General features: G+C 43.2%; 4 protein-coding genes across 7 annotated transcripts; 1 reads left to right on the forward strand and 3 right to left on the reverse strand.

Annotated features, from left to right (window-relative positions):
- Positions 1 to 5987: 5987 nt before the first annotated feature.
- LOC311132882 (sialin-like) lies at positions 5988 to 15522 on the reverse strand. 2 transcript variants are annotated; one of them, XM_084166245.1, is made up of 12 exons: positions 15367 to 15522; positions 13506 to 13618; positions 12908 to 13071; positions 12304 to 12524; positions 11556 to 11789; positions 11162 to 11336; positions 10666 to 10784; positions 10371 to 10532; positions 9747 to 9879; positions 7467 to 7614; positions 7128 to 7218; positions 5988 to 6753 (listed from the first exon to the last, which is right to left on the reverse strand). In XM_084166245.1, exons 3-12 carry the CDS (start codon positions 13008 to 13010, stop codon positions 6586 to 6588), a joined length of 1554 nt encoding a protein of 517 aa, XP_084022371.1. In that variant the 5' UTR covers positions 13011 to 13071; positions 13506 to 13618; positions 15367 to 15522; the 3' UTR covers positions 5988 to 6585. The 2 variants fall into 2 exon arrangements, with proteins under 2 accessions (XP_084022371.1, XP_084022370.1); XM_084166244.1 differs by lacking the exon at positions 13506 to 13618 and having other exon boundaries at positions 15367 to 15515.
- A 91-nt stretch (positions 15523 to 15613) lies between these two features.
- On the forward strand, positions 15614 to 26607 carry LOC311132884 (palmitoyl-protein thioesterase 1-like). 2 transcript variants are annotated; one of them, XM_084166247.1, is made up of 10 exons: positions 15614 to 15714; positions 19352 to 19471; positions 21990 to 22099; positions 22616 to 22743; positions 23042 to 23112; positions 23227 to 23329; positions 23567 to 23657; positions 23811 to 23909; positions 24023 to 24094; positions 25402 to 26607. In XM_084166247.1, exons 1-10 carry the CDS (start codon positions 15675 to 15677, stop codon positions 25522 to 25524), a joined length of 957 nt encoding a protein of 318 aa, XP_084022373.1. In that variant the 5' UTR covers positions 15614 to 15674; the 3' UTR covers positions 25525 to 26607. The 2 variants fall into 2 exon arrangements, with proteins under 2 accessions (XP_084022373.1, XP_084022374.1); XM_084166248.1 differs by lacking the exon at positions 15614 to 15714 and adding an exon at positions 16009 to 16178.
- On the reverse strand, positions 26096 to 36017 carry LOC311132883 (adenylyl cyclase-associated protein 1-like). Its single transcript, XM_084166246.1, has 13 exons — positions 35889 to 36017; positions 32726 to 32827; positions 32396 to 32496; positions 32214 to 32291; positions 31712 to 31855; positions 31255 to 31340; positions 30996 to 31101; positions 30318 to 30498; positions 29766 to 29941; positions 28452 to 28575; positions 28275 to 28357; positions 27538 to 27681; positions 26096 to 27407 (listed from the first exon to the last, which is right to left on the reverse strand). Exons 2-13 carry the CDS (start codon positions 32823 to 32825, stop codon positions 27324 to 27326), a joined length of 1407 nt encoding a protein of 468 aa, XP_084022372.1. The 5' UTR covers positions 32826 to 32827; positions 35889 to 36017; the 3' UTR covers positions 26096 to 27323.
- Positions 36018 to 38393: 2376 nt separating this feature from the next.
- On the reverse strand, positions 38394 to 58460 carry LOC311131732 (dyslexia-associated protein KIAA0319-like protein). Of its 2 annotated transcripts, XM_084164853.1 has the most exons (23): positions 58373 to 58460; positions 57075 to 57894; positions 54367 to 54520; positions 53493 to 53624; positions 49711 to 50072; positions 47565 to 47799; positions 47198 to 47296; positions 46847 to 46944; positions 46569 to 46656; positions 46142 to 46234; positions 45572 to 45704; positions 44668 to 44896; positions 44352 to 44475; positions 43922 to 44054; positions 43392 to 43540; positions 42970 to 43121; positions 42346 to 42484; positions 41870 to 42029; positions 41300 to 41442; positions 40909 to 41031; positions 40608 to 40698; positions 40356 to 40450; positions 38394 to 40253 (listed from the first exon to the last, which is right to left on the reverse strand). In XM_084164853.1, the coding sequence occupies exons 4-23, from the start codon at positions 53602 to 53604 to the stop codon at positions 40057 to 40059; spliced, it is 2955 nt and encodes a 984-aa protein (XP_084020979.1). In that variant the 5' UTR covers positions 53605 to 53624; positions 54367 to 54520; positions 57075 to 57894; positions 58373 to 58460; the 3' UTR covers positions 38394 to 40056. The 2 variants fall into 2 exon arrangements, with proteins under 2 accessions (XP_084020979.1, XP_084020980.1); XM_084164854.1 differs by lacking the exon at positions 57075 to 57894 and having other exon boundaries at positions 58373 to 58455.
- Between the last annotated feature and the right edge of the window lie 12013 nt (positions 58461 to 70473).

The raw sequence follows: 70473 nt of genomic DNA on the forward strand, positions 1-70473 counted from the left end.
ACGACTCATTGCGAGCTCAAATAAGAGGGCTCCGGGCAGCCGAGCGGAAATGGAGGAAAACTAGACTTCCTGCGGATCATCTTTTCACTCCCTCCTCTCTACATTCTCTTTCTCTGTTTCCGCTGCTAAAGCCACTTTCTACCACTCTAAATTTCAAGCCTCTGCCTCTAACCCTAGGAAGCTCTTTGCCACCTTCTCCTCCCTGCTGAATCCTCCTCCTCCCCCCCCTCCCTCCTCCCTCTCTGTGGATGACTTCGTCAACCATTTTGAAAAGAAGGTTGACGACATCCGATCCTCATTTATTAAGTCAAATGACACCGCTGGTCCTGCTCACACTGCCCTACCCTATGCTTTGACTTCTTTCTCCCCTCTCTCTCCAGATGAAATCTTGCGACTTGTGATGGCCGGCCGCCCAACAACCTGCCCGCTTGACCCTATCCCCTCCTCTCTTCTCCAGACCATTTCCGGAGACCTTCTCCCTTACCTCACCTCGCTCATCAACTCATCCTTGACCGCTGGCCATGTCCCTTCCGTCTTCAAGAGAGCGAGAGTTGCACCCCTCCTCAAAAAACCTACACTCGATCCCTCCGATGTCAACAACTACAGACCAGTATCCCTTCTTTATTTTCTCTCCAAAACTCTTGCGCGTGCCGTCTCTAGCCAATTCTCCTGCTATCTCTCTCAGAATGACCTTCTTGATCCAAACCAGTCAGGTTTCAAGACAGTCATTCAACTGAGACTGCTCTTCTCTGTGTCACGGAGGCTCTCCGCACTGCTAAAGCTAACTCTCTCTCCTCTGCTCTTATCCTTCTAGACCTATCCGCTGCCTTTGATACTGTGAACCATCAGATCCTCCTCTCCACCCTCTCCGAGTTGGGCATCTCCGGCGCTGCTCACTCTTGGATTGCGTCCTACCTGACAGGTCGCTCCTACCAGGTGGCGTGGCGAGAATCTGTCTCCGCACCACGTGCTCTCACCACTAGTGTCCCCCAGTGCTCAGTTCTAGGCCCTCTCCTATTCTCTCTATACACCAAGTCACTTGGCTCTGTCATATCCTCACATGGTCTCTCCTATCAGTGCTACGCAGACGACACACAACTAATCTTCTCCTTTCCCCCTTCTGATAACCAGGCGGCGAATCGCATCTCTGCATGTCTGGCAGACATATCAGTGTGGATGTCGGATCACCACCTCAAACTGAACCTTGGCAAGACGGAGCTGCTCTTCCTCCCGGGGAAGGATTGCCCGCTCCATGATCTAGCCATCACGGTTGACAACTCCATTGTGTCCTCCTCCCAGAGTGCAAAGAACCTTGGCGTGACCCTGGACAACACCCTGTCGTTCTCCGCTAACATCAAAGCGGTGACCCGATCCTGCAGGTTCATGCTCTACAACATTCGCAGAGTACGACCCTACCTTACACAGAAAGCGGCACAGGTCCTAATCCAGGCACTTGTCATCTCCCGTCTGGATTACTGCAACTCGCTGTTAGCTGGGCTCCCTGCCTGTGCCATTAAATCCCTACAACTTATCCAGAACGCCGCAGCCCGTCTGGTGTTCGACCTTCCCAAGTTCTCTCATGTCACCTCGCTCCTCCGCACACTCCACTGGCTTCCAGTTGAGGCTCGCATCTACTACAAGACCATGGTGCTTGCCTACGGAGCTGTGAGGGGAACGGCACCTCCTTACCTTCAGGCTCTGATCAGACCCTACACCCAAACGAGGGCACTACGTTCATCCACCTCTGGCCTGCTAGCTCTCCTACCTCTACGGAAGCACAGTTCCCACTCAGCCCAGTCAAAGCTATTTGGTGCTCTGGCACCCCAATGGTGGAACAAGCTCCCCCACGACGCCAGGACAGCGGAGTCACTGACCACCTTCCGGAGACACTTGAAACCCTACCTCTTTAAGGAATACCTGGAGTAGTATAAAGTAATCCTTCTAGAAATTTGAAATTAATGTAGGATAATATAACACATTAGATCTGGTAAAAGATAATACAAACAAAAAAACGTGTTTTCTATTTATTTATTTGTTCTGTTCCATCATCTTTGAAATGCAAGAGAAAGGCCATAATATCATATAGGAGTTGAGGCGCAATTTAGATTGTGGACACCAGATGGCAGCAGTGTGTGTATGCAAAGTTTCAGACTGATCCAGTGAAGCATTGCAATACTGCACAATATTTTGTATCAAGTCTGCCCAAATGTGCTGAATCGGTCAATTGATGCATTTTCAAGTACATAACTATAGAGAACATACAAAAATGATATGGTAATACTACATTCAAGTTTACACACTCCCAGGAATGACATACATGATGGATCATTAGCTTATACACTAACTTTCACACATCTAGATGGCCGGGCAGGGTGGGAGTGGAGCCAGAGACAGCAGGGGTTCAAACTGTAGAACCCAGTTCCTACATTTGAATATGAAAATTGATTTGATCAAACAAAACTATCCTACAATTTATCTCTGGGACCCTCAGTATGACAAATCAGAGCAAGATTACTGAATGTAAGTACATTATTTACCTTCAGAGGTGAATGTATCAAACCAGTTGCCATGATAAAAGTTGTTTGTTGTTGTGCACTCTCCTCAAACAATAGCATGTAATTTTTTCACTGTAATAGCTACTGTATATTGGACAGTGCAGTTAGATTAACAATAATTTAAGCTTTCTGCCCATATAAGACATGTCTATGTCCTGGAAAGTTTGCTGTTACTTACAACGTCATTCTAGTCACATTAGCGCACTTTAGCAACAACCGTCCCGGTATAGGGACACCGATACTGGTTAAAAGAGGTGTGTTTTCTGTTGTCCTTTGCAGAAGCTTGAATTATTTGCCATGTGCTTTTGTCTCCTGAGTGAGTTTTCGAGACGTACTGTTTTTTTTTTATGTGTTACTGTGATCCTTCGGATACCGTTTCTCAGTAAAGTATTATGTTTATCCTTAACCACTGATTCCTCGTCTGGTCTCTTCTCTGCTCCGTGGTCCCACCTCCCATGTCACAGCAAATTTCTGCCTCCAACATGGACCCAGCAGAGATCACCCAGATCAAGAACGTTGTAACCCACCAAGGAGCACTGCTAAGGCGGCAGCAAGAACAACTCTCCCAAATATCAGAGACCCTCCGGGCACTTACCGACTTCTTCCAACCACAGTCCAACCCCAACCCAGGAGGAGCCAATGCCCAAGTCTCATCGCCCAGTGCTACAGGCGTTGCCGTAGTTCCTCCAGGGAACCTGCACCGGGAACCCAAGATCCCAGCCCCCGAGCGGTATGACGGACACCCGGGAGGATACAAGGGGTTCCTCACTCAGTGCTCTCTTGTGTTCGAGCTACAGTCCTCCTCGTTCCACACCGATCGGGCCATGATCACCTACACCATCTCTCTACTCTCTGGCAAGGCCCTGGCGTGGGCAACGGCGGTGTGGGAACAGCAGCCACCATCCTGCAGCTCCATATTAGCTTTGTTGTTCAACATCCACCAAGGGGCCAGACCAGTGGCTGACTTCGCCATTGAGTTCCACACCCTCGCCGCCGAGAGTGGGTGGAATATGGAGGCACTGGTCACCGCTTTCCACCAGGGTCTGTCTAAGGATGAACTGGCCTCTCGGGAACTGGGAAAGGACCTAGAGTCCCTGATAACGCTGGCAATCAGGTTTGACAACCGCCTCCGAGAATGTGTGAGACAGCGCCTTTTTGACACCACCCGAGCCCAGCATCAGGGAGTCTGTGCAGCTGAGACGCACACGTCTGAGCCCATAGGAACATGACAGGCGCATGGGCGAAGGCTGCTGCCTCTACTGCGGAGGTCTCTGCCATCTCCTTGCTAAATGCCAGAGCTAATGGGAAACGCCAGGGCTCGCCAGGACAAGGGGAGACCCTGACGAGCTGTGCAGTTTCACCCCGGCTACCCAGTCACCGTCTGTCACTACCCGCAACCCTCCACTGGGACAACCGTCAAATCCAGATTCAACCGTCAGAACCAGATTCAAGCCTTCATGGACTCCGGGGCCGCTGATCATTTCATTGATCAAGACTTCTCCAGAGAATTACAAATCCCCTGCGTGAAATGTCCCATCCCTCTGCAGATTCAAGCCCTAGATTAACGCCCCATTGGCTCCGGCCAGGTGGAATATCAGACCAAGCCCATTTTACTGCAGGTTGGGGTGAACCCCTCAGAGACTCTTAGTTTTCTTTTGATCACTGCTCCCGAGAACCCCATTATCCTAGGGTACCCCTGGCTTGCGCTACATAACCCACTATTCTCCTGGTCCACGGGACACCTACTATACACCCAGACGCCCTGTCCCGTCAACACAATGTCTCTAACGAGGAGAGGGACTCCGAGCCCATCATCCCCAGCTCCCGCATTGTGGCTCCCGTGGTATGGAGTATTGAGACCACGGTACGACAAGCCCAGACCCGAGAACCTGACCCTGGGGGGGGGGTCTCACTAACAGACTTTATGTTCTGTGATCAGCCCGTTCTCGAGCACTACAATGGGGATACTCCTCTAAATTAACTGGGCATCCTGGGGTTAATCGGACACTGGAGTTCCTGAGGTGAAAATTCTGGTGGCCCAACATGATTGAGGATGTGAGATCCTTCGTTGCGGCTTGTTCCACCTGTGCCCAAAGCAAGTCCTCACGACAGCGACCGGCTGGGTTGCGCCAACCTCTGCCCATCTCCAGCCGGCCCTGGTCCCACCTGTCTGTAGACTTTATCACAGGGTTACCTCCATCCCAAGGGCTTACCACTATCCTGGTGGTCGTCGATTGGTTCTCCAAGGCAGCCCATTTCATCGCTTTACCCAAGTTGCCCTCGGCGAAGGAGATAGCTGATCTCATGATTCCCCAGGACATTGTCTCGGATCGTGGGCCCCAGTTCGTCGCACGGTATTGGAAAGCCTTCTGATCCCTGTTGGGGGCGTCGGTGAGTCTCTCCTCGGGGTTCCACCCACAGTCGAATGGGCAAACTGAGCGAGCCAACCAGGCACTGGAGAAGTTCCTCCGCTGTTTCGTCTCCACTCAGGCCATCTTCGGAATATGCTCATAACCATTGCCAAACTCATCCACTGGAATGTCTCCATCAGTTCGGGTTCGCCCCCCTTAACCACTGATTCCTAGTCTGGTCTCTTCTCTGCTCCTGGGTCCAACCTCACCACGTCACATAAAACCCATTCAGTCTGTCCAATAGCCATCATCACTGTTACATCCTCAGAAAGCATGAGCTCCTGAGTTGGGAAAATCTTGTGCAATACACTGACAGATGTCTTGTATTCAAGATTCTAAATGGCCTGCCTCCACTCCACTTAGTACTTTTGCCAAACAGAAAACCCAAACCCATGGCAGCAGATCCACAAGGTCTGCCATGAGAGGTGACTGTATAGTTCCCTTAAGGAAAAGCATCTTTAGTCAAACTGCTTTCTCTGTGAGAGCTTCCCATGTCTTGAACACACTGCCATCAGACACACATAACTGCACCACCTATCGCACCTTCACAAAAAACATAAAGACATGGCTAAAGGCCAATCAGACTTGTGAACATAATCCCTAGCTGTGTATTGCCGCTTTCCATGTTATCTGTTGTCTGTAGCTTGTGAGGTATGGAAACACTTTGTTGCTTTTATGGATTTTGTTGTGTTGCTTTTTGTGCTGTTGCTCTGTCTGTGTGCTGCTTGTCCTATGTTGCTCTGCATGTGCTCACTGCTCATTGTTTGTCTGTATTGTTATTGTAATCGTTTTTAATAACCTGCACAGGGACTGCTGTTGAAAATTAGCCAGCTGGCTAAAACCGGCACTTTTACTGAAACGTTGATTAATGTGCACTGTCCCTGTAAAAAGAAAAAGAAACTCAAACTCAAACGTAAAGCTCTTTGATTTGAGTATAAAAGGCATAACGATTCATCCTGTATATAAATACGAAACATGGTCAGAAACAGATAGTTGTAAACAATACTAAAGAAAGGCATTTGGAATTTCAAGAGGCCATTTTAATATCGTATCTGATATAGGGTCCCATCCCAACACAGTGTACTAAGAGACTGTTCAAATGCACTGGTCCATCTTTTTTAAAACCACCTGATGGTGAGTCAAGTTAACCTGAGGTCAGTTTATATCTTACAGGTCCTATTCCCTTTAGGTTAGGGATCATCAACTAGATTCAGCTGCGGGCCACATTTTTCTTGAGCGGATGGTAGGGGGGCCGGAACATAATTCAAAATAATTTGTAGACTGCAAATTGACCGCAAGAAGCCCAAACAGACTAAATTTGACTAAAACATAATAATTTCAAACGTTGCTTACATTTGTATATGATCACGTGCCTCTCTATTATGCGTAGAAATACTTGGGAACAGATTATTAAATTAAAATGACTTGGAGCTGATTTCCTGGTGTTTTTACATTTTTTATGTCCAACAATGAAAATTCAAAAAATTAAAATATACTGTTTTAGTTATTTGTTGCTCAGAAAACATGGGGAGGCCAAATAAAACCACCGTGGGCCAAATTCGGCCCGCGGGCCGCCAGTTGGGGAACCCTGCTTTAGGTCATGGCTGCCTGTCTGTCTGTCATGTAGTGATTAATCTGTCTCTCTCTGTTTCTGCCTGCTCCTGATCCTCCTCTACCAGGGCCCATTTCTGGACCTTCCCGGTGCCAAACAAGGTGTAGATGAGAGCTCCTCCGGCGCTGATCCCGGCCGACAGACAGAACACACTCCTCCATCCCGCCAGGGATTGCTGTTCCAGGAGGGAGGGGGGACATAGTCGTATGTATAACAGTCTTCAAGGGTGCAGTAACTTTTAGAAATTAGCCATTGGGAAGATCTCAAGCAGCCCAGTTCTGATCTTTCTTCCACTAATTGGTCTTTTGACCAATCACATCAGATCTTTACACATCAGACCTTTTCCAGAGCTGATCTGATTGGTCAAAATACCAATTAGTGGAAGAAAGATCAGAATTGGGCTGCTTGAGATCTTCCTAATGGCTAATTTCTAAAAGTTACTGCATTGGGCTGTATATAAGTAGATATATTACATATATTTAATTCTTACCAAAAGTAGTACAGAATTAATACATTTGATTATGAAGGAAATGTCACCAGAAAGCTTACATCTTTGGTGAGGTAACCCGTGACGATGGGTGCGACCACACCTGGGATAGTTCCGAAAGTGTTGGTGATTCCTAAAAGCACCCCTGCATACCTGAGGAAGAGAGGAAGAGAGAGAAAAAAAGAGGTTCAAATACATCCAAACATCCAAAAGCAGAGAAAAAGCAGTGAGTAAGTGAGTGACTTCTTCAGTCTTCAGTGACTGAGAGTGTGATATAAAGAGTGCAAGAGAGAGAGACAGTTCAGTGAAGGTCCAAAACATGCCAGAAAAGACTGGTGAGTAGGGAGAGAAGTGAAGAGAAACAAGTTAAGTGACGACATCTCAAATAGATAAACACCCACCGTGGAGCAATGTCTATCTGGTTGATGAAGATCCCGGCTGCACTGGTGCCTCCTACAGTTGTAGAGAGGGTAAGGAAGGTCACAGCCAACACGCCATTGCAGCCGGAGTAGCCCACAGCAACCAGGAACGCTGCAGGCAGCAGCAGACCTGGAGGAGGAGCGGTCAACAATATATATCAATCACAGGAGGTTGGTGGCACCTTAATTGGGGAGAACGGGCTCATGGTAATTAGTGGAATGGGCTCAAATACATCAAACACATGGTTTCCAGGTGTTTGATGCCATTGCATTTGCTCCGTTCTGGCTATTATTATGAGCCGTTCTCCCCTCAGCAGCCTCCTGTGACATCAATATACATGGTCAATATACAAAAGCTGCACTTACTCTCTATTGATAATAGAGACACATAGGTTTGGCCATTCACACAATTAACAACAACACATATATACAGTATACAGTGGGGGAAAAAAGTATTTAGTCAGCCACCAATTGTGCAAGTTCTCCCACTTAAAAAGATGAGAGAGGCCTGTAATTTTCATCATAGGTACACGTCAACTATGACAGACAAAATGAGGGAGAAAAATCCAGAAAATCACATTGTAGGATTTTTAATGAATTTATTTGCAAATTGTGGTGGAAAATAAGTATTTGGTCAATAACAAAAGTTTCTCAATACTTTGTTATATACCCTTTGTTGGCAATGACACAGGTCAAAAGTTTTCTGTAAGTCTTCACAAGGTTTTCACACACTGTTGCTGGTATTTTGGCCCATTCCTCCATGCAGATCTCCTCTAGAGCAGTGATGTTTTGGGGCTGTCGCTGGGCAACACGGACTTTCAACTCCCGCCAAAGATTTTCTATGGGGTTGAGATCTGGAGACTGGCTAGGCCACTCCAGGACCTTGAAATGCTTCTTACGAAGCCACTCCTTCGTTGCCCGGGCGGTGTGTTAGGGATCATTGTCATGCTGAAAGACCCAGCCACGTTTCATCTTCAATGCCCTTGCTGATGGAAGGAGGTTTTCACTCAAAATCTCACGATACATGGCCCCATTCATTCTTTCCTTTACACGGATCAGTCGTCCTGGTCCCTTTGCAGAAAAACAGACCCAAAGCATGATGTTTCCACCCCCATGCTTCACAGTAGGTATGGTGTTCTTTAGATGCAACTCAGCATTCTTTGTCCTCCAAACACGACGAGTTGAGTTTTTACCAAAAAGTTCTATTTTGGTTTCATCTGACCATATGACATTCTCCCAATCATCTTCTGGATCATCCAAATGCACTCTAGCAAACTTCAGACGGGCCTGGACATGTACTGGCTTAAGCAGGGGGACACGTCTGGCACTGCAGGATTTGAGTCCCTGGCGGCGTAGTGTGTTACTGATGGTAGGCTTTGTTACTTTGGTCCCAGCTCTCTGCAGGTCATTCACTAGGTCCCCCCGTGTGGTTCTGGGATTTTTGCTCACTGTTCTTGTGATCATTTTGACCCCACGGGGTGAGATCTTGCGTGGAGCCCCAGATCGAGGGAGATTATCAGTGGTCTTGTATGTCTTCCATTTCCTAATAATTGCTCCCACAGTTGATTTCTTCAAACCAAGCTGCTTACCTATTGCAGATTCAGTCTTCCCAGCCTGGTGCAGGTCTACAATTTTGTTTTTGGTGTCCTTTGACAGCTCTTTGGTCTTGGCCATAGTGGAGTTTGGAGTGTGACTGTTTGAGGTTGTGGACAGGTGTCTTTTATACTGATAACAAGTTCAAACAGGTGCCATTAATACAGGTAACGAGTGGAGGACAGAGGAGCCTCTTAAAGAAGAAGTTACAGGTCTGTGAGAGCCAGAAATCTTGCTTGTTTGTAGGTGACCATAATTTGCAAATAAATTCATTAAATATCCTACAATGTGATTTTTTTTTCTCATTTTGTCTGTCATAGTTGACGTGTACCTATGATGAAAATTACAGGCCTCTCATCTTTTTAAGTGGGAGAACTTGCACAATTGGTGGCTGACTAAATACTTTTTTCCCCCACTGTATGTGATACTCTAACTGTAAGTCGCTCTGGATAAGAGCGTCTTCTTCATGACTAAAATGTAATATTCTATTAGTTCCTATTCTGTTATAAAACATATTACTAAAGACTAAAATATCCACTGCATGAAATAACATCCAAAGAATCCCTGTTGCAAACATTTGTACGTTTTACCAGCCAATCAATCGAACATCTGGTAAAGTCCATAAGTAACCAAGACCAATTCCTTTCAAAATAAAAGTCCCCTCCTTGCCTGTGATAGTGAAGATCTTGCGGACCGCTGTGACGCTCAACAGCTCCTTCTCCAGGAGGCTGTCTGCTACTACACCTGATATCACTGAGAAGGCCCAGCCACCCAGAAAGGGCAGAGCTGAGAGAAAGGCATTCTATACAGAGAGTCAGAAAGAAATAGACAATATTAACCAACAACAAAAACACCAACAGAAATGATTGCAACTACATTGCAGGAATAAAATATCCAGATAAGATGGCATCACTTTCACCAATGTTTTATTAAAGCAATGCTACAGCAGCACAGTATAGGCCTAGGTAATAACACAACATGATTCAAGTCTAGAGACTCCTGTTCTATCCCTGTACACTGTGATATACTGATACGACACTAAATCTTAGTCATTCTCTAGTCCTACCACCTATATATGCACTTGTGTAAGAAATATGGCAACACTCTACCTACATAGCCTAATAACACCAGATGGAGCTCTTACCATATTTTCTATACCTATCTGGTCTTTACAGCACTCTGGAATTAAGTATCTTACTCTGTCTCTCTCCTCTTCTGGCGTCACCCATAGAAATCATATGTCCATATATATCAATGATGTATCACTTAATATATGATTTCTTTGGGTCTCACCTGTTGGAGGTCAAAGTGAAGCACCGTGTCCATGTAGGTGGGTAGTGAGGTGAGCAGAGTGTAATAACCCCAGTTGGCACACATCTGAGACACTATGATGGCCCACAGGGGAACAGAGAGCATCATGGGTAACAAAGGCACTGACCAGCCATGGGAACCACCCTGGGTTAGGATGCAGAGAGAGAGAGGAGATAGAGAGTTAGAGAAAGAGAGAGAGAAAGGGGATTGATTGTGAACCGATTTACAAATGTATGACAAAGGGTCATTAAGGACACCACAGATAGAATGTTCTTACCTCTTTTCCTATGGAGTTGATGATGTAATATTTTTCTCTTGTGCTGATTCGTGGATGAGTGCCAGGCTGGTCCGACACCAGAATGAACCAGAACACTGCCCAAATGCAACCAGCAACCCCTGGTGACGAGAGAAAGAGGGACAGCGAGAAAGACAGAGGCAGAGAGAAACAGAGGGACAGAGAGAGAGACAGAGGCAGAGAGAGACAGAGGGACAGTGAGAAAAAAGCCTGATTCTGTTGACATCTTTACAAAGCAAGAGGTTGTGCAGGTATAGTGTTTGTGCTGAACAAGAGAGTGTGCAGAGAAGAATTGTGAATGATATAAAAAATGGGAAAGTATAATGTGTGTGAAAACTTCACAAGAGAACAAAATAAGAGCTGAAATGTTGGGTATGCAGAGAAATGCAGATATGGTATGTGTAGGGAGGAATGTATATGTTTGAGGTGTGTAATGAATGTATATGTTTGAGGGGTGTAATTGCTATCCAACTCTCACCACACATGTAGAAGACAGCGGGCCAGCCCAGACTGTGACAGATGAAGCCGGTGAGGGGCAGGGCTACAAAGGCCCCAAAGTTGGCCCCTGACCCCGACAGGGTCATAAGACGAGACCTCTCTAGAGGGGGAGCCCAGCAAGCCCACATGGCCATCATGGCCGGGAACGTCACCCCCTGAGGACACACAAACCCAGAGCGATACTCACTGATTTAAATGAACCATTCTTATGTCACTGAAATGAACAATTTACCTTGGTGTTTTACAGAAAATTATGACAATTTGGCTATATGCATACCATAAATACAGTTGTTTATACAATCAAATGCTAATCCTGTTCAAAGCTGATAACAGAACGAGATTGATCCCTACTCTGCACACATGAAGCCTCTTACCTCCCCAAATCCCTCCAGTGCCCGTAAACCAAACAGCCAGTAGGGTCCTAGCTGGGCTGCCAGGGGGGTGAGGAGGGTGAGGGCTGCGGTGCCCAGCACCCCTCCCCCCAGGAAGATACTCCCCCCAAAGTGTCCGGCCAGGTAACCCCCGGGGATCTGCGTCACCAGGTAGCCAAAGAAGAAGGCCCCCAGCAGCATGCCCTGAGTCGAAGAATCCCACGAGTACTGAGGTATCTGAGAGAGCGAGAGAAGAGAAAGAGAGAGAGATAGATAAATGAGCATTAGTGTTACATATGAGTTTGTGAGTGTCTTAGCATGCGCAGTATGTCCGGTATGCATGCATCATGTTTGTGTGAAGCCTATTTACGTACTGTAATAGATTAGCTATATTTAAGCGATAAGGCCCGAGGGGGTTTTGGTATATGGCCAAAATACCACTGCTCTGGGCTGTTCTTATGCGCGACGCAACACGGAGTGCCTGGACACAGCCCTTTGCCGTGGTATTTTGGCCATATATCACAAACCTCCGAGGTGTCTTATTGCTATTATAAACTGGTTACCAATGTAATTAGAGAAGTAAAAATAAATGTTTTGTCATACCAGTGGTATTCGGTCTGATATATCACGGCTGTCAGCCAATCAGCATTCAGGGCTCGAACCACCCAGTTTATAATATATGCTATAATATGCATGTACAGTATACTACTATAGGTCTAGTTGTGGATACTTTGGAAGAGCTGGTACTTACCCCGTCTGGTTGGTCTGGTGTTTGGCTGCCATTGTCGTACCCGTGGGAGGACACTGGGCACTCATGGCCACCTGAGCTGTTGAGAGATGGTTGGCTATTGGTCCCATTGACCATGGCGACCATGGCAACACTTAGATTGACACGGAGACCGTAGACAACGGAGAATCCAAAGAACATCATGATGGCCAGATTGCAGCGTGCAGAGCAACATTGTGGAGGTACTGTTAGACATGATGACAACAAGTGCACAATCACACCTCACAGTCTATCTGAAAACACTTGAGACTTAAAGATTACTGTTTAGACAGTGCTAGTAGTACATCTACACTAGCAAACGAGGAGCACTTGACACTTAAATGACCTATTTCACTAGCACAGTGTTAGTTATGATGTAATAAGCAAAATCATAGGGGCGAATCCGAATTTCCCGTAGGTCAAATTTTCACTTAGTCACCCATTGACATCAATGCCCCATACTGACAAACACTTGATATGACTTCATTCAACTATCATAAGGTTATCATTACATAATGAAGCACTACTAGCACATCCATGCTGCTGAGTGCTGACTACGCAAAAGAGCAACCAAAACAAGTTAAGACACCTGAATCATCAACGTCCACCACTTCTTTTTTAAGTAGGGGTGTGGCCTCTCCACTCTCGTCCAGTGGGGAGGAGTTGATGGAGTATCCATTTTGTAAAGCCATTGCAACCACCAGTCAGGTGACAGCCAGAGAGAGGAATGAGGTGTGTGTGATCTGAGGTCACCTAGAGAAAGAGCTAGAGTCAGCATGAAAAATTGCTAGACATTCAGTCTCATGCACGCACACGCACACACACACATACATACGGACGTGTTAAGACTACAGACTACAGATACAGGCTGGATATGATAATGACCATGACTAGACAGGTCAATGGTCCTTATGGTGTTCAATGTAATTGACCCAGCATGCCAAGACAACAGCATTGAGTTCTTTAGCTACAATAGACAGACGATAACAACTTACTGACTTTTAAAAAATCCATGGCAGATTGTGCAACAATTACAAAACACCTGACTAAGTCAAAGAGATCCAACATAGACATGTACCGGTATTATAACATTAGGCTTTGCTCTTTATATTGAGGAATGTTTAGATAGAGAAAAAGGTTTGACCAATTACCACAAGTTGGACTGGTTGGACCAGAAAGTTACTCACTTGTTGTTATTGAGGTTCTAGACCTAGATCATAGGACTTGAGAGCATCATACATACGTTCTTCTTCTGCAGATGATGCTCCAAATAGTATTACGCTGGCTGGTGAGTTATGGCCTATTTAAAGTCAGTCACAGAAGCATGATTTTTAGAGCTGGACAAGTAGTACGCAATAAATCTGATCTCAGAATAGAGGTCTGTCCACTAATGAAATAAACCAGTAGCCTTGGCCTCTCCTCCACTCTGACTGTAACATGTGCAGACTGACCAAAAGCAGATGTGATCCTAGTGTATCTGCTGACGAATAAAACTTTCACAGGTTACCATTGGAGGAACAGATAATATATGTTACGCAGTTCAGCTGATGAGGGGGGTGGAATAGAATGACATAATGTAATGCCTCTTGACATGGTGTAGTGGGGAAATTTAAGGTGAATAAAGTTCTTATTCACTTTAGAGTGATTAACACAATGCTTAGCATATGTATATGTTTTTCCTGTTCTGTAATACATATGATTACCAGTGTTCTATTTGTGACACATTTTTTAAAGAGTTGATGGTCACTACATTTGTTACTCAGTGTTATGGATTCTTCTCATATAATTTGATAGTGATTGACGCCAGAGCTACTGAAGGCACAAGAACGGAGGACACACTGATTATTACAGTATTGACGACATTATGCACACTGTATGATTCTGTAGCTGCTGGCAAAGTCACTGTCTTTTGTTTTGACTTCGTACAAGCCTCTCGGGCTGGTGTTTACAGCACACTTGGTGCTGTCTGATTAGAATATAACAGGCCTGTCTCCAAGAGGCATGTTAGACATTTTCTCTGCTTGTGTGCTGGAGGCGTCTCCCTGTTGCAACTTGTAATCAAACCAAAATGATTTTGATTGATATGATCAATTACATCTCTCCTTTATGTTCACCAAGAAATTCCCATTACACATGGACAGACTCAAAAATCGATGTGCATTGGTATGTGTGTATGTGCGTGTTTATGTGCGTGTGTGTTTACTGGCTATCATAAGTTGAATGCACCAATTTGTAAGTCGCTCTGGATAAGAGCGTCTGCTATCTTATGTAAATGTGAATGTAAATGTGTGCGTGTTTACTGTAAAGTTCACTTCTCCCAAAGTTAGTACAATAAGTATGTGTGTTTTTAGTAACGCTCTGCGTCTTCTTTCAATCATAACTTCTCCATTATCTGACATTAGATTTGGAAACGGGGATTTGAAATACAACCTGTTCCCCATAACTTAAGGGTATTTCCCATCCCATAGCCTCACTACATTTTATTTATTTATATTTATTTGTATTAGTCATTTAGCAGACGCTCTTATCCAGAGCGACTTACAGTTAGTGAGTGCATACATTATTTTTATTTTAATTTTTTCATACTGGCCCCCCGTGGGAATCGAACCCACAACCCTGGCGTTGCAAGCACCATGCTCTACCAACTGAGCTACACGGGACTACATTTTTTACATTTATATATATTTTTAAACATTTTTAGTCATTTAGCAGACGCTCTTATCCAGAGCGACTTACAGTTAGTGAGTGCATAGATTTTTCAAACATGACAACTTATCGTTCCGTTTATTTTACATGACAGACTTACAGGAATGTAGGATTTTTTTAGGCTTTTACGGGTTCTAACTACACTCATGTTATTACACCACTGGAGGCTTTATAAGCAGTCAGTCATTCATGTACTTGTGAAACGAAACCTTAACTTGAAACAGCTGGTCACAGTGGTACACAACAAGAACAGATAGCCAGGTCTCAGAATTCGATCCAGAATAGTACAGCTGTCAGATGCTAATGTATAATTGTTGAATTTGAGTTATAGAGCAAACTTACCTAGAACAAAGGGACTCTTCAGGCGAGGCTCTATGGTTCGTCCCGAGCATCGTTGCACCTGTTGTATTTAATGTGTAAAGAACTCCAAGTTTTGCCTTACAGCCATTCTACCCGGCAGAGCGAATGTAACAACAGTGTTGTGAGAGTGCTGTGAATGTTTACGATTCTGGTCACATGACCCAAAATATTTTTTTATTCTGTGACGCGCTTATGAATTTCCGTCAAGACTGTATATTTGAATTTGCAGTGAAGTCTACAACACAAGATAAACGCAGCTAATTTATACAGCGCGCGACAAGCTGCTCCATATGATTTGGAAATCTGTGGTTATTTCCCAAGTCCTGAACAGTAAGTGGTAGTTTTTGCCCAGCAAATATTTATAGTTTCCGTTTTTTCAGTGAATCATGACTAGCCAGAAATGTAGACATTGCAACTATCAAGCTAGGAAAATAATGTTGTCTACCGTAGCAAAGTAACATAGCTAGCCAACTTTTAACTGCCATAAATGTTATTCATGTCATTATTAATGTTATTCATGTAATTATTAATAGGTTTTACATAATATCATTATTATTTGTACAACTTGTATTTTGAATATTGATTTTGCTTGTATTTATGTGATAGGAACTATCTGTACATTCTATGTTGTGTTGGGACGCTTTTAGTGGTGACAAGTTCCAGACATCGCGGTAAAGTAGCGGCGGTAAAGTTTAGTACTCTGAAAGATAAGTTAAATTAACAACGTGTTTATTTACAAGTATTCTTGTTTCTAAGTGGACCCATTTCCCTCTCAGTTGTGTGCAGCCAGCGAGGTATGTTCATTATGTTAATTATTTGTCGCGCACGTGCAAGGTTTCTGTAACGTGAACGCCAACTTGTTTTTTGTGCACGTGTTGAAATGTATTTAAACAGTTCGACGGTGGATTGATGACGGTGGAGAATTTAGTAGAAGAATAAATCCGTCAGTAACCAGAACAGCGGCGTCGTGTATTTCATGGAGGGAGTGATACAACTAGTTTCCCACATTTTGGGAAGCTAGCGTGATAACGTTAGCTTACTTGGCTAACTGGTTTGTTATGAAAGGTAGCTACTAGCCACACAGTAAATTCAAAGATGTCATAGACTCAGAGTCAGACCTTTTTGGGAAAATGGGTAATGGTTGTTTATTCTGGCTTTGTTATGTTTTTGTGAAGCTCACACAGCCATATTCCATGATTTGAAAACAAGAATCGCAGCTTTAAAGGCACTATCGTTCAGTCCTTGCATTCACTGCTATGCTATGCATCTGAGAGAAGATACATTTCCCCAGCCCCATCACTCAGTTTAAAAAACAAAGTGGCAGGTCCAGATTGTTGAAATTACAGATTGTGCCTTTGAACACAACCAGCTAATAACGTCCCACTCACTTCCCTGTTGGATCCTTAGTTCACTAACTCAAATCAAATGTTATTTGCCACATGCGCCGAATACAACAGGTGTAGACGTTACAGTGGACCACCCATACACAAAAAATGTATGCACGCATGACTGTAAGTCGCTTTGGATAAAAGTGGCTGCTAAATGGAATATTATATTATTTATTATTATAAATGCTTACTTAAAAGCCCTTAACCAACAATGCCATTTTTAAAGATTTTTTTTGTTTTGAAAGTGTTAAGTAAAAAAAATAAAAGCAAACAACTAAAGAGCAGCAGTATAATAAAATAACAGTAGGGAGGCTATATACAGGGGGGTACTGGTGCAGAGTCAATGGACGGGGGCACCTGCTAGTCGAGGTAATTGAGGTAATATGTACATGTGGGTAGAGATAAAGTGACTATGCATAAATAATAGACAGAGTAGCAGCAGTGTAAAAGAGGGGGGTGGGTGGGTGGGTGGGGGGGGGGGGGGCAGTGCAAATAGTCCGGGTAGCAATGATTAGCTGTTCAGGAGTCTTATGGCTTGGGGGTAGAAGCTGCTGAGAATCCTTTTGGACCTAGACTTGGCGCTCCGGTACCGCTTGCCATGCGGTAGCAGAGAGAACAGTCTATGACTAGGGTGGCTGGAGTCTTTGACAATTTTGAGGGCCTTCCTCTGACACCGCCTGGTATAGAGGTCCTGGATGGCAGGAAGCTTGGCCCCAGTGATGTACTGGGCCGTACGCCCTACCCTCTGTAGTGCCTTGCGGTCGGAGGCCAAGCAGTTGCCATACCAGGCGGTGATGCAACCAGTCAGGATGCTCTCGATGGTGCAGCTGTCAAACTTTTTGAGGATCTGAGGACCCATGCCACATCTTTCTGAACAGGGAGTACAGGAAGGGACTGAGCACGCACCCCTGAGGGGCCCCCGTGTTGAGGATCAGCGTGGCAGATGTGTTGTTACCTACCCTTACCACATGGGGACGGCCCGACAGGAAGTCCAGGATCCAGTTGCAGAGGGAGGTGTTTAGTCCCAGGATCCTTAGCTTAGTGATGAGCTTTGAGGGCACTATGGTGTTGAACGCTGAGCTGTAGTCAATGAACAGCATTCTCACGTAGGTGTTCCTCTTGTCCAGGTGGGAAAGGGCAGTGTGGAGTGCAATAGAGATTGCATCATCTGTGGATCTGTTGAGGTGGTATGCAAATTTGAGTGGGTCTAGGGTTTCTGGGATAATGGTGTTGATGTGAGCCATGACCCAGCCTTTCAAAGCACTTCTTGGCTACAGACGTGAGTGCTATGGGGCAATAGTCATTTAGACAGATTATCTTAGTTTCCTTGGGCACAGGGACTATGGTGGTCTGCTTGAAAGATGTTGGTATTACAGACTCAGTCAGGGACACGTTGAAAATGTCGGTGAAGACACTTGCCAGTTGGTCAGCACATGCTCGGAGTAAACGTCCTGGTAATCCGTCTGGCCCTGCGGCCTTGTGAATGTTGACCTGCTTAAAAGTATTACTCACATCGGTTACGGAGAGCGTGATCACATAGTCATCCGGAACAGCTGGTGCTCTCATGCATGCTTCAGTGTTGCTTGCCTCGAAGCGAGCATAGAAGTGATTTAGCTTGTCTGGTAGGCTTGTGTCACTGGGCAGCTCGCGGCTGTGCTTCCTTTTGTAGTCTGTAATAGTTTTCAAGCCCTGCCACATCCGACGAGTGTCAGAGCCGGTGTAGTACGATTCAATCTTAGTCCAGTATTGACTCTTTGCCTGTTTGATGGTTCGTCGGAGGGCATAGCAGGATTTCTTATAAGCGTCCGTGTTAGAGTCCCGCTCCTTGAAAGCGGCAGCTCTACCCTTTAGCTCAGTGCAGATGTTGCCTGTAAACCTTGGCTTCCGGTTGGGGTATGTACGTATGGTCACTGTGGGGATGACTTCATCAATGCACTTATTGATGAAGCCAGTGACTGATGTGGTGTACTCCTCAATGCTATCTGAAGAATCCCGTAACATATTCCAGTCTGTGCTAGCAAAACAGTCCTGTAGCTTAGCATCTGCATCATCTGACCACATTTTTATTAACCGAGTCACTGGTGCTTCCTGCTTTAGTTTTTGCTTATAAGCAGGAATCAGGAGGATAGAGTTATGGTCAGATTTGCCAAATGGAGGGCGAGGGAGAGCTTTGTATGCATCTCTGTGTGTGGAGTAAAGGTGGTCTAGAGTTTATTTCCGTCAGGTTGCACATTAAATATGCTGGTTGAAATTAGGTAGAACGGATTTAAGTTTCCCTGCATTAAAGTCCCCGGCCACTAGGAGCGCTGCCTCTGGATGAGCATTTTCCTGTTTACTTATGGCCTTATACAGCTCATTGAGTGCAATCTTAGTGCCAGCATCGGTTTGTGGTGGTAGATAGACAGCTATGAAAAATATAGATGAAAAGTCTCTTGGTAAATAGTGTGGTCTACAGCTTATCATAAGATACTCTACCTCAGGCGAGCAAAACCTCGAGACTTCCTAGTGTTAGATTTTGTGCACCAACTGTTGTTTACTGTCTGATCCTCTTCGTTACATCTTCGTTACATTGATTTCAGGGTTCAAGATGACCACACTTAGCTTGCTCCTCGGGGCTGGTCCATTGCTGCTACTTGTCCTAAGCCCAGTACATGGATCAGACAACGCCACCCTCCCATTGGTTCTCTGGCACGGAATGGGTAAGCACTTGAGATGCATAATACTACAACATCTTGTTTTCACATACAGCAATTGCATTTCTCAGTTTGGAAGAGTAGCAAAACAAGGAAGTGATGGCCACTTCCTATATTTGCCTGTGGCCCTTAGATAAGTCATGCTATGGCAGTTAGTGTATATGAAGAGTTTATTTCCAAAACTTTATATCAACCAATTTTTCACATTTGTGTTTTTTCATCAGAAATTATTGCTTATGGTTACCTTCATGTGTGTGTAAAATATGACTGTTCTCAGATTTTAGGTTAATACATTTTAGATGTGCATGAAAATTAGTTGTTTTTTGCAAAACGCTATATATCCATTGTTAAGCTGGAATGGAATGTTCGTATCCTGTATATTTGACATTGATATGTGGTTGTCTCACCTAGCTATCTTAAGATGAATGCACTTACTGTAAGTCTCTCTGGATAAGAGCATCTGCTAAATGACTAAAATGTCAAATATAAATGTTTTACGTACAGGCTCGTATTACTGTATTGAATAATAAATACAATTTATTTTTATTTTTTATTGATGTCACAAATGTATCATTTGTATCATCAATGTATCATTTGTACAGTTCTTTATAAAAAATAAATAGTTATTTGTTACATTTGACTGTGTAAAACCTAGCAGTACTACTTATTTCTCTGAGAGTGAGGCGGATATATAGCATTTAGCAAAAAACACAATTATTTGTCTCATCAAATGATAGATTTTAAACAAATACATGTCTGTCATTGAACAACACCATGCAATGATTAGATAGTGAAAAAACACACCAACCTCTTTCATAATTTCTTGAAACAATAAAAGCTAATTTACCAACAACTCTGAAAACGGATATACAGCGCCTTCGGAAAGTATTCAGACCCCTTCCCTTTTTCCACATTTTGTTACGTTACAGCCTTATTCTAAAATGGATTAAATAAATAAAAATCTCAGAAATCTACACACAATACCCCATAATGACAAAGTGAAACAGTTTTTTAGAAATCTTTGCAAATGTATTACAAATAAAAAACAGAAATACCTTATTTACATAAGTATTCAGACCCTTTGCGATGAGACTCGAAATTGAGCTTAGGTGCATCCTGTTTCCATTGATCATCCTTGATATGTTTCTACAACTTGATTGGAGTCCACCTGTGGTAAATTCAATTGATTGGACATGATTTGGAAAGGCACACACCTGTCTATATAAGGTCACAGAGTTGACAGTGCATGTCAGAGCAAAAACCAAGCCATGAGGTCGAAGGAATTGTCCATAGAGCTCCGAGACAGGATTGTGTCGAGGCACAGATCTGGGGAAGGGTACCAACATATTTCTGGAGCATTGAAGGTCCCCAAGAACACAGTGGAAGAAGTTTGGAACCACCAAGACTCTTCCTAGAGCTGGCCGCCAGGCCAAACTGAGCAATCGGGGGAGAAGGGCCTTGGTCAGGGAGGTGACCAAGAACCCGATGGTCACACTGACAGAGCTCTAGAGTTCCTCTGTGGAGATGGGAGAACCTTCCAGAAGGACAACCATCTCTGCAGCACTCCACCAATCAGGCCTTTATGGTAGAGTGGCCAGATGGAAGCCACCCCTCAGTAAAAGGCACATGACAGCCCACTTGGAGTTTGCCAAAAGGCACCTAAAGACTCTCAGACCATGAGAAACAAGATTCTCTGGTCTGATGAAACCAAGATTGAACTCTTTGGCCTGAATGCCAAGCGTCATGTCTGGAGGAAACCTGGCACCATGCCTACGGTGAAGCATGGTGGTGGCAGCATCATGATGTGGGGATGTTTTTCAGCGGCAGGGACTGGGAGACTAGTCAGGATTGAAGCAAATATGAACGGAGCAAAGTATAGAGAGATCCTTGATGAAAACCTGGTCCAGATCGCTCCGGACCTCAGACTGGGGCGAAGGTTCATCTTCCAACAGGACAAAGACCCTAAGCACACAGCCAAGACGACGCAGGAGTGGCTTCGGGACAAGTCTCTGAATGTCCTTGAGTGGCCCAGCCAGAGCCCGGACTTGAACCCGATCGAACATCTCTGGAGAGACCTGAAAATAGCTGTGCAGCAATGCTCCCCATCCAACCTGACAGAGCTTGAGAGGATCTGCAAAGAAGAATGGGAGAAACTCCCCAAAAATAGGTGTGTCAAGCTTGTAGCGTCAAACCCAAGAACACTCCAGGCTGCAATTGCTGCCAAAGGTGCTTCAACAAAGTACTGAGTAAAGGGCTGAATACTTATGTAAATGTAATATTTCCGTTTTTTAATTTAGTAAATTAGCAAACATTTCTAAACCTGTTTTTGCTTTGTCATTATGGGGTATTGTGTGTAGATTGATGAGGGGAAAAAAACATTTAAATCAATTTCAGAAAAAGGCTGTAATGTAACAAAATGTGGAAAAAGTCAAGAGGTCTGAATACTTTCTGAAGGCACTGTATAGCGTTTTGGAATAAACTCTTCATATAGAGACTCTGTGTTCTTGTTTCTGTTTGTACACAGGAGACAGCTGTTGCAACCCTCTCAGCATGGGCTCCATAAAGAAGATGATCGAGGAAACGATCCCTGGAATTGACGTCCTGTCACTGATGATAGGCAAGACTGTCAGTCAGGTACTTTCCAATCTCAGTGGTGGACAGCCATACCCTGTGGTGACCGGTGTGAATGCTTGCCTTTGCTCCATCCAAGCAGTAACACACCTGATTCTACTAATGAAAGCTTTGATTGAATTTAATTAGTAGAGTTAGGTGTATTACTGCAAGTAGCTTAGCGGTTAAGGGTGTTGGGCCAGTAGCCGAAAGGTTGCTGTTTCGAATCCCCGAGCTGGCAAGGTGGAAAAATCTGCCGTTCTGCCCTTGAGCAAGGCCGTTCTGCCCTTGAGCAAGGCAGTTAACCCCGAACGATAACTGCTCCCTGGGCGCCGATGACATCGATTAAGATTAAATGCGGAAGACACATTTCAAGAAACATTTCAGTTGAATGCATTCAGTTGGCCAACTGACTAGGTACAGCCCTTGCAGGCCAAAATCACTCACCCCTGACCTATCTTTTGAGATGTGGTGTTTCTCTGCTTGTCAACATTGTTACTGTCCCAACATGAACTTCCTTGCCTCATATCTACCCCTCAGGACACAGAGAATGGTTTCTTCATGGACGTCAATGAGCAGGTGTCCATGGTGTGCAGCCAGCTGGCTCAGGATCCCAAGCTGAAGGATGGCTACAATGCCATGGGCTTCTCTCAGGGAGGGCAGTTCCTGTAAGTAGTGTCTCTGGGCCCGTACTCACAAAGCCTCTCAGAATGCTTTTTGAATGTGTTTTTTTACATGAATGAGAGCTGCAGTATTTGCAGATTCCAGCCCAACACTTCCACACTTATTCAACCAATGTAGTTAAATCAGGTGTCTTAGAGCTGAGGTGGAACAAAAGCCTGCAGAAACTGCAGTCCTCAAGGACCGGAGTTGCCCATCCCTGGTAAGAGGATGAATGTACTTTATACACGAGACAAGAAGCTGTAATTCTCAGTTCTTCGCCTTTCCACCTCTTTTACCCCCCAGGAGGGCAGTGGCGCAGCGCTGTCCATCTCCTCCAATGAAAACCCTGATCTCTGTTGGGGGACAACAACAAGGTAACGGCACCATGGCAACAGTGACATAATCCCTTGCCTTGTCTCTTTTCAGCGCCATTGTCTTTCCTTCACTTCCTGACAGTTTTGTAATTATCCTATTCTCCACATTCGCAGGGGTGTATGGTCTCCCTAAATGCCCTGGAGCGAGCTCCCATATCTGTGACTGGTTTCGCAAGAAACTCAACTCAGGAGCCTACACCGATATCGTGCAAAAACAGTGAGTGTAGACTTTATTTACAAGTAAAAAACAGTGAGTGTAGACTTTATTTACAACTCATTCAGAGGGCAATTGTTATGTTTGAGACTAATCAGCAATACCTAGAGAAACAGTATGTTATGACATAGTTACTGTACGTTTTGAGAGGAGGTGCAAAGAATAGACAAAGAGAAAGTGCTTTGTGTATTGTGTGGTTGTTATCTAGTGACTCATTTGGAATCCTTGTGTCTTTATCAGCTTGGTGCAGGCACAGTACTGGCATGACCCACTGAACGACGAACTGTACAAAAAACACAGCCTCTTCCTGGCTGATATTAATCAGGAGCGGGTTAGTGTGGTGCTAGTATATATTTTCAGAATCAGATGTTGTTATTTGATTGTTCATACAGTGCTGTTTATATTCAATATTCTCCTGAGAACTCTCCATAACTGTATTCCAATTCAATTCCATTCAATTCATCTGCTGCATTTCACCCCACAGGTGGTGAACGAGACCTACAAGAAGAACCTCCAGCTGCTGGACAAGTTTGTGATGGTCAAGTTCTTGCAAGACAGTATTGTGGATCCAGTTGACACTGAGGTAAATACTGGACACAATGTGACAACCTGTCTTGATGTACTGTCCTCCTCCTACACTGTAATTACTGATGCTAATGGACAATATATATTTTGTATGCAATCTCTTTGTTATAGTGGTTTGGTTTTCTGAAAACGGGTCAGGCAAAAGAGACCGAAACCCTTCAGGAGAGTGTACTCTATAAAGAGGTAAAACCCCATAATGTTTACTCATCTTCAAACACAGACATGTACACTATATATACAAAAGTATGTGGACACCCCTTCAAATGGGTGGATTCGGCTATTTCAGCACACCCATTGCTGACAGGTGTATAAAATCGAGCACACAGCCATGCAGTCACCATAGACAAACATTGGCAGTAGAATGGCCTTACTGAAGAGCTCAGTGACTTTCAACGTGGCACCGTCATAGGTTGCCACCTTTCCACCAAGTCAGTTTGTCAAATTTCTGCCCTGCTAGAGCTGCCCCGGTCAACTGTAAGTGCTATTATTGTGAAGTGGAAATGTCTAGGAGCAACAATGGCTCAGACGCGAAGTGGTAGGCCACACAAGCTCACAGAACGGGGCCACCGAGTGCTGAAGCACGTAGCGCGTAAAAATCGCCTGTCCTCGGTTGCAACACTCACTACCGAGTTCCAAACTGCCTCTGGAAGCAACGTCAGCACAATAACTGTTCGTCGGGAGCTTCATGAAATGGGTTTCCATGGCCGAGCAGCCGCACAAAAGCCTTAGATCACCATGCGCAATGCCAAGCGTCGGCTGGAGTGGTGTAAAGCTCGCCGCCATTGGCCTCTGGAGCAGTGGAAACGCGTTCTCTGGAGTGATGAATCACGCTTCACCATCTGGCAGTCCAATGGACGAATCTGGGTTTGGCAGATGCCAGGAGAACGCTACCTGCCCCAAAGCATAGTGCCAACTGTAAAGTTTGGTGGAGGAGGAATAATGGTCTGGGGCTGTTCTTCATGGTTCAGGCTAGGCCCCTTAGTTTCAGTGAAGGGAAATCAGCATAGAATGACATTGTAGACGATTCTGTACTTCCAACTTTGTGGCAACAGTTTGTGGAAGGCCCTTTCCTGTTTCAGCATGACAATACCCCATGCATAAAGCAAAGTCCATACAGAAATGATTTGTCGAGGTCAGTTAGGAAGAACTTGACTGGCCTGCACAGAGCCCTGACCTCAACCCCATCGAACACCTTTGGGATGAATTGGACTAATTGCCCAACATCAGTGCCCGACCTCACTAATGCTTGTGGCTGAATGGAAGCAAGTCCCCACAGCCATGTTCCAACATCTAGTAGAAAGCCTTCCCAGAAGAGTGGAGGCTGTTATAGCAGCAAAGTGGTGACCGACTCCATATTAATGCTCATGGTTTTGGAATGAGATGTTTGACAAGCAGGTGTCCACATACTTTTGGTCATGTTGTGTTTTTTCATTTATTTGACTCATTGTAATGAATGTGATATTGTATTGATAAATGGAATCTGTTTTCAGGATCGTCTGGGACTGGCAGCAATGGAGGCAGCTGGAAAGCTGGATTTCCTGGGTACAGAAGGAGATCACCTCCAGTTCACCAGGCAGTGGTTCAAAGCCAAACTAGTGCCGTACCTGCGCTAAATACACCTAGCTACCTACGCTCTGTTGACATTCGAGTTGCACTGATCATTCCTATCATATCGATACCATCCTGTTTAATCTAATAATGCACCATTTCTTATGATTTTAAAAACCATGTTTTGCCCAGTTAACGTACTACCAGAGATGCATGGTGGTCTAATTGGGAGATATCCTTTAGTTTAAATTTGAGGATAATTTTTGTTTAGCACTGTATTTTGGAATAAAAATGAAAGTTATAAAACTTAAAGGGTGGTGGGAGTTTTCCTTTGCAAGTAGTGTGTGTAATGGTAAATAACAGAACTAATGATATGTTAGGAAATCACTGGTTCTGAACTGGGCTAATTATTATCGTTAATGTCACCATTTACCCAGCTCTCCTTGTGAAAAATGGTCAACAATGACTCTTTGGGAAAATTTGCCAAATGTAAGGGCACATCATACAAATCCCCCCTCTTCATCCCATATTTAGCCTGCTCTTACTGTCCATGAAGCATGGAGAAATATCACCCACATTGTCCATTTCTTCAATAATCACATAACCATACTCTGAACAGACTCAAAAGACTACGACTTCTTATAATTATTTTATTGCAACTTTTGTCTTCCTCCAGTACTAATGAGCAAAATGTTGATTCTTGACCTAAATAAAGAGGTAAAAGAAACTCCACAGAGCATGACAACTACAACAGGATAACCACAGATGTAGTAGACTAGACAAGAGTGGATAGGTGGGTTGATGTGAAGGTGATGGAGACAGTGGGGTTAAGACAACTCTAGCATTAAAAAGCAATGTCTATACAGATCATTACAACAGTCCAATAATCATTCAGAGCTTAAGAGAGGCAACCCCAAACTTAGCCATTAATGATTCTTCAAGAGTACGTTAACGCCTCGTCTATCTCAAGAACCACTTTCACTTCCAGTTTGTGCCAAAGTGAAGTCACTCACCACATACTTCCACATCATTCTCCCTCTTTCTTTGCCACCGTTCACCTCCATATGTCTCAATAATATGGAATGTTCATTTAAAATGCTAAAGGGAATGTGCCATGTGTCTTGGGAATAAAACTTTTTATATTTCAATATTTTTTTCATCATTTTGATTCAGTGGTATATATATTTTTTTTTTTAAGACAGTGATCCTGCACGTAACTTGTCATTTCACCGATTTAAGAGCGATGACAAATGTGTTATAGTTAATCAATCCCTATGAAATGTTAATAACATCGTCAAAGTCAGAAGTGATAGCATTGTCGTCTGTAAAGAGGGGTTGGTTGTACATGTGCTTCACGGCTGAATTGCATAAATGAAACTGAAACCTTGGACCCCTAAACACCTGCCCCCCCCTGACCAGAGGGGAAATGGAAACCCTATTAATGATTGGTTGAAGGAAACATAGCCTGATTGGCTTAGGATTTAAAACCACAGAGAAGGTGTGATAAAAAGCCTTGCTCCCTCACATTCCCTATTATGTTTATTTATCATTTGCTGGAATGTACAGATCAAATCAGAAATTATCCTGGTTGTTGGCAAACTCATTTGAATGCGCTCACTGGCCATGAGGATAACCAAATCAAATAACACGCTGCTCCCTGCAATTGGCTGAAGGAAAGCTCCAGATAAAGCAAGCAGTCCTCTCATTGGCTGAAGGAAGAAACAGCTAAAGCTGCGATTGGCAGATAGGAAAAATATGGGTGAGGTTGGCATCTCAGTCTACTTTGTGGTTTGGTTAGCTGGTTGGTCGGTCGATCAGTCAGGTAGGCATTTGCAAAGGGGAGGCGGTTTCGAGCACTGCCCCTCTATCCAGCGATCTCTGTACAAGTGGTGACAAGCTTCTTGCCATCCCAGACAGTCTTGAACTGCTCAGGAACAGGGATCTCAGTCTAAGAGAGAGACAAAGGAGAAATGTAAGTTTATCATCACAAAATGTCCACATAACATGTATTATTATGTTGTCATATAATTGCATTTAATGCCACTAGACGCCCCAAATTCCCCCATAGATGTACTCACATAGTCTCCGTCTTTACCAGGTACCAGCACGTTCATCTCTGAGCTCTTGGCGCTGACGATCTCACACTCCAGCGAATCTTTGCTCAGGTACACGTGGCAACCGTCCGTCTTGTTGATGGAGATGGTGGGCACCTTGCCCAAGACCTGAACACACCAGAGACGGTTAAAGCTGCAATATGTAACTTTTTGGGCGACCCAACCAAATTCACATAAATGTGAGTTATATATCTGTCATTCTCATTGAAAGCAAGTCTAAGAAGCCGTAGATATGTTCTGTGTGCGCTATTTCTATGCTTCCTGTCCCCAAGTTTTGTTTTTGTGTCTTTTACTTTTGGTTTTGTACACCAGCGGTTTAGATGGTAAAATGATTCTCTACACTATACTTGCTCGTTTTGTCACAAACTGAAAACGATTAGAATTTTAGCAACCAGGAAATGGCAGAGTGATTTCTGCATAGTGCATCTTTAAGAGTGAATCAACTATGACTAAATCATCTGTTGGGTAATATGCAGTGGAAAAAAAACTGCCACAACAGTTTGGAAAACATGCAAAGTAATCTGTAAAATGTCACATCCACATAATCACATTGGACACTTTTAATATGTAAATGGTAATCAGACAAAAGCTGATATGATCTTCTGTTGTCACCGTTGTGTGATATCGCCATGTCATTGCCTTGGAATGACCAGGCCTTTTCAGTGTCCATTTTCACATTAATCCATTTTAGAAATACACACCTGGACCTTGACGTCCCTGCAGTTGATAACCTCTATAATGCCCACAACGTCATCAAAGACCAGGCCCAGTTTCTTACAGTTGTCTGCAAGAAAGGAACCATATTAACAAATGCCCTTTGTTGACCTTTTACTTTAATTTGTCCATGCTCACACACAGGAACATGGGTCTGCCCTTACCTAAAGTGATGGAGTTTATCTTGCCCTTGATCTGCAGGGTGCTGTTGTTACACTTGAAGGCGTAGACCACCTGCTTGAGCTCTGTGTCGCTGATCACCAGGCCCTGGGCACCCTCCTGGTTTTCCTATAGGTCATCACAGAGGGAGAGCGGTTAGGGGTTAGAGAGAAAATACACTCCACCCCTGAAAACGCAATGGCTTGGGGCTGTCGTGATCCGTGCGTGCTAAACCTGTGCATTCAGTTCAGGGGCAAACCAACAGCCCACTTATCTGAAATGCACATAACATGAGTTCACTGTAGTGGAAACTCTGCTTATATAGTAGATATTTGGATTGTACAAATATTTATAAACCACTGAGTTTACTATGAGCCATATAAGCCTTTAAAATTGGAAGCACCAAGTAAACCAAAAAGAGTCATGCACACCACTGTTTGGAAACACTACCATGTTACCTAATGTTGCATGTGTTGGGAAATAGCTAATTCCTTAAAGTAACTGTCCATTGTTTCCAGATTTTTATGAAAAATGACCTATAATTAATTAAAATATGAGTCAAATACTTTTCCTTCCAAACAATGGTAATTAAGTATGTTTTAAAATATTTTCGGTGTTGGAATGGTGTTGGCAACAGAATGGTGTGGGCGTATACCGTTCATTAAAAATATTAATGCGAGTATACCGCTGATTGGCCAGTTAAATCCTCTATGAGGAAATAGCAAGCATTTTTTTTAAAGGTTTGAAATACAAGATTTGGGGAGGGGGAGGGGTTTAAGTGTTTGTTCTCCAATTTATGCTTTGGCCACAAATACAAGTATAGGATGAGTCACCAACATTATTTGGGTATAAATTAACAGAATATGAACTTTTAAAAGTGAGATTTTCACTGGACAGTTACTTTAAGAGGCTGTGAAGAGAGAACATTGCCTATAGGAACCTTTTTCCTATAGGAGGAACTGACTGTCGGAGAAGCAGATGTGGTGTACTGATGAAGCGCTCCGGGCCTGTTTGTCAGACTGTCTTTGTTTCGCTCTGGCTGTACCATCGATGCGCCCTCTGCTGAAGCTACAGTGCCTTTTCAATCCAAACTGCCTCAACTCCCAGCCTTTCATCCAAAGCCAAATAGAGACATCAATCTACATCTCTATAAAAATTCATTGTTTTGCTTTTTATGCCCTTTGAGATTATTTTCTATAATGAAAAGCACTATACAAGTTACATTATTATTTGTATTGGAACCTTAAAAATAAAAATCTGCAACAGACTCTTACAACCGTATACCAGTGTAAACAACTTGACAAGGACCAATAGCTCACCACTTTCCACTTTTTGCCGTCAAGCTCCAGAACGGGGGGCAGCTTGCGAGAGGGGGCGGCGGTGGCGGCTGGCTTGGAAGAGGTGAAGGGCTTGGGCCCTGTGCGCACAGAACTGGTCTGGGTCCTCAGGTTGGGGTTCTTGTGAGTCATCTGGTCTTTGGACACGTGCTTCAGGCCTAGGGACAAAAAGTACAAAAGTTGGAGAGGGGGAACACAAATATTAACATTTGTGTCATTTACCAGATGCCATTATCCAGAGTAACATACAGTCAGTGAAAATATACAGTAAGATGGGTGAGACACATGGTGGTACTGTGCTGGTAGACAAGGAGAAATGCCCTTACATAATGGAAGGCCCTGGATAATGAATGGAAGGGTTGGGGTCAATTTGCTTCTCACATTGTATTATTTTCTTTATCCTTTATTTAACCAAGTAAGTCACATTGAGATTTACATCTTCTTCAAGTGAGCCATGTATGTTTCAAAGTACTTCTTAATAAATTGAGCTTCTGATTCTTGAGAACTTTTGAGGATTCATTATTTGACACGTACCCTTGGTGATGTCAGCTCCCTTGTTGAGGGAAGCGAAGAGGGTGTTACGCGTGTCGGGTCCCTGGTCTCCGCCGCTGCCAGACGACCCGCTGAAGTCCATAGGAGGGGGAGGAGGGCCGGGGGGAGGAGGACCGCCACCGGCACGGGGAGGGGGAGCTGCAGAGGCAGAGGCTACTGGACCCTGGGATGACAAAAAACACAGCACATTGGTTATACACATGACTAGACATGGTCATTTCCTGCTCTTAACAACTTGGTCTAATTCAATAACGTGCAATTGTTTGAACTGTAGATAGGAAAGGACGAGTAACCTACACATTGGTGGTTTTACCGTCACACTATCACACACAGCCTTCTTGTTGCACATAAAACCAAAGACATTAGTTGAAAACTGAGTGTGATGTTTAGTACTGTGCTGATAGAAAAATCAAACAGAGCCCAGTCTGATGATTCCATATTCCGTATGACAGATCTTCATGTATGTTCGATAAACATAATTAGAGCGGTTCTATTCTGAACCGGTCCACTTTCCTAAATAAGCCCATGTCATTATTTTACTCATACGGTAACTCACTTTTCCCTACCCCCAGCACTAAGTCTGTTAATGAGCCGCCGATAAAGTGTATCCCTCCTGTACTGACACGAGGAGTAAAGAGAGAGTAAAGTTAAAGGACTTACACTCTTGCTCCAGGTCAGTCCGGTGGTGTGGTGCTGTTTGATGTAGTTCTGAAGCTCAGTCCAGATAGACAGGTAGGCCTTCACCCAGTCCACATGCTTCTGGTCCCTGAGGAGTAGGACACAAGGCAATTGAGTTTAACACAACAGGAGAGAGACCAAAGGATGAAGAAAATATCCAGTGTCCAGCTTAACTATATAGGGGACTTGGCAGTCAGAAAAAGGTTCAAGAACAACATACAGCAGAGCAGATGGTCCTTACTTCTCCTTGTAGTCCTTGAGCACACGGTTGGTGTAGAACTGGGCAGCATCCTGCATCTCCTTCACATAGGGACCTGGCTTAGGAGCCTGGAAGAGAAATAACATTAGAACATTGCAGGAGAGTTCTTGCTCTTCAAACAGAGCTTGTGTGGACACAGCTGATGTGATGGCTTACAATGGTTTTTAGTGTTGCATCCACCGGCATACTAAAGTCTAGGTTTGCCTTTGTTCATTACAATGCAGCAGTTCTCATTAATATTCATTAATCAAAATGATCATCATAATTCCAGAGTTTCAACAATGATGCACTGTTGATAGAGGAACTTTGTTAAAATGTCACTGCCGAACAGTCTCAGACTTCTACAGAATGAAAGACGTGTTTGTTTCCGCCAATTACACACCGCCCACACACACACACTGTGGTGGCAGTGTCAAGCCCCTCCTCTCCCTTCCCTCACCATGGCGACCCAGCCGAGGGCAGGCACGCTCTCGCTGACGGCCGAGAGGTGGTTGAAGAGGGGCGAGGAGCGGTTCTGCTCGCGGAACGTCTGCACCTGCTGGATCACTTTGGAGACGGGGGCCAGGAGAGTAGTCAAGGATGCCTATAGAGGGAAAATAACCATGAGTTAAATCATAACATCCTAGAGATGCAAAGAAACGTATGTATTTGCACCTGATGACAAAATATGATATCTTCTAAGCGCCAACCAGGGTGGAATAGCGTGAGTAAAAAGGCAATTAATTACATGAAATAATATGTGGCAAGAAAATGTAGAAAAACCATGCTATGGCATTGGAATCAGTTGACCCAATTGCTACACTGCTGATTCATTGCCAATACATTCGTTAATGAGACAACTACAGTACATCTACTGTTCCGTTTATCTAAATAATGACTTATTCTGCTGAATACTATAATGTTGAGGGTCAAGGTGATTGCTGATGGATGAACCAACTCACATCAGTGGGCTTCTGGGAGCAGGAGGAGGTGACCAGGAGCTGTCTCTGACAGGAGAACGCCTGCTTCATCATGTCCGCCTGAGAGAGAGGGAGTGAGAGATGAGAAAAGGGCCAGGTTTGGTTAATTGTATCATACGCATCCACCAATAACCAACTTTTCCCTGTCGTGCAATTCAACTTACATGCTTCTGGACATCGCCCCCTATCTGCTGGCTGAGGGTCATGTACTGGGCAACTGCTCCGGTGACGATGCCATCATAGGCCTCCACATAAGCTGCCACGACTGCAAGAAATGGATGGCAATAGGGAGAAAAGTCAGCGATACCAATGTTCATGGGTTATGTTTGTTCTACTTGTGAGTCATGTTTAAATTTTACCTCCATTATCTAAACTGTGGAAGTTTCTTTAGCATTATTAGGACCTGGACTCAATTCTATCTCAGTCTTAAAATGATTTCTAGCATTCATGTTTGTATGACAGGAAAGGCTACAATATGGAAAATTCTAGGTTACCTCCAGAGCCTCCAGCAGAGCCACCTCCATCGCCCGACACGGCCTCCAGACGACCCACAGCCGCCTCCAGCCGCTGCACCAGACTTGCCAACTCTGCCATTCCTGGGGAGAGGAAAGGGGAAACATCAGCTGAGGGGTTCAGTGGTCACTGCTTGTTTACTATCAAAGTATCACTGTCAGCAAGTAGTTTTGACTGCAGAATGAGTTAGTGACAGGGAAATTCTCCCCCCTCCCCTTTTGGCTGCTCATTTAAAGTTTTCATTACATTAGTAGGCCTACTTGTCTCGGCATGTTAAGCCTATATCTTTTGTCATTCCATCAAGTCATTAAAAATAGGCCGCCTACTGCTATTTTGGCAATAGAATTTGAGATTGTGGCCATAGATAAAACTGGACAGAAAACAACCAAAAGGGGGAAGACCATTTTTTACTTTAACCCAACTAGTGGTTAAAGAATGAGGACTGGAATGGATTTGGGGGACATGTCAAGACCCGCTGAGTACAGGTATGCAGGTAATAAGACTGGCCTTCCCTCCCTGTTATTGCCATTACGCAACCTTCCCCAATCCCTGGCCCATATTACATCAAAGCAACCACTCATAACTACACAGGCCTAGTGTACACTAAGGCTAATTGAACACAGCTAAATCTAGATTCTCAACAACAGTCCTCTGTGTTGACAAAGTGATAAGTGTTTTATCTTCTCTACGGTTGTGAAATGCCGTTGCAGGAGTACGCACACACACCCTAGAGGCTGACATTGCATTATAGAAACCGGATACCCTGTTCCTCTGAATGACTGCCTCAGGTACTGTCACCTGAATGGAAACACAAAGACCTCATCCCATTAATGACAGTGGATCCATGTCGCTCTATTCTCCTGGGATAATCCCCTCACCATTCACTTTCCCAGAGTAAAGTATTGCTTGTGACATAGGGCGGGGTATGCTAAATGCATATTGCTACCAAATTATTCAATGGCTTTTGATTTGGTTGGAGATGAACCTTTCAGCCTATATAATTCACAGCCTTGTTCATGTTTGAGAAACAAACATGTAGGCCCACTTGTTTTATGGAGAGCAATAAGAAACATCATTACATTAACCATTAAGAGACCAGAGAGCGACCTGTAATAAAATCTGCCATCTGGAAATGTTTCCCATCCAGTTACTTGCTTGTCAAATGTTTGTGGTGCCAAGCCGGGCAGAGATGCAGTCTTGCATCTTCATTTTAGATGTCAAGAACATTTTGCTGCCTCAGACACTAACTCATGCTTTGTAAATATGTTAAGAAAATTGGTTAGCTCTACTAGTAAGGTGCTAGGGGTCAAGCAGACAGGTCTGGAGGTCATTCACAAAAGCCTGCAAGGTACTGATGGACCCCAGACCTCTTTATAAGGAGTTTGAGCTACTACCCTCAGGGAGACGTTACAGGGCACCAAAGGAATAGAGCCAAACAACCCTTTGTCCCAGCAGCAGTAAGGCAGTCTCTGTTCAGCCATTACATTCCACTCCTGTCATTGGCCAAATAATGTTTCAACTACAAGTAGGACCAGTGGGCTGGCCTACAGCTAGAATTGTAGTTGACTGTTGTCTATAGTGTACATTAATTGCTCATGAACTGCACTTTTTCTACCTGTATATGTCCTTTGTCCATCTTTGATGTGTTTTTATGTATGCAGTCACAGCCAAAATTTCACCATGGGGATAGATATTTGTGCACACCCTGCCTATCCTTCTATAGGCCTGTGCTTGGAAGATTGGGTCCACCTGCCCTTGTATAGACTTAGTTCAACTTGTATTTTACTTCCTTGTTGCCATGTCAGTGCCATGACTCAACCTAGACCTGCTCCTGTGGTTATACCAGGGTGGGTCAACTTGTGTCGCTTACATGGATAGTTAGGAAATGGTGCTTAAAGTGCACTTGGAAAGTAGGAAGAAGTATGCTAATTGCGCACTGCAGCTAGGGGCGGCTGGAGGTCCTCCAAGTGCTGAGCACCGGGAAACTTTCCTGTCCAGGCAAAATACATCTGTTTTCCAAAGGCTGTGCATGTTTCAAGCGCGTTGTATTATTCAAGGGCCCTCTAAACGCATTGGCAATTACACATTATTTAAATTTTCAGCATGGATATCAGGACCTGTGAATGATGGATTGAAGTAGGTTAGCTACACATTTCGCCAACAGCCTCGGGGTAGACGTGCAGTAGAGCGCGCAGATGGTGCGTAAAGGGAAAAGGCGCATAGGCTCAGTCTGCTGTGTGTTGTAGTCTGGGATAAAAATAAAATCAGGTCATTTCTGCTTTAGTAAGGAGAAAAGTAGGGCAAATATACGCCGGCGTCTTGCGCCTGCCGGTATCCAGAGGAATACACAGTTTTGGGATGGTCAATGTTCCATCTAGCTATCATGGCTAGGTAGCTAGGGAAGCACTGCTAATCTTTGCAAGCCGATGATAATGATATTGGGAGTCGGCCGAGGTAGTTAGCTATAGCTAGCGTATGCTAGGGAGCTAGCTAGCAACAATGAAAAAGCTAACGTTAGCTGTAGCGTATTCATTATGCCAATTCTGTTGCAAAACGTTTCTTAAACGGAAGCAAACGGAACGAAACGGGGATGAACCTACCTGAATTTGACCAATATAAACTCTCGCTTTGTTTCGTTTGATTCTTAAACGGTAACGTAAACGGTTTATGTAATGAATACACCCCTTTACATGAAGAGTGTTGGTTAGCAAAGTTAACAACCACCACCACCACAGTTAACGATTTATTCAGGCAGCTAGAGTCCCGAACTCGACCAAAATACTAATGGGGCAAATACTCCCCCCTCCCTCTGTCTTTCGGCATTTCCTGTATTTTCTTACATACCCCTCCCTTGTTGCACTAGTCTGCAAAAATGAATAACTTCACATTTGGGTTGCGTCGCTTTAACATACATGAAATGCATCAAAATATTGCAATCATGGAATAATGTCTAGCTATTACAATTTCACATCAGGCAACAATCTACCTAGTATCACGCTAAATCATAACAAAAATGTCAGAGTGTTCAATGCAATGGAGTCGGAGGTGCATTATGACACGGACTAGTGTGCACCTATAAGACAATTTAGGAGGAGTAATATAAGGTAACATAGGCCCACAGAGTTACAAAAACCTAATCCTTACCTGCTAAATTGGACAAGCACTGATTAGGTCTTTAATCACCGTCAAATTTCTGTGGGTGCGTGCCGAGCTAGCAGACTGACTGCTCTGCCTATTCTTCCTGTATGAGTGTGGCAACTCCCAGCTGTCAGTGCGCGGCGTTTCCGCCCTTATTCGCGCAACCATTCCTTTCCCTTATAAGGAGAAGAGAGTGAAGATAAATGAAAGAGAACACAAAAACATATTTCCTTCCTCTTCTTCAGAAATAAACATTTCCTCCCACTCTCTGGTCTCAGTTGCAATTCACAATATCTGTCATTGTTCCGAACACAGTATGGCCCGATGCCCTATCACTGTGATAAATTGCTCATGACATTATACTGTATATCAGCATCTGGTAGTAGGGTAGGCCTACTGATGTGACGTCCATACTCACTCTACCCCTCAGCTTCACCACAGTTTGACAGTCAGCACAATTTGGGGCCAGTTTTGACTACCTATATAATGGAGGTGGTTCAGTCAACCACACTTGCTTGATGAATGAGTGATCCTGCCAGTGAGACCTAAATGCTTGCCTTAGCTCCCTGGCCGGAAGCAATGCCTAGGCTTTATATCAGCGGGCTAACACGGTCTTGTGGTGTCCAGACAACCAAGTTCAAACCCAGACGGTCACATTGGTGTTGTGACCCAGATTCAGTCAGTTGATGCCGTCTATCACAGGTCATTGTGGAGAGGAGGCCTGCAGTATGATGACCAACCTTGCTTTTAACCTGAAGAGGTCAGGTCTATGCTCAGAAGGCATTGAGATAATCAGCTTTATTTTGAAAGGTTTTTTATTGGCAAACAGTCTTGTTGAACCTGAGTTCAAACCCAGTCGACCAGAAACTCACATATAGCCTATAAATCCCCACTGCCCTTCTCAGCAAAGGCTGCCATCAGTAACGGCCATCAAAATGGCTGTCATTGATGAACTGATTTGCTTGGTGTTAGTATGTTCATGGGTTGCAAGCAATTGGTTAATAAACATTGGTTGCAAGTGGTGTGTGTTAAATAGTTGAACACAGTGTTTGCCCTAATTCTCTTGTCTGAACACATCTCTGTTGAGTAGCTGTTTCAGGTGAGGGGATCGCTAGACACACAATCCAACTGAAACAATGGCAGTGTTTGAGAGCATTAGCGACTAGGCAGACTGACTGATCTACAAATCATCTTGCATCCAAATAACTAATTATACATCAGTCAGTCAGTTCATCCATTTAGTCAGTGATCAGACTGTAGAATTGATACTCTCAAGCACCAATGTGTTTGTTAGTCCACCCACTCAGATCTCTGATGTGAGTTAGATTTAAAGACATGCATGCTCTGGAACTTTGGCTACTAAGTATGTTTTACTATTTTTTTAAACCTCTTTGGGCTAGATGTGTCAATGTGTAGTTCATCCCGAGTGGCGCAGTGGTCTAAGGCACTGCATCGCAGTGCTAGCTGTGCCACTAGAGATCCTGGTTCGTGTCCAGGCTCTGTCGCAACCGGGAGACCCATGGGCGGCGCACAATTGGTCCAAGGTAGGGGAGGGTTTGGCCGGCAGGGATGTGGGTTCGTTTCCCACGGGGGGCCAGTATAAAAAAAATAAAAAATAAAAAATATGCATTCACTAACTGTAAGTCGCTCTGGATAAGAGAGTCTGCTAAATGACTGAAATGTAAATGAAATGATACATGCATAATCTCTGAGCAGAACTACTGTTTTACCTCAATTAGCCACGAAACCCCTAGTTTGAAAGCAAATGTTTTTCTGGAAGCTGTGCTCCGCCATTTTCCCCACGTGGGCCAGCCCCCTAGCAATTTGAGTTCTAGCCAATGAGCTTCAGCCTCTCACCATTTGAGTGGCAGCTAGCAAGATGCAGCGGAGCGAGAGAGTGAGCAATGAAGTTGTGCACATATCTGCACATACTGTATATGACGTAGTATATTTTCGGGGACCACTTTTGGCTCGTGAATGCTACTTTCAGACCTACTGGCTAAAAAGTATACAAAAGTATCAGATCATCTCTTTAACTCTCAATCTCATTACTGACTGGGTATTCAAAGCCATTAGGTCAACACTCAGTGGTGAGGTGATTAAACGGACTTACACACTGCACCCGGTCTAGTCTATGGATAGATCAAAGTCAAGCAGGCGGAATAACATTAATGAGACCAAAGGCGGCCATCATCATCTAAGACGGCTTCATCTCATCAATTACTGTTATGGAGCACTAAAGGGGAACTACAGTCAGTAATGGTCAGCCATAAAAGAGAACGTGAAACCTGTAAGTGGCAACAGAATAGATAGCTGTGTAGTAGTGTATGCCATTGCAGTGTTTTCTCAATGGGTCACAGTTGGTCTCTCCTGGGCTAAAGACTTATTTAGACTTATTGTGACTGGAATAAACAGGATTTGTTTAGGGTAGGTCACAATACTTTTTCAGATGTTTTAGGTTAGCCATAACCTAAAATACTTTGGGAGTCTTGACAAAAAAAGGAGGACAAATTAAAACATTTGATTTTAATTTACAGATAATCCAGTTTCATCAGGTCTGGTAACATAGCAGGTCCTTATATTGTTATTGAACAATTAAATTAACACAGAATCCCTTCATTTTGTTGCAGCTCCCGGTCTGCCTTCACAGTGGACTCCATGTCCCAGAATGCACGCTACTAATCTTTCATAAATGTGCTCCACTAGTGCAATGGAGCAACAGTAAGAGATGACTTTGCACTGAGATAGCTTATTTCACAGAGCGTTCCTCTAATTAGATGGGGGCTTTCCTCTTAAACATTCAACAACCAAAAAAGTAACTAAAGTCAGACTGAAGGGTTAGGTTCACAGTAAACTACATACAAAATGACAACACCATTCAAATATGGAGGAGGTACGCGCTGGGCAATGGAGTCCCACTCTGAGTCTACGGCTGAACTGAATTAATTCCCAATCTGATCAATGTGTGGAGATGCAGACAGAGCCACAGTGAGCGTGAAAAACGAAGTGCATCAGAATCAAAATGATGCGCCAATATAAATCTCAAAACAGACAAGACGTTAAGTGGTTTTCCAGGTTTGAGCAGTCGTTAGTGTCTGAGGTGAGTGAGTAGGAAGCATTGCCCCTTTCTTCCCCATGTGTCATTGGTGTCATCTTCATCATTATCATCTCCCAGGGACACAGTCATAGGGGTAGGCGCATCAACGTTGTGTAGTCCAGTGTGTCATCCAGTGAGTTCATACAGTATGAGGCATGGCTCTCGTAAAACAGCATTTCCCAGGATCCTCTGACTCTGACCAACATGGCTGACAGCAGCAGTAGCAGTTTCGACTCTCAATGCTGGTAAGTGTCAAACAAACACACAACCCTTTTCTGAAACAAGACGTTTTGGCAAAATGGCCAAAAGCACGCATATTCAGATTTTTTTACACATTCATGCAGACCTAACCACCATCCAAACATTAATACATATACATACCACAACTGCAGCCGTACTGTGTCATGGACGGATATCTAGATTTGTTTTAATCTAGACAAGTTACTTGTCAATCATATTGTAACCTATGTCAGAGTGGAGTTGGCCAGCGTTGGGTAGTGCCTAACAGTACTTGGAAGTGTGTTGTGTCAAGCATCCTGGGAAGAGGTGTGCGTCTTAGATAGATTCTGTGTGTGTGTGTGTGTGTGTGAGAGAGAGAGAGACGGGCTCAGTTTCCATGTGGTTCACATGACATTGGAGTGGAGTAAAGTTCCTGTCTGAAGGGAACAGGATCGATCAGGCTAGTCTTCACTAGCAGTCTCCAGTTTGTTCCTTCTAGAAGTGGGGGGGGGTACATTCTCCATGTCTCAGGGGTGAACAGCGCTCAACTTGACATTCTAACCATTCATTCCCCTATCAACTCCCCCATTTTACCATTAAATGGTCTGTCCTTCTCAAAGATTAAACCTCATCTCCTTCATCTTGGCTCAGTGTGGGCGCAGGAAGGTTTCAATACGGGGGTGTGTGGGTGAGTGGCTTGACCCTGTGTCCAACAGGTTTCTCTCTCATTCTCCAGGATCCATGCGTCTTAAGTGTCCTATGGGTGGAGAGGTGCACGGTTTGTGTGGTGGAGAAGAGCGAGAGAGAGGGGGGTTGGTGAGGGTTTAGGGGTGGGGAGGGGTGTTCCCCCACCCTCTGTTATAGCAGCTCCTCTCTTTGCTTTTTGCTCCTGGTGGGACCCTGGCTGTTTCTCAGGGTTCCATTCTGGGGTCGGAGGAGGTGTCCTCGTTCCCGGTCCGTCCACGGGACCCCTCCCTGCCCGTCGTCACTGTCCAGGTCAGAGTCAGAGCGCATGAGGGCCGAGGAGGAGGGAGCGGGGGCTGGCTTCATTCGGCCTGGTGGGGGAGAAAGGGAAGGGATCGGCGGTGTTAGACATATTCTAAGAAAATAAGGGACAGAGAGTAGGTAGTGTGTGTGTGTGTGTGTGTGTGTGTTACCAGCTCGGGGTGGCTGTAGCTCCAGGCTGTCCTGCTCTTCGCCATTAAGCATCTTGTAGCGGCTTTTACTCTTGTGGCGCACTTTACCCCTACGCCTGTTCAAAACACACATTCCTGTCAGTGTGCTTATTACACATTACTGTATGGACAATAAGTATGTATTTAAACAGAGTAGTATACCATGCAATGTAAAAGAAGCAACAATAATATTAATATACAAAATGTAAATCTCAATGTTAGTGGCACTCTTACCTGCGGTAACAACACATCATAACCCAGACAACTGTCGCGATGGCAACCACAATCATGAAGGATGCTACGGTCACGTACAGCACACTCCATTCTGAAAGAGAGAGAGAATCAATATAAGTCGCAGGTTGTCATAATGAGAAAGCTTGAATTCAGCACTTTCCTCACTTGCTATTTCCACTACAACGCTCTCTACTGTGTGACATACTCTGAAGTAAAGTCAGGCAGTCTCTTGACTCTTCACAGTATCCTAATATATAATCTCATAATCTTCAATTCCATGAGTGTCTACTCCGCTCCTTACCACAGTTGCTCTCTTGGTCCCACAACTGTGCTTTGATGAAATTCTCCATCCAGAAGGGGTGGCAGACACAGGTCCGCGTGAATGAGTCACAATCCCCGTGACTGGAGCAGTTCAGCTGACAGACTGCAGGGGGAGAGAGACGTTAGAGATGTGAACTTTGAATTCGGTCAGGCCACAGGCTTAGTGTCTTCTTGGTCAAAGACAACAAACCTATCCTAACTGTCTTGTAAGACTAATCTATCTAGCCCGGAGAACCATAAAAAAAAGATTAATTTCATGTTGCAAGTTAGAAAAAAGGTATGGGAAAGTCAACTAAGTTTCAATTAATTAGTCCTAATACATTACTCCATCTATGTATTCCTTTTCTCTTCTCTCGTGTCTTGATACTCACTGACTGTGTCCACCCGCCGTGCCTTGAAGATGAGGAAGTCGTTCTTCTGTTTGTGTAGTTTGTTGCGTAGCCCCAGAGCCACACTGTGACCGGACAGAGGGGGGCGACCCGGACCCCCAGACACCAAGAACACCAGACGAGTACTGAAAACAGAGGAATGGAGATGGGAAGAAATTAACAGTTCGCTCAAGCTGAGGACAAATTAAATGGGTTTGCTCATTGTGAGGAGAAATCAATAGATTAACTCAACCAGCTTAATAATGACTAATTCTTCGTAATTATAACTATTGCCTCTTAGTTTTTGTAACAAATAATCTCTCATGTGCATACCCTGTAAGTGTGGTAACAAAGTTACACATTGTTCATACAACCCCAAATAGTGTTATCAACGAATTTAATCAGAGTCAGATGGGCCAAAACAACACATGCTAAAATGTGTAGAAGAGTGTATGTCAGAGAAATCGTGTATTCCTGTGTTCTTGCACTTACATTGCAATATAGTAACGTACTGTGCCAATAAAGTTGAGTGAGTTGAATTGAAGCGACCGAATATAGTGGAAAGGAGCTGACCTGTGCTCGTTGAAGGCGCTGACCCCCCGTACGATGATGTCACTGTCGAGCACGCCCAGCAGCACACCCACCTGCCTGAGCAGCATGTCTCTCTGGCGGTGGGACACCTGGGACACAGACACCTCCAGCACCAGCTCCACCAGGTCACGCTGCCACACGTCTGACAGGAGAGAGAGGGAGGAGGACAGAGTGAGTAAGAGAAGAAGACTCTGGGATAATGATAGTGTGTGCAGAAGCTATTTCTGCTGTGTGTGTGTATGTGAGATCCAGTCTTAAATAGATTATTGCTCCTACTTCCCATAGATCTGAGTGGATTGGGTGTAAGGAATATGGTGGAAAAATAACCCTAGTATACCAAAAAGCTAGTTGTAGGTATAACCACATCCTTTTGATTCTTTCAGACCAAGTGTCTAGGGGTTGATTTTGCACTGGGCATGTGTGTTTGTGTGTATGTAGACCATGAGGAGCCCACTGACCTGGTTTGACCTCTACAGTCCCTCTGTCTGAGCTGCTCTGGCCCTTGCTGTCTGTCACAGTCAAGGTGAAGCTGTACTTTCCCTCCACCAGGTTTGTGAGGAACAGCACTGCCTGGTGGTCAGAATTGTTCAGTACATCCTGGGGGACAGAATACAATTAATTCTTCAAACAAGATGCATTTATTTGTATTTGATCAATTACAATGATATTTTGTCTCATGCTGATGACACATTTCTCAATTCAAAGTCTGAATAAGACATTGAATTATGTGATAATTGCAGAACGTTGTATTTTCTAGCTGCCTGCAATGGCCTACACTACTGAAAAAAGAAAAGCAGAAAAACTGTTGTCTGAGCAGAACACATTCTTATTCCAAATATTTCCAGTAGTAGGTCATTGTATGCAAATATTATTAAGCAGAATGTTTATCATGAGAAATGCAAGATAAGTATGGTAAGAATGCTTTTACTTAATACAACATGAAGAGGGAAATGTATGCTAGATTGTATTTGTCTGTTTACTTACTATGGGTTCATTGTACAGCTCACCTAATATTTCATAATATTTTCTGTAAATATTTATGTTATTCGTTATAGTACCACGGAGTGGACTCTATCTCTCACCCCTGCTGCAGGGCTACTGTCGTCACGGGTCCACAAGTAGCTGACTCCGCCCTTGTCGTCTGTGGAGTGGGAGCCGTCCAGGGCTGCAGTCCGTAGGGGCAAAGAGATGGCCGGGCTGGACTGGACATGGGCTACTGGGGGCTGGTCCAACTCTGGTAGAGAGAAAATACACATTTAAGGACATTGCAGTGCCAAAGAGTATTCTGAAATACTCTGTGTGCGGTTTCCATGCACCTCGTAAAACTATAGGTGTGAGAGTTATACTTTAGTTATACTTCAAAGAGTATTGACATTCAGCTCAGCTAGACTTCAGTTGACAGTTAAGTGAGACCATTACCTTGTCTAGCCTGTTTTTGAAAGCTTCAAAGAGTTACGTCTCTGATACATTGCCTTGTAGGCAAACACACACAGAGGACAGTTACCCTCTCGGACGATGACCGTGACCGTGTCGGTGCTCGCCAGATTCCTCTCGTCCGTCACGGTCAGGCTGAACTCGTACTCGCCCACCTGTAGCCCTGTTACCGTGGCAACTGCGCCATCAGCATTCTCGATCTTCACTCCATCCGGACCCCTGAGAGGAGAGAGACAACCATCACAGAGTCAGACGTGGAGAAACAGCAGTTCCACTATCAGCACAGAACTGTGCCATATAACATGAGAGATGGAAGTGAAGAGAGCTCAAAAAAGTGTCATCTCCACTCCCATATTGCCTCTGGTAGTTGAACTAAGTGTCACTCTCAATCACAGAGAACAGGGAGCGTGCAATTTGCCAAAGTGTGGTGTGTGTGTATTTGGGAGTGTGTATGTGTGTGTGTGAGAGAAAGTGAGTGTGTGAGCTCAAAAGTGAGCATGCATGCAGTTGTGTGTGTGTGTGTGTGTGTGTGTGTGTGCGTCTATGTGCATGTTGTGTCCGCCTGTCTGTGCATACGTGTGTGAGTGTGTGAATACTGACTTGCTCTGTTTCCAGTGGTAGGTGGAGATATTCTGGTCGTCCGTGCTCTTGCTGCCGTCTAGAGTTGTGCGGTCCACAGGCAGGGTCAGCTCCTTCTCTGGGCCGGCGTCTGCTACTGGGGGCTTATTGTTCTCTGAGGACGATGGAACACAAGCAGGCTCAGGAGAACATAGACTTTTGTGACATTATGGGAGGACAATATCCGTACATAACTATTTTCATGTACAGAATCGTGCCAGTTGTTTGTCTCTGTTCTCAATGTATGTTTCATCAAGGTTAAACCAACATCCATTCAGATATGTTATATAATAGAATGAGACAAAATGTGTGTCTTATTTCATGTAAAACAGGCATGATATTCAAGCAATTACCACTGCAGTGATGTTGACATTAGCCATAGATACACATGATCTATGTGCTGCTGGTTTACCTGGCTGGACGATAACGGTGACCTGTGCCGTGTCCTGCTGTCCGGCTGTGTCTGTGACAGTGAGCTGGAAGGTGTAGTCTCCTTCCTGCATGGCAGACAGCTGCAGAGTGGGAGTCCGCACGCCCTATAGGACGAAGAGAAGAACTGTCACGATGGGAGAGAAGAATTTCCCTTTTTTTGGTGTCGAAATGAAGAATTTCCACTTTTAAAACAACAAAAAGGCTATAAACTAACAGCTCGAATCCCCTTGATTTCTAGTTAAGACCTGTGCATGGTCCCTGACAAACTGAAGCCTCCCCTGGTGCTCCTCTCTCACCTGCATCTCCACTACCTTGCCCTTGCTCTCAGGGCTGAGCGACCACTCGTAGGCCAGCGGCTCGTGGTCGTCCGCGCTCTGGTTGCCGTGCAGCGTGACAGCATTGCGCGGTAGCGTGATGACCTGGTTGGGCCCGGCGTTGGCCACCGGCCGGTAGTCCATGGCCTTGTTGACCGACAGCGTGGCCTGGGTGGAGCTCTGGGCCCCGTCCGAGTCCGTAACCGTCAGACTGAAGGGGAGAAAATAGGGAGAAAAGTTTTGCTTCTGTCTAAGACCGAGCCTTCACCTATGGCTGAAATGGGGAGAGGGGCGTGGGCAAATGCTTGTGAAATGGTATGAGGAAAACAGCTGAAGAAAGAGATCGAAGAGGAATACAAAGGAGAAGACAACAGAACATGCCCACAGAAAAAAAAAAGGTATCTTTAAGCAATAAGGCCCGATGGGGTGTGGTATATGGCCAATATACCACGGCTAAGGGCTGTTCTTACACACGACGCAACACAGATACAGCCCTTAGCTGTGGTATATTGGCCATATACCACAAACCCAGAGGGGCCTTATTGCTATTATAAACTGGTTACCAATGTAATTAGAGCAGTAAAAATAAATGTTTTGTCATATCCGTGGTATACGGTCTGATATACCACGGCTGTCAGCCAATCAGCATTCAGCGCTCGAACCACCCAGCCTAAGAACAGCCCTTAGCCGTGGTATATTGGCCATATACCACACACCCCCTTGTGCCTTATTGCTTAAATATGTAGAGAAAATATAAGACAGTGCATGCCCATGGAGAAGACAAGGTAACAGTGCCTGGAGGTATACAAAGGTAATGAAAGTGTAGGCACTAGGTAGAGAAACTACAAAGTGCCACATACCCATTGAGAAGACACGGTAACAGTACCTGAAGGTGTAGTTCCCTGGGACCAGGCCGGTAAGGGTGAGGATTTGGGTGTCTGCCGAGACCTTCTCCTCCCTCAGCGGGCCCTTCACCTCCTCCCAGTGCCACGCCACCACCTTGTCATCGTCTGTGCTCTCTGAGGGGCCGCACACAGGGAGAGGAGGAAGACAGGAAAGGAAGAAAAGGGAGGAAAAATAACTGGTTAAAAACAAACAGTCCATAAATGTATAGGCCACCCTGCCTATACTTTTGCTCCAGTCTCAACCCTGTTTACAAAAGTTTGTCTTCCCATCGTTTTATGTAAGCTGATTATGTAAGAACTGCCCAGGGTCTTGTTTGGAGGGCCTTTGCGCCAAACCAAAGATAAACATCTAGCATTATAGGGTAAATACCGGTTCTCAACCTAAAATGGTCTAGCTATAATCTAAATAAAGACACCCTTGACCAAATTGGTATTTTTTTTGTCAGCAAACAACTAGACAAGATGCAACATAAAATCCCTTTTGACATCCACAGATGGTGCAATTCTAGTTTATCTGATTTGATTGTGACCAACGAGCCAGTTGAACTCACGGCTGCCGTCGATCACCGTGGAGCTGGTTGGCAAGGATATCTCCTGGAACTTTGGGGAAACCACAGCGACGGGTGGCTTGTTTACCCGCGGCTCTGTGAAGTGGAAGAGGTTAGCTAATTGGCTGTACGGTACAGCTGGGTCGTGTTCATTAAGGCACGAGCAGCAAAACATTTTGCAATGGAAAACGAAAATTAGCATTTCTTATTGGACAACTCCAGGTAATCCATCCCTGTTTCAGTCTGTTATCTTCCATTTGGTTCTAACGAACACGACCCAGGTACGAGTCATCGTCGACATTTCAGTATAAGCCCATTAAATGGGAGAGTCAGGGGAGGAGCCCTTTAATATATGTTACAGTTTACACATGTTCCTACAAAAGAGCATATCAAACACAATCAATACGAGTCATGTTAGTTTAACCCCCACCTGGTTTGACTGTTACGTTGACATAGCCCTCTCCGTGTACTCCGTCACAGTCCACAGTCACCTCAAACTCATAGAGCCCCACTGTCAGCTGGACACATGAACAAGAGCCAGAGAGAGGTTGAATTGGAGTGAATACTATAAGAATTGTTTCTCATAGTGTTACAGTACTGTATAAATGGTTCTAGTCATAAATTCAATCAGATAAGAGGCATGAGTTTGAACAGAGAGAGAGAGAAAGTGATGAGAGGTAATGGTTGAACTAATTCAAGTAGCTGTACCTTGCTGAGTTTGAGTGTCTTGCTGTGCTTCCCCTCCATCTCTCCACTGTAGTCTTTAGGATGAGTTCTCAAGAGCCAGTCAAATACATAGTTGGTCCCTTTCGAGAAGTGAGAAAGATGAATCAAAGCCGAGGATTTAAGCTATGACTAATGACATGCATGGATACAGAGCTAGCCTTAGCACCAGTCTGTTTTCTACGTTAGCTCAGTCCTTTGTCGTTGTCATGCCAAATGAAACAGATATGCTTCTACAGAATTAGGGTGAGATGTGGACTACAGGGGGTGTGTAAATCCTGTGGTGTATGATACAGTATAACAAAGTAATAATACAGGTAGGCTTAGTAGTAGTACCTGGCTGGGGCGCTGGCACCACAAAGGCATTGAGTTCCACCTCGTTGCGCGGCAGCGTGACCTCCACGCTCTCGCCTGCCGACACCACCAATTCCCGCACTGTTATGGAAACCACAGGATTTACATGGATTGAAATGGAGGGCGGAACACTGAAACAGAAGTTCATTCAAAGTGCAAACAGTAGACATACATCTGCAGTGGGTGCCAGTTTATGAAATGGGAGTAGATGTTTAGAGCTACATATTTTTCCTTCCATGATGACATACCTCAACACATCCATTTTGTTATTAGTATCTTATTAACCAAACAGTTGTTGAGGATAGGTTTTGAGGGATATTAAGTCAGAGTTTAGCATCCACTGCCTTACCAGCCTGGGTTGGTGATGTAGTGATTGTAGGAGCAGTAGTGGGAAGCACAAAGCTGCTGTTGGAAGATGCTGTGTCTTTGCTGTCCTCTGATGTAGAGTTCTGCTGTGATGGTGATGGAGCTTCTCCACTTCCATTGGTTAACTGGCTGTGATTCTTATCAGATGTTTGAGGGAGAGCTACTCCGCTGGTGATGCCGACTGTTGGAGCTGGATGCTCTACATCCTTGGAAACCCGCTGCCAAGATATGGATGAACTTCATGAACTTCAGATAAGCATGGAAAGATGACTAAAGACATTGGCTACATTGTACAGTCTTCAATAGCCTTCATGAAGTAACTATTGCAGTTACAGTGCTTTCGGAAAATATTCTGATCCCTTGACTTTTTCCACTTTGTTACGTTACAGCCTTATTCTAAAATTGATTAAATTATATTATTTCCCCTCATCAATCTACACACAATACCCCATAATGACAAAGTGAAGAAAAAAAAACAGGTTTTTAGAAATGTTTGCACATTTATAAACAAACAAAAACAGAAATACCTTCTTTACATAAGTATTCAGACCCTTTGCTATAAGACTCAAAATTGAGCTCAGGTCCATCCTGTTTCCATTGACCATCCTTGAGATGTTTCTACAACTTGATTGGAGTCCACCTGTGGTAAATTCAATTGATTGGACATGATTTGGAAAGGCACACACCTGTCTATATAAGGTGCCACAGTTGACAGTGCATGTCAGAGCAAAAACCAAGCCATGAGGTCGAAGGAATTGACCGTAGAACTCAGACACAGGATTGTGTCGAGACACAGATCTGGGGAAGGGTAGCAAAACAATTCTGCAGCATTGAAGATCCCCAAGAACACAGTGGCCTCCATCATTCTTGAATGGAAGAAGTTTGAGCCACCAGGACTCTTCCTAGAGCTGGCCGCCCTGCCAAACTGAGCAATCGGGGGAGAAGGGCCTTGGTCAGGGAGGTGACCAAGAACCCGATAGTCACTGACAGAGATCCAGAGTTCCTCTGTGGAGATGGGAGAACCTTCTAGAAGGACAACCATCTCTGCAGCAGTACACCAATCAGGCCTTTATGGTAGAGTGGCCAGACAGAAGCCACTCCTCAGTAAAAGGCACGACAGTCAGCTTGGCTATTGCCAAAAGGCACCTAAAGGACACTCAGACCATGAGAAACAAGATTCTCTGGTCTGATAAATCCAAGATTGAACGCTTTGGATGTCAAGCGTCATGTCTGGAGGAAACCAGGCACCATCCCTACGGTGAAGCATGGTGGTGACAGCATCATGCTGTGGGGATGTTTTTCAGCGGCAGGGACTGGGAGACTAGTCAGAATCGAGGGAAAGATGAACGGAGCAAAGCACAGAGATCCTTGATGAAAACCTGCTCCAGAGCACTCAGGACCTCAGACTGGGGCAAAGGTTCACCTTCCAACAGGACAACGACCCTAAGCACACAGCCAAGACAACGCAGGAGTGGCTTCAGGACAAGTCTCTGAATGTCCTTGAGTGGCCCAGCCAGAGCCCGGACTTGAACCCGATCAAACATCTCTGGAGAGACCTGAAAATAGCTGTGCAGCGCCTCTCCCCATCCAACCTGACAGGGCTTGAGAGGATCTGCAGAGAAGAATGGGAGAAACTACCCAAATACAGGTGTGCAAAGCTTGTAACGTCATACCCAAGAAGACTCAAGGTTGTAATCGCTGCCAAAGGTGCTTCAACAAAGTAAGTACTGAGTAAAGGGTCTGAATACTTAAGTAAATGTGATATTTTTATTTTTTTATTTTTTATAAATGTGGAAACATTTCTAAAAACCTGTTTTTGCTTTGCCATTATTGCGTATTGTGTGTAGATTGATGAGGGGTAAAAAACGATTTAATCAATTTTAGAATAAGGCCGTAACATAACAAAATATGGAAAAAGTCAAGGGGTCTGAATACTTTCCGAATTCACTGTAAGAAATTGCATAGCTTACATTAACACATAAGTTAGGGAAATAAGGTTGTCATGCATGTATAACTTTATATGAGGGTATTTAGTCTTTGCTTTCATCTACTCTGTCCCAGAAGGAAGAAGGGAGGGTAAACAGGAATCTATGACTCAACTACAGTACTGTAACTTTCCGTTGACTCACAATGCTAGAAAGTTGGTTGTCCAACCCATGTTTCTGGCTTCCCTTTCCTGTTGTTGCCCACCTCCGCCTTCTCCTCCGAGCTGTGGTGGTGCCCTTTGAAAGCTGCTGCAGGAGCCCCAGGGACTCAATGTGGGGCTGGGGGAGAGAAGTGACTTGACAGACCCCTCTTTTGGAGCAGCTCAGTAGCACACAGCGCCCCCCCAGGCTCCACACGGCGCTGCAGGCGGGCTCCAGGCAGCATGATTCCCAGCAGCTGGCGCTGTTCCTCCCCACGGCCAGGGGGCGCCAGCCTAAACCAACCACGCTGCTCCAGTGGATCCCCAACACTCCCCCTGTCACCCGGCAGATCTCGGCAGATACACCTGAATAGGGAAAGAGGGTGAACGAGAGTTGTTATAGAGTGTGTATAAAGAGGATGTGATCAGTGACTATGCCATCTGGGCCAAAGATGGGTATTTTCGGTGGGTACTTGGGGCCAATGTTCCCGCTAAGCTGGGTGCTTGCGCACAGTAGCCCTGAGACTGCTGCGCAGCTCTCAAGGGACTGCCGCGTAGAAATATCAGCCCACAGAGAGAAGCAGGAGATTGAACTTCACTCAATTTTCTAAAGCAGTGGTCACCAACCGGTCGATCGTGACTGGTTGATCTCCAAGGGATTCCTAGTCAATCACAACCCAACAATAAAGCCTTGTGTTCCTATTTTGTTTTATTCGTCTCGGGCTGTTGGCGGTAGGTGCACCTGATTCAGCTGCCCTGCGTGCCGGGTAGGCAAACTGTTGCCATTTTGAACCATTTCATGTGTCTGAAGGTACAAACACTGCCTTCCCAGCGGGCCCAGAGAGCAAATCAAGTGCTCTATAGGCCTACCACTGGCCAATCGGATGGCTCAGATTACCGTGTCTGCAGAAATGTAGCGGGCATAAAAGAAAGCTAAAGCAAAGTTGATACTGTGAGATTTCAAAACGTTTAAACCAAGACTAGAGAGAAACTGTCAACGAATACAGCAAAGAGCTACTGTTTTTATGAGTGAGTTCATGTTTAAGTTCCTACTCAGCATACAACACTTTTATAAGCCATAAAATGTGCATTCTTCCTATTTCCACTCAGCGCTACAACAAGCAAATTATTTAAATGTATGCACACTCAGCTGTGCCTCACAAGTAATACAACAACAGATCTATTACCGGTGTGATTATTGGCCCTCCTGTAGCTCAGTTGGTAGAGCATGGCGCTTGCAACGCAAGGGTTGTGGGTTCGATTCCCACGGGGGGCCAGTATGAAAAATGTATGCACTCACTAATTGTAAGTCGCTCTGGATAAGAGCGTCTGCTAAATGACTGAAATGTAATCATATAGCCTACCTCAAATTTAGAAATATAACAAAACAAAATGGCCCGAACAACAATGCATTGGCAGGTCAATTCAAGCAAAGCCAATATGCGGTGATAATGTATTGGGCCTATAGCTTACTGCACAAACCTCATTGCTACAGTCCTGTTTTTAATTGGTTAATGTTGCATAGGCTTACGTTTTTTCAAGTCATGTGAGCGGTAGATCTCTGTTTACATTTTGACTCAGAAAGTGATCTTGACTTAGAAAAGGTTGGTGACCACTGTTCTAGAGTTTTCCCTGTTAACACTACCAACGTTTCCCTTTACTGTGGCAATTGTGATCGATTCAACGCAATATTAGCCACTTTCAATGCAACATACCGAAACAAAACAAACTATGCAAGAGATTTTGTTGTAGGCAGAACGCATCTGAGTAGGATTCTATTGCATTCACAACCTCTACTCAGCCCGTACTCTACACAGACCAGTGCGGCATAAACAATCAGAGCTGCTGTAGGCCTATATGCAAATAGACCATTGCCATATATGGATCTGTGCCATTTACATTGAACTGGACTGTGTTTACAGTATGAGCGGTCATGAGTAGATGTGCTTGTTTTGAGATCAAAGCGAGAGCTGCCACGTAGCCAGGTGTGCACATTTTGTTCATATCCTTTGATAGTTATTGAGTTATTAGCCCAGTTATAGATCATTTGTAGTCAGAAATAGGGGAGTGATTGCTTCCTACAAGAGCACAGAACGTGTACATTTCTAGGCATCTTTGAAAAGCGAGTCAGGTAAAGAGCTTTTTTTTCTCTTAAAAGGGGCATTGTTGTATTTTGAGACAGGCTTGAATAAGCTAAGTAGCCAATAGGCAGAGGGTAGCATAATTTGTCTGATTCTCTGTAATAATGGTATGGGAACAATAATGCATTTTATTTTGTAAAGTGGTTTCTTGCATCAAACAACAACATTTTCAGTCACCTCCTTGTCTGAAGGACAAGTGGATAAACAGATTAATGTTTATCTCAAAAGCCGCAAGGTTTTTTCTCAAAAATCTAATGCAATGTAGGGCTACATTGAACACCACACATTGGCTAATACTGTAGGCTGAATGATAGAACAGCTATTTCCATGTTAAAATGTTATGGGATGCATTTTCTCCATTGTTTTTTTATGGCAGGCCACTCTGGTAGGCCTACATTATGATCAAATAGCCACAGTAGCCTACATGCTTGGGGCCCTGAGTATGTTGGTTTTAGTTCCTTCTTTTTTGGCTCTGGGAAGCCAGGTGTGTGCAGTCAGAGCAATCAGTGACATTAATGTGCTAGACAGATGAGAAAAACAGCTGACACTGGTTTTGCGCCCCACTGATTTAGGGCATGGATGTTTTGTCATTGACATTTTCAACTTGTAACAAGCTTTAGCCTACAATGTCATCTCTCTATAGCCATATGCACCTTGCAAATGCAATCTCTTAACATACAGTTACACTCCAGACATGCATGAAGCTCAACTGCTCAATGAAGTCACAGCGGTAAAGGGAAAATGAGGGCTTTCCCTGACAAAACAAAACCGTGATTAGGCTTCATTATCACCAAGGTCAAAAGTCCTATCATCAGGGCCTCAAGAACATAAACAAAAAGGCAGGATGAGTGTGTCTCTAGACAAGACATGGCACCAACCATCACCAACTCAGACACTCACTGACAGCACAGCTATTCCCATGGCTATTGTTGCCATAGCTCCAGAGCTGAATATTATGGGATGTGGGTGTAACTTAAACTCCCTGAAACACTGCTTGCAGCGATTGAGCCCCTTTGCTTTCTTTTAGAGAATGGACCCTTTCGCCTCTGTTTAGTCATTCCCCCGCTACCCGAGCGCCACTGACTCACAGAGGCCCCATTGTCCGGCCTACATTGTAACTCACCATGCCTTGTGGCATCACTCACCCACACTGTAAAAACAGCCATTCAGAGTGGAGCCACCATGAAATATGCATACACGCCTCAGAACCAACAGGCAGTATAAACAATTACTATCAACCAGATAAACACACAAAGTAAAGAGATGCCAAGGTGTAAGACACACCCAATGTAATAAAGGCAAGCATCTATTGTTAGACAATGGTATTACATTTTAGTCATTTAGCAGACGCTCTTATCCAGAGCGACTTACAGTTAGTGAGTGCATACATTATATTTTTTCATACTGGCCCCCCGTGGGAATCGAACCCACAACCCTGGCGTTGCAAACGCCGTGCTCTACCAACATCCCTGTCATACCAACATACCAACATCCCTGTATTCATGTTGTAATGTTTTAGATTCAATAAAGTGTATGTTAAGTACAACAAAATAATCAAATCAATGAATTGATCTCATTCATTCTTACATCCTGGACAAGCATGACACCGTGAATAATTCCAGAGAAATGTATTGGTGCATTTTACCTGTGGGAGGAACTAAGTAGCACAAGAAGCCCAGTGATAGGAAAAGGAGATGATGTGGCTGTGTCAATCGAGGTTGACTCCAGCTGAACAGGTTCTGAAATGCATAGGACATTTTCCACGAGGACCAAAGACCTGGACAGAACAGAAACAGTTGTCAGGATTGTGTAACATTACTAGCCTGAAAATCCAGACTGAATTCCACTCAATAGTGAAACAATAGTAAAGCGTAGCATGCTTCAGTCTGGATTTCCAGGCTACAACATTACACCACCTTGATGTAATTCAACACCGGCACAAAGAAGCCGCTATGCAGGGATTTACATTTAAAGTCTGAAAGGCACTTGCCAATCGAGCAAGTCAGGAGTATTTTTGGGTTGCCCCGAAGATTATGATCACTTGACCGTAAATTTAAATTGGCTATTTCCACACAGAAGTGCCATATATTGCCTGCCTTTCACCTAAACATAGGGGAGGAATCAGAAAGATCAGTACTGAAATTCTTTATATTTTGGTTGTTTTCAGTAAACAAAATCTCAGAGTAGGCTCCGCTGGCATAAATAGTCTGTCTTTCACTTAAACAATGGGGAGGAACCAGAAAGATGAGTATTAAGCTACTGGAATTCTTTGCAGGTGGTTTTCACCTTTTTCTTTTTACCACCTGCTCAATCGGGCATCCTCAGAGCAGGCTCAACTTGCGTGACTGCTCAGTTCACTTACCCCAGGCAATACAGCAACCCTTAATGTCAATCCCAGCTAAGGCTATTGTAAACATTGTATCATTTTCAGACATGAATGAGTCAGACAGTACAACAGGTGATCAAATACAATTGGGTGCATTAAGGTCACATAAGCTTTTACAGTACAGTATATTTACCTTTCTCCGAGAGCAGCTGGAGTTCGCTTATGTAGGGAGGGAGGTACAGTGAGGTGAAGGGTGAAGACAGGTCAACACCAGCACTATGTGGAAGAGCAGCTTCAACATGACACTCCCTCTGACCCTCAACTGCCCTGGAAGACTAGAGAGCAACCTGGGGGGAGGAAGAGGGGGGGGGGGAAAGAAAGAGGTTTCACCTGAGATTTTTTAGAATGTAGTAACGAGCGGCTGTTCTATAAGCACTTGTAACAGGCTTTGGTTTTACAGAAATTCTGTTTGAGAGACTAATGAGCATTGTTAAATATTTGAGTGACAGGTGTTGTCTGTGTTATTTATATATGTCAACTATTCACCTGCTGGCATAAGCTTTCACTTTCATGCACTCTTCTTCTAAAACATTATTTATTGTAAAGGGTGAGGTGCGGATGGAATGTGGTTAAGACACATTTCAAATATTGAAGGGACAGCAGGTGGACTGCATTTTATAATGTTTTAGTACTTAAGCTGAAAACAATTATTTGTATTTTTATGAAAACACACAAGATGTCAGCAGGTACCAAACACACAATGAAAAAGGCATTTCAAAAACAATATAATTGTGTGGAGGGTTTCAGGTCATTTACAACAACAATATTTTTGCTCTTGAAGAAGTCTGTTTTTGTAACTGGTCATTTCCATGTAAAATGACCTATGAGCACCAACATGTGAAGTTCATTGGAGCATTTTAAATTGGGTGTCAAATGAAAGCGAAGAGTCTATATTTTTGAGAAATTAAGGCATATATACATTTTTCAACCATTTTCCATGCAAAAAATTAGGAATATGCAAAGGCTTTGATTTAATCTACCAGAAAAAGTCTTAAAGGTCTTAAATATGCAGTTGCTATGTACATTTTTGGACTTCTAAATAAATTATATGTACCCATTGATTCTTAAAGAATCTAATATAAATGCCTCATGAGTTTAGTTCAACTGTTGTACTCCATCAGAACCCAAAATATAAGCTTGTTTTACAAATCAAATATTTTTTGTCACGAGGTGAATACAAAAGGTGTTTGCTAGCTTATGAGCCCTTCCCAACGATGCAGACTTAAATAAAAATGGTAACATTTTTCCTACTTACAGACCTCTACATGCTTTGTAAGTAGGAAAACCTGCAAAATCGGCAGTGTATCAAATACTTGTTCTCCCCACTGTATATACAGGGAGTACCAGATCAATGTGCAGGTGTACGAGCTGTTTGTAAACAAAGTAAATGCAGCAAACACTGTATAGCCTCAAAACAAGGTTAAAACTATAATTTTGATATCATGGATGGTCAGTCCTTGCATCCATACCTCCGTCTATTAATTTGAGAGTGGTTACATTTTTCCAGTCCCATCCCTCAACTTTTTAGAGAAACAGGGGCGGGGAATGTTTAATTACATACCTACAGTAGAAGAGGAGAATCTTATTTATAATTATGTGAACTTTATTTCTCAACTCCTAATATTGAGCAAATTACACTCACTGGAGTATCTGACATAGGCTTTGAAAAAGCACCCACAAATAGGCTACCAGTGCAGCAAGTTCTGCTGGCTGCTGGCTGCTGATAAACATGACTTTCTGCAAACACATGGCTAACCTAAACAGCTGTTCTTAAAATGTGAAAATGTGTTTGGAGTTACCTTCTAGCTAATAGGCTGTTAGAGTTTACACTTCCTCTTCCAATTATAATGTGGGGAGGTCAAAATAATGATCAACGATCTACCAAATGTATTTATTTTAAAATGTTGTTTACTTCTCCTTGCCATTATCATTCACCTGCTAAGACAAGACAGGTGAAAAATTATTTTTTTAACGTATGATGGGGGTCCCTGGGTTGCCAGTTTGCCTGCGAGGGGGTCCCTGGGCAAAAAAAAGGTTGAAGACCCCTGCTCTACTCTATTCTACTGAGCTCTACTGTGCTGTACTTTGATGTCCATACTGGTGAAACATAGATGTTAATGATTGGTTCAGATTTAGTCTGGTCCAAACCAACCAAATTTGGTCTTGTTTGGTGGCGGAGCTCATTAAAATAATAGCCAGTGGTAGAATAATAGTCAAATATGCAAAGGAGGATATTGCATATTTCTACCTTTGTGTACCTATTCAGGATACATCCCCATGAAGAGAATGATATTCATACCCATAATTATGCATTTCTGTGTAGTCCAGATCAGGGACCCATGATGAAATTCCGTTACCGGGTGTAAATTCACTTCACTTAATGTAGTTCAATAACCAAAAGAGATGTTTTCAAACTCAAGGTGTCATGTCATAGCTGACACCCCATTATTTTTGCATACATCTTTGAATCTTAATTTGGAGAAATATTTAAGAGAGTTTTTGGAAAACGTGGTCACATAAAAAACAGAGGAAGATTTTCTCTGAATTCTGTCACCAAACTTTGCATCTGCACAGCTCTTCCAGTAAATGTGTTTTTGTAAAATGTTCAGTGTAAATTGATAAAAGTTGTCCTTATGCATAGAATTGTATGGTTTGTTAAACTTTGAAATCAATGGTTTTGGTTTGGCATGCATTTTAAGTGAAAAATCTTAGTCTCTGCGCAATTCCATTATCGTGGAATTGCCCAACTACAGTAGGCAGTCTTACTGGAGTCTACAGAATTTCATATGAGCTGACAGGAAAGTGCATTTGAGATTAGTTAAGATAGACACAACGACTTACCAGTAGTTGACACACAAGTATGAGCTTCCTCAAAACGTTCAGCTGCCACTTTAAGACGGCTATGGCTTATCTGACCAAAACAACACAGCATTTTCACACCTATCTTTTTGCTATGGAAGTGAGTTCCAGCACTTAGTGGCCTTCTCCTAGTACGTACAAAGCTTAGCTTGAGACACAATATCAAGCATATCGGAATAACATGGCAGCAGCAGTTGGTCCCACAGGTTTGCCTGGTAGGACTGAAAACGTTATCCTGATAAAGAATGATGGCTGTCACAAAAGCCTGGCTTTTAGAAGTTGTTTATGGCTTTTAGAAGTCCAATTGGCTTTGTTTCCAGTTCATTTAGGTTCCTTTCATATAAAACAAAAAGGCAAAAGTAAAAAACACTTGGCTGTCAGTTATTCTAAATTATAGTGACATTTGCATTTTGGCAGCTCAGTGGCTCGAGACCAGTCGTGACTGCACAAGTGCGCTCGCTCTGTCATGTGACTCAGTCCCTGGGATGCCAACACTGTCACTGGGATGCCACCACGGTCACTGGTTTTTTAGAAGCAAGTTCCAATGAGAAAAAAATCAGACAACGATCTCTGCGACGGTAAACTTTAGAGCCGAGAAAGGTTTCCCCGGCTTTTTCTTCCACCTCCCCTTCTCTCAGCAAGGCTAATCAAAAACACACTGGTAAATCCTCTGTTGGCTGCTGTAGACAGACAGTTCAGAGGAGCACTTTCTCTGATTACAGAATGCCCCCCAGTCTTTGGCACTGCCTCGTTTCAAATGACGACACATTCAGATATTTAATAGACATTTCCATTTGAAACCCTGCAAATGAAAAACAAATTATAATAATCATGAAGATGCATGAGTAGCCTAGACTTATGGCCCATAAGAAAGGTAGCCAAGTTTTTTTTACAAGCTGAACATTGCCATAGGCTAAGCAAGCTAATCATCTCTAAAAACCTTCCTCACAGTCGACATCAGTAGCCAAGGTTGCGCAGTTGACACACTGACAATGATCTATGCCTGAATAAAAATTACCTTCTACCATTATAATCATACTTAGATACATATGTTATTGATATTCAACATCACCGGTTAACATGACAGGTGTAACAATGCCATATATCTCGGTATAATCCTGGATCCCCCACGTCCAGGTACCAGCTGTTTATACTGGTGTGGCTTTTGAACCTGGTATCATTAGCCAACTCACTGATCGAATGCATGCAGTTTATCGTGCGCGAGACGTGTCACGCCACTGTATTATCGTATGATAGTCGAAATTGTAGAATAAACTCACCAGTCGTCGTATTAAATGTTTCGGTTTCTATGTTTGACGTAGGATACGTCGTCGTTGCTCGCTGTTCACTATTTCGGTCAACACTTACCGCTGTGAAGCAGGCAAGAATTACGAAGTACTTCCGGGTCACGGATTTTAGGACTCCTTCATAATAAGATTCCCTTCCTGTATACGTTGTAAATGAATAATTAGGCCGAAAATAATAGAAAATTGGTTATTGTGGCAAATTAGCTTAAATCCAATATTTGTTTCATATTGGACATACATATTGCACCTTACACAATGTTTGTGTAGCCTATGTTGTGTCGCAGTAAAAGGGGTGTCCATTCTACTCAGGAGCACTTTTAGTTTCCAAATCCACAGTTCCACCCAGAGGAGCATCTTTGCTCATTTTGCAGCCAGGTGACCCGTGATACAAGTCAGTTTTAGACGTCCATCCATGTCTGAGGACATCAGGAGATGACGTGGAATCCGGCCAATAGGGGCAACAGTGAGTGCTAGTGTCGTATCGAGTGAGTGGTGGCAATTATTGCTGATGAACAAAAGGAGTCTGCTCATACGGAACGTTGATCATAAGGTTTATTCAGACCACAAGCTTTAGCATGAGTGACAGACTCGCGAGGTCTGGAGAGCAGTGTCCTCCAATTCTAATGGCTGCTCTGCCCGCTCTTCTTCGTGTACCCCTATTTATAAACAATGCAACAAGATGGGCTCCCTCTTCTGGCCAATCACCAGTTTACAACACACTTCCTGTCTATTGTATGTGAACATTGTCTTTTGATACTAACATAACCAACATTCCATTTCTTCATGAAAAACATTTAACAAAGACATAATCTTAATACACTACATATTCCCCCCTTCGAGACAAAACTAAAAAGTCTCGACAACAATAGGATTATGACTAGTAACCATTTATCTTATTGAGTATCTTTAACATTAAACCAAAAACATTCTTCTCTAGAGTGTAAATACCTTTCTTATGAAATAACTGTTTATGAAGTGTGAATACATTACTATGAAATATGAACAAATCTCTATGGAGTGTAAGAGCGAAAAACTGTCCGGCAGCCATCTTTTCAGATATCCATCCATCAATCAAGACAGTAAAATTCTCTCACGGTCCCTCTGCCCCAGGCAACCACCGTCGGTACTCCAGATAAACTCATTAACCATGTAAATGCATTTGAAACTATGATGCAATTAAATACACATGTAAGCCCCTGCAAACAAAATCCTATCCAAAAACATCCACTCTAAGGCTGGTCAACCCATTGGACCGTAAAGTGGAACTCTCCCTGCCTAGACCTTCTGTCCCTAAACATTCACGAAATAAACAAAAACATCTAAGTTCCTCACATGTATTCAATAACATCAAACATCATTCTACAAAAATTAATCCCTAAGAATATGACACAATTATGTATTACACATGTCTATATTTCATTGCAAACACTGGAATGTAGTCCACTACACTTCATCTCCCTGTAGTCTCCTCTTCCAATGGATTGTTGATGATGGAATTGGCCACACCCTCCTTGTTTCATCTCCTCCAGTCATATTGTCCCTTCCCATGTTCCTTGTTTGAGTATTTCAATCTCCACATGTTCTCCCAAATGCTTCTGGAAGAAAAGAAAAGAAACGACCAAACAGTATCTTTTTGCAAAACAAACACTTTCAAATTAAACATGAATATCAACTAAGAATATAAAACTGATATATAAATGATGCATGAATCACTTAAACCTATTCCCCCCTTTGATTCATAAATCGTACCAACATCACCCCAATATTGATTTTTTTTTTTTGAAAAATCATCAAATAATCAAAATGATATTTATCCATCAGTTCCACTTGTCCATCTTTATCCAGATCAGGAACAGTCAACACCGGCATCTGAGTGTTGTCTCCAGGCATCACTCTCCAACCTATCTTAATATCATAGCTTTCTCAAAGGTAAGTAACAAATTCACAGTGCTATCAAAGCTGAAACTAAAATCTGACCCATCACTGCCCCTACTGGCCTAACTGATCTTGCAACCAAGTCTTCCAAATGCATCCCTTATTTCCTTCAATGCATCTATAACCCCAGTGATATTATCTGAACTATCTGGACTCAAAGTATAACTAATATTTATCAATATGATCTTCCCAAATGTTACACCATACCATGAATAAAGTCCCCCCTTCTCCCTTAGACTTATCCTTCAATGATAGGCTTGAAACCTATGACATGTCCCTTTTCATCCTATTTTGAACTCTAGTTTCAGATTGATCTGTGTTCGGTGCTACCCCTCTTTTAATAGTAAAAGCCTCATATGGAAGCTTCAACGTTGACATTAACAACATCCTATCCATCCATAGGGTAAGAATATATACGTTTTATCATCACAAACCCACCAAATATCTCTAAAATTCCCAATAGTCACATTGTCAGTCAAAAGCTAATCGTTTAACCATCAAAGTCCTGCTCTTCTTACTACCTGGTATATTAAAAAGTAACCTTATATTTCTCATTACTACCCTTAATGTCATGCTTATCCAAAGTCATCCTATAATCATCACAATCTGATATTCCCATAAACATACCCTTTACCTCATATGTTTTATTAGAACAAAAACAACTTTTAGCCCTCAATGTTTCACCTGAATACTTCAGGCTTCCGTTGTTACCTGATTTTCCTTTCCAATTTAACAATTCCCATAGGGTAATTCATTTAACCAAGAACACTTAAACCTAGGCTTAAACCACTGTTCTGACAACGACATTATTTTATCTGTCAATGACTGTTGCTGATACCACAGTCATGACAAAGCATAAGACTGACCCATACCTGATAGAGGCCGCGCGACCGTCTAACATGTTTGGTGCTGGAATTCTCAACAGACATGGACCCTCAAGATTCCTCACTGATCTTACAGAATGAGTTAATCTATCTCTAATTTCCACAACAGAAGAACGAGCGGTACTGATCAGATACCTCTCCCTGTCTGTCATTAAAATCAAAGACCTCATCCTGTCCTCCATGATGAATCTATATTCTCTCTACTACTCTCTCTTCTCCTATTTTAACCCTATTCGTACTATCATTGACAGCACTCTCCATCCGTAACATAAACCCTGAGTCCTTCTTGCGACCCCCTTTAATTTCAGAAAAGTTGTTGTCGGTGTCATACTTACTACATTTGCTATTGCCATCGTATCATTAATCCCTTCCAAAGTTACCATTAAAGTAGTTGACTTAATTGCTGTATCAACCCTAATTACTTCTAGTGCAAAAGTTCCCATTATCCTCTGTGTATTATCTACTGTTGGAATGACTACTGTAACATATTCTTCCTGAACTCCCTTGGTGACTGTGAAACTTCAACAGATTTGAAATCTTCCATCATAAGCATCACTTTATGAATTACATAGCCTTTTAACCAATAATTCTTAACCGGAACAACTTCTAATGCTTGCCCTAGATAAGTATACATATATTCTCCCTGACCTTTCTCTGTAACATTACGCCAAATAAGTGAACAGTCACTCCTAACCTCTTCCACTTCATATCGTTGTACAAACTATCCCTCCTTTGACTAGGGGACACCTCTTCTACATCTGGTCCTGATAACAATACTTATTCTCCATAATTATCTCTCCATATGGGAGAAACGTCCCCATCCTAACCCTAATAAGTATTCTTTCCCCTAAAATTGGTGCTGTATTGGTTCCCTTATAACCAAATGCGATATATTTATGGCTTTAATAACTATCAATGTTGAAAGAGTTAAATTGCTTCTCCCTGTTGTTCTAATAAACTGAAGTGTTAATGTCCTTAGTTACTCCTAATTTTCCCCAAAGAAAAGTTGTCTCTGCTTGTACTTCCATCTATCACCACTAGTGTCACTTTTTCCCCAAATCTCAGTCCTTTCTCTAATCCCTGACTTTCAAACTTTTGATTATAAACAATACACCTATAATTACCTTGATCTCCCTACTCTAAAGTGTCATTCACCATTGTTCTCTCTCTTACTACTAACTTTGAAACTTAGCTTACTGTCTCAGAGTTCCTTCAACCCTAATCTACTCCTAACTTATTTTAATCCAATCTTTTCTCTCATAACATTTAAAACTTTTTCCCCTGATTTATTCACAAAATCCCTTACCACCAAATTTTTAGAATATGTGATTGGGAAAGTTCCCCACCTGCCTTTGACTTCTTTACACACAGACTTGGCAAAACGACTAAACACCCTTTTTAGCCTAGCCTGAAATCTCTTAGTGTAAGAATTTAACCCAGAATAAACAATGCATCTCTTTTAACTTTATTTTTCCAGACAGATTGTCTAATAGACAGAACAATAGATTATCATCCTTCCTATGCTATTATCTTTTTTAAGCACATGATTCCCAGATTCCCAAAAACCCAGTCGTCTAGTGTACATCTTATTGTACAATTCAATTTAAACAATGCATCTCTTCCCAACACTGCCATAACAGTATCTTCTAATATTAGTATGTCTATTTTGATTTCTCTTTGATTTTTATAGCAGAGCTCCATTGATTCCCTAACTTCAATTGTTAGCTATTTTCTCTTCTTCTCTAATCGATTCTCTCAGCTGACACCCCCCTTCGTCTCTTCTAGGCACTAACAGGTGATCTTCACTTGCTCCTTTATCTTCCTCTGTTGTTTTCTCCTGGCGCATTTCCATCCCAGGTAAAGTAACCAATCTGTCCACAATTATAACAGTCTTCTGAAAGTTGCTGGAAGTGTAGCTGAAATCTTCCTCCTTCTTCTATTTCTTCTTTGTTCTTCTCCAATTCTTGGGATCCTCTCAGCAGTTTCTCCTCTTCTGTATCTTCAGCGTCCCGAGCTGTTCCTCTAGCTCTCTTACCTCTCCCAAAGTCGTCGCTTCCTCCAGGCCTGATACGCCTCGGTCTATATCTCCTATTTCTTCTTTGCCAGTCATTGTAGGATAAAATCCTCTTGAACATAAAGCACCTTTAATCTCCAAATCTTCATCGCTTTCTTCATCTTCAACTTCCATCAGAGATCAAATCTCATGTATCCTTCTTCTTTCCTCTCTTGCCAACTTCCTTCTGATCACAGAGTCATATCCACCCATGCATGACCTCTCTCAATCACTCTCATCTTCATCATCCTCATCTTCTTTAAGTTCCCAGACATCTCGGTTTTTCTTCCTTCTGGAGTTTTGGATTCATCTTTATCGTCGTTTCTGCTTGTCCTCTATCTATTATTCATCCATCTTCATCTCTGATGCAACAATCACCCTCCTGGATGATCACTGAAAGCTTCCTTCTCATAAGGTGGGTGTCTTTTTGCTGAATCCGTATGTGAGAAAGGTGTACTAACATCTGCCATTAGTTTCTCCTAACACTACTTTAGTTAAAGAATTACTATTTTAGTCAATTTTCCCCTATATCAACCCTTTTATATTCCTTTATTGTGAACTATGTTATTTTAGACTGTATAGCCTATGGCTTCCCCCCTTAAATTATTAATATAACCCTAACAACCCCCCAAAAAAATAAAAATAAAATAAAATATGAATATTAAAAAATTCAATTAAATGCCTTATTCAAAAACCATTTAATTAAAAATAAAAAACCAATTAAAACCTCAATTAAAAATTATGAATAATTTAAAACCAATTTTTTATTCCTATATTCTATGTCACCAATTTATCAATTAGTGTTGGCTATCTTACCACAACCCATCAAATGCAAGTAAGTTAGTCAACTTCAAAGCAATCCCAAAAACAAAGCCTTCTAACCTTACAACCCTTTGATTTTTATAAATTTACAGAAGAATGTCAGTCTTTGATTCCCAACACATCTGTAATCAAACCCCAGTGATACACAGAGCTTCCAAAATGCAATATTTAATGAAATAGTATTTGCCAAGCCTATGTAAAATTGTCATAACATCACATATCTTGTAACAGTCTCAAAACCTTTTTTTTTTTTTACTTGATCCTCGGCCGCGTCACGTGATCACTTCCTGTATCTCCTCGCTCCCCCTCTCTCCTGTCTCTCATGACAAGGGACAAAGACACAGAAACAGCTTTTAGTAGTTAATGCAATCACTGAGTATTTCCAACCATATTCAATATTCCTTCGTTCATATTATTCCCTCTAAGACTAAAATCAGAACTAAATAGATCACTCAAAAACATTTTTATTTTATTTTAATCCGTCATTTAATTATTTAATTCAATTTATTATAATCCGTTACCATATATCTAATTTATAAATTCAATAGGTCACAAAACAAGTTTCATCTTTAACCAACCGCCGTTTAAACTAGAATGCTCGTGCTAAAATCTATCTTCTCTTTGTCCGTGTGTTTCTCTGTCTGCCCCTGCAGCTCCCAAATGGGACCTATGACCTCGACCCACCATTTTGTTTTGTAGGCTTAGCACAACCGCATGTCGTAGTTTTAGCCCCGTAAAATCATGCACATGCGCACATCCCCTTTAATCCCATGCTGACCATACAATAGAACGATAGCATTACGCTACAGCGTCACTATTTTATACCTTATACTCACACAATTACACATAACAGAGCTCACATTTGCGTAGAACTTTCAGTTCCACCACATACAAACAAGTTTAAGAGGCTTGAATCCATCGCAGTGGACCTCTAAGGTTAAAGTTATCATGTAGCACGCAACACAATTAGCATTTAGCAATTAGCATTTAGCCGTAGCTTTAGGTACACTGTGACACCACACACATTTAGCATTAGCATTAGCCTTTAGCCAACTGCGGCCTACAACATGTAACAAAACCCCGCATTGCGTCTTTAATTGAGTACTGTTTCGTTTGTCCTAAATTTATTCTGCCGTGGGTATGGCTATTTCTACGAGCGATCCCCCCCAATGCAAATATCCCGTCGGACAGAAGCTGAGCAAGCCATCCCCAAGAAATGTCCCACCAACCCCAGTCCCAGACTGACCTGAAACTCATAATGCGTTGCCAGGATTTTGGCCCACCCTGGTGGTCGCCCCGTTTGTCACGAGGGCTTATCTAAACCTGCAATGCTCTAAAATTGTATACATATCTTGGCCCCGACTGTTCTTGACTTACTATTCAAGCAACACATCTCTATAAACAATCCCTAAACTCTAACCACTTTTGCGCTATTTTTAAAATTTGTATAATGATTAGCCAGACCCCAGTCATCAGCAAAAACACCACCTGAGGCACGGTCATAATGGTACATTCCTCCAGTGTACACAAGCAGTAACAAAACCAACAACTTAGCTGTGTTTAGTCGGGTCATGACTCCAGACCGAAGTTAGCTTGAGTTAGCTTGGCGACTCCAAATGCAGCAAAGAAGGATTGCAGAACCACTCCTGGCAAGCTCGCCATTTGTCGTATCGAGTGAGTGGTGGCAATTATTGCTGATGAACAAAAGGAGTCTGCTCATACGGAACGTTGATCATAAGGTTTATTCAGACCACAAGCTTTAGCATGAGTGACAGACTCGCGAGGTCTGGAGAGCAGTGTCCTCCAATTCTAATGGCTGCTCTGCCCGCTCTTCTTCGTGTACCCCTATTTATAAACAATGCAACAAGATGGGCTCCCTCTTCTGGCCAATCACCAGTTTACAACACACTTCCTGTCTATTGTATGTGAACATTGTCTTTTGATACTAACATAACCAACATTCAATTTCTTCATGAAAAACATTTAACAAAGACATAATCTTAATACACTACACTAGCCATAGAAAGTTGTTTATGATATTTTTGTATTAAGCCTATCCCAAACCTTAACCCTTACCTTTTGTTGCATGTGTTCCAAATATCTCTAAAGGTCGCCCCAGCATGAGTTTTTTTATGCATGTGATGTCAGAATGCACTCACTGTTCCAAAATGTCATTGTTATGCAACAGGATAGTTAACCCGCCTACCCTCAAAACAAACTTGTCAATTTCTAATTATTTTCTAACAAGTTTAATTTTCTAACAACATTTTGAATTGAGCTGTGTTCCGCCTCATTAATTCACATAAGAAGTAGCCCATTTCACTGTTGCAGACAATTTTTGTTTGAGGCTTTACTGAGCCGGACAAACTTCCCTCTTTGTCAAGAGCCCCAGCACTTCCCCAGTGTTTCCCCGGATCAAGTATTCAGACATTTGTGCATCTCTAGTGAGAACAGGCCTTGCACAAATGTTTTCCCCCTGGCACATTTTCTGGCTGGCGCCTGCATTACCTTCATTGCCTTCATTGTTGTTTTCCTTACAAATAATAACTTTGGACATGTGTGCATTCCTATCAAAGTAAGTGCCTTATTTTCTGTATATCGTGTTGTCGTTTCTACTGTAGCATACTGTATGTATGTATGTACAGTTGAAGTAGGAAGTTTACATACACCTTAGCCAAATACATTTAAACTCAGTTTTTCACAATTCCTGACATTTAATCCTAGTAAAAATTCCCTGGCTTAGGTCAGTTAGGATCACCAGTTTACTTTAAGAATGTGAAATGTCAGAATAATAGTAGAGAGAATGATTTATTTCAGCTTTTATTTCTTTCATCACATTCCCAGTGGGTCAGAAGTTTACATACACTCAATTAGTATTTGGTAGCATTGCCTTTAAATTGTTTAACTTGGGTCAAACGTTTTGGGTAGCCTTCCACAAGCTTCCCACAATAAGTTGGGTGAATTTTGGCCAATTCCTCCTGACAGAGCTGGTGTAACTGAGTCAGATTTGTAGGCCTCCTTGCTCGCACACGCTTTTTCAGTTCTGCTCACAAATGTTCTATAGGATTGAGGTCAGGGCTTTGTGATGGCAACTCCAATACCTTGACTTTGTTGTCCTTAAGCCATTTTGCCACAACTTTGGAAGTATGCTTGGGGTCATTGTCCATTTGGAAGACCCATTTGCGACCAAGCTTCCTGACTGATGTCTTGAGATGTTGCTTCAATATATCCACATAATTTTCCTTCCTCATGATGCCATCTATTTTGTGAAGTGCACCAGTCCCTCCTGCAGCAAAGCACCCCCACAGCATGATGCTGCCACCCCCGTGCTTCACGGTTGGGATGGTGTTCTTCGGCTTGCAAGCCCCCCCTTTTTCCTCCAAACATAACAATGGTCATTATGGCCAAACAGTTCTATTTTTGTTTCATCAGACCAGAGGACATTTCTCCAAAAAGTACGATCTTTGTCCCCATGTGCAGTTGCAAACCGTAGTCTGGCTATTTTATGGCGGTTTTGGAGCAGTGGCTTCTTCCTTGCTGAGCGGCCTTTAAGGTTATGTCGATATAGGACTCGTTTTACTGTGGATATAGATACTTTTGTACCTGTTTCCTCCAGCATCTTCACAAGGTCCTTTGCTGTTGTTCTGGGATTGATTTGCACTTTTCGCACCAAAGTACGTTCATCTCTAGGAGACAGAACACGTCTCCTTCCTGAGGGGTATGACGGCTGTGGTCCCATGGTGTTTATACTTGTGTACTATTGTTTGTACAGATGAACGTGGTACCTTCAGGCGTTTGGAAATTGCTCCCAAGGATGAACCAGACTTGTGGAGGTCTATATATTTTTTTCTGAGGTCTTGGCTGATTTCTTTTGATTTTCCCATGATGTCAAGCAAAGAGGCACTGAGTTTGAAGGTAGGCCTTGAAATACATCCACAGGTACACCTCCAATTGACTCACATGATGTCAGCCTATCAGAAGCTTTTAAAGCCATGATAGGTAATGTATGCACTCACTAACTGTAAGTCGCTCTGGATAAGAGCGTCTGCTAAATGACTAAAATGTAAATGTAAATATCATTTTCTGGAATTTTCCAAGCTGTTTAAAGGCACAGTCAACTTAGTGTATGTAAACTTCTGACCCACTGGAATTGTGATACAGTGAATTATAAGTGAAATAATCTGTCTGTAAACAATTGTTGGAAATATTACTTGTCATGCACAAAGTAGATGTCTTAACCGACTTGCCAAAACTATAGTTTGTTAACAAGAAATTTGTGGAGTGGTTGAAAAACGAGTTTTAATGACTCCAACCTAAGTGTATGTAAACTTCCAACTTCAACTGTATGTATGGAGCATTATGTATTTACTGTTTTATTCACGTTTTCAAGTACTGGTGACAAATCATGCATTCCGATTCTTGCATAGATTGAAATGGACACATATGATGTGTGTCAAATACTTTTTTGAAGGTTGTACTGGTTATGATGAGCTAATGCTAAGCTATTTGCCAGCTATGTGTGGCGCCATGTTTGTTGACATCATACAATGCATTCTGGTTAGTCACGTAAGCATCTGTTAGACCAAACATGTTATAACAAAACGAGATGAAGGGATGGTTCACTCGACTGACTTATGGTGCTTAAGACAACTCAGGGTCAAATCATGATGTCAGCTTTCTTCAGGTCGGAAAGTCGGAGCTCTAGAAAGAGGCGAGAGTTCCTGAGTTGGAATTCCGAGTTGGATGACCGTTCAATTTTTTTGTGCAAATGTATTCACAATTAAAAACAAAAATACCTTATTTACATAAGTATTCAGACCCTTTGCTATGAGACTCGAAATTGAGCTAAGGTGCATCCTGTTTCCATTGATCATCCTTGAGATGTTTCTACAACTTGATTGGAGTCCGCCTGTGGTAAATTCAATTGATTGGACATGAGTTGGAAAGGCACACACCGGTCTATATAAGGTCCCACAGTTGACAGTGCATGTTAGAGCAAAAACCAAGCCATGAGGTTGAAGGAACTGTCCGTAGAGCTCTGAGACAGGATTGTGTCGAGGCACAGATCTGGGGAAGGGTACCAAAAAACGTCTGCAGCATTGAAGGTCCCCAAGAACACAGTGGCCTCCATCATTCTTAAATGGAAGAAGTTTGGAACCACCAAAACTCTTCCAAGAACTGTCCGCCCGGCCAAACTGGGCAATCGGGGGAGATGGGCCTTGGTCAGGGAGGTGAACAAGAACCCGATGGTCACTATGACAGACCTCCAGAGTTCCTCTGTGGAGATGGGAGAACCTTCCAGAAGGACAACCATCTCTGCAGCACTCCACCAATCAGGCCTTTATGGTAGAGTGGCCAGACGGAAGCCACTCCTCTGTAAAATACACATGACAGCTCGCTTGGAGTTTGCCAAAAAGCACCTAAAGGACTCTCGGACCATGAGAAACAAGATTCTCTGGTCTGATGAAACCAAGATTGAACTCTTTGGCCTGAATGCCAAGCTTCACATCTGGAGGGAACCTGGCACATTCCCTACGATGAAGCATGGTAGTGGCAGCATCATGCTGTGGGGATGTTTTTCAGCGACAGGGACCCGGTTAGACTAGTCAGGATTGAGGGAAAGATGAACGGAGCAAAGTACAGAGAGATCCTTGATGAAAACCTGCTCCAGAACGCTCAGGACCTCAGACTGGGGCGAAGGTTCACCTTTCAACAGGACAACGACCCTAAGCACACAGCCAAGACAATGCAGGAGTGGCTTCGGACAAGTCTCTGAATGTCCTTGAGTGGCCCAGCCAGAGCCCTGACTTGAACCTGATCTAACATCTCTGGAGAGACCTGAAAATAGCTGTGCAGCGACGCTCCCCATTCAACCTGACAGAGCTTGAGAGTATCTGCAGAGAAGAATTGGAGAAACTCCCCAAATGTATTTATTTATTTTATTTAACCTTTATTTAACCAGGTAAGCCAGTTGAGAACAAGTTCTCATTTACAACTGCGACCTGGCCAAGATAAAGCAAAGCAGTGCGATAAAAACAACAACACAGAGTTACATATGGGGTAAAACAAAACAGAAAGTCAAAAATACAACAGAAAATATATATACAGTGTGTGCAAATGTAGCAAGTTATGGAGGTAAGGCAATAAATAGGCTATAGTGCAAAATAATTACAATTAGTATTAACACTGGAATGATAGATGTGCAAGAGATGATGTGCAAATAGAGATACTGGGGTGCAAATGAGCAAAATAAATAACAATATGGGGATGAGGTAGTTGGGTGGGCTAATTTCAGATGGGCTGTGTACAGGTGCAGTGATCGGTAAGGTGCTCTGACAACTGATGCTTAAAGTTAGTGAGGGAGATAAGAGTCTCCAGCT

Source organism: Coregonus lavaretus, assembly GCF_964263955.1.
Source record: "Coregonus lavaretus genome assembly, chromosome: 7".
Taxonomy (NCBI): Eukaryota; Metazoa; Chordata; class Actinopteri; order Salmoniformes; family Salmonidae; genus Coregonus; species Coregonus lavaretus.

Excerpts from the sequence above, each read along its gene's own strand:
- LOC311132882 (XM_084166245.1), bottom strand. The coding sequence starts at position 13,010 with ATGGCTTTACAAAATGGATACTCCATCAACTCCTCCCCACTGGACGAG. Across the intron at positions 12,525-12,907 it reads GGTGGACGTTGATGATTCAG|TACCTCCACAATGTTGCTCT; the intron begins GTGTCTTAACTT and ends CATGTCTAACAG. Across the intron at positions 10,533-10,665 it reads TCAACTCCATAGGAAAAGAG|GGTGGTTCCCATGGCTGGTC; the intron begins GTAAGAACATTC and ends ATCCTAACCCAG.
- LOC311132884 (XM_084166247.1), top strand. The coding sequence starts at position 15,675 with ATGATTTGGAAATCTGTGGTTATTTCCCAAGTCCTGAACA. Across the intron at positions 23,330-23,566 it reads ACCGATATCGTGCAAAAACA|CTTGGTGCAGGCACAGTACT; the intron begins GTGAGTGTAGAC and ends TGTCTTTATCAG. Across the intron at positions 23,910-24,022 it reads TGGATCCAGTTGACACTGAG|TGGTTTGGTTTTCTGAAAAC; the intron begins GTAAATACTGGA and ends TCTTTGTTATAG.
- LOC311132883 (XM_084166246.1), bottom strand. The coding sequence starts at position 32,825 with ATGGCAGAGTTGGCAAGTCTGGTGCAGCGGCTGGAGGCGGCTGTGGGT. Across the intron at positions 32,292-32,395 it reads GGGGCGATGTCCAGAAGCAT|GCGGACATGATGAAGCAGGC; the intron begins GTAAGTTGAATT and ends CCTCTCTCTCAG. Across the intron at positions 31,102-31,254 it reads CTCAAGGACTACAAGGAGAA|GGACCAGAAGCATGTGGACT; the intron begins GTAAGGACCATC and ends CCTACTCCTCAG.
- LOC311131732 (XM_084164853.1), bottom strand. The coding sequence starts at position 53,604 with ATGTCCTATGCATTTCAGAACCTGTTCAGCTGGAGTCAACCTCGATTG. Across the intron at positions 41,032-41,299 it reads ACGGCGGGTGGACACAGTCA|TCTGTCAGCTGAACTGCTCC; the intron begins GTGAGTATCAAG and ends CTCCCCCTGCAG. Across the intron at positions 40,254-40,355 it reads GCTACAGCCACCCCGAGCTG|GCCGAATGAAGCCAGCCCCC; the intron begins GTAACACACACA and ends CTCCCCCACCAG.